The following is a 72,089-nucleotide window of genomic DNA, read 5'->3' as shown; positions in this document are numbered from 1 at the left end:
AGGATGTAAATTGCCAACAGACACTCGGGAGAAGTGTATGGTGTTTCCTGAAACATCTAAAAAACAAAGCAACAGAGCCTAGGGCACTTCCACTTATGGTCCTATAGCTTAGGGAAATTAAAATCAAAAAGACACAGCCACCCCAAAGTTTGGGACGCCTCTGTTTACAAGAACCTCGTTTACCGTACAAGTTCAGTATCACAGAAAGTGAAAAATGGATAAAGAACTTGTGGTACTTATGTACAATGCAGTATCACTCAGCAATGAAATCTATGTCATCAGGCCCGTAGCAGCATAATGAGTGAATTCAGGTACGATGATTCTAACTGAAATAAGTCACACAGAAAAAGAAACATCATAAGATATCAGTAATACACGGAAAGAAAACTTGGCTACACAGGACCTGAATTACAGAACAGAACAGGGTCTCAAATTTAGAAAACCAACTTATGCTTGCTTAAGGGGAAAGGTGAGTTGGGGTGCTGCATTAAACCAGAGATTGAAATGAGCACAGATAAAGATCCTTAAGCCAAATATGGAATAGACAAGAGCTACTCCTTGCTCAACGATATGGCCTCAACACCCCATATTAAACGCCTAACAATGTACCTGACTAGTAAGTATCTTAAAACCTATGGATTGCTATGTCTCCAAAAGAGAATCAAGCGTGTGTACAGGGGCATAAACGCAGCAGTGATAGGATTGGAGAGGTTCGGTGCGCAAATGAAGACCCTTTGAAGTCATATTGCATGGTACCCATTACACGGGTCTCAACTCTCCAGGTTTAAGTTATTCTTCCTTCAGCTAAAACACGCATGTGGAACCCAGAGTATGATCAACCGTGTGAACGGGAGACGTGTTCAAGTATGTCTCAGTTTTCCTCCCCTGGTACTCGGGTGCAACATTCCAGACGCTTTACTAACACTCTCCCGACTTGGAGAGTCAGCGCCTTTAACCTCCTGTTTGGCCCAGTTTGCAATTTCTGCGGAAGATGAACAGGAATAGCGAGAACCAATGAGAGACTAGCTGGAGGTGTCTGGACGGGCAAATTTAACTCTCATTTCCCACCAGGAAGAGGAATTAACCAAAGGCTCAGCGTGCCGTGCCGGAACCAGATTAGGGCCTGAAGCCATGCTGCGGTGTTACGGCCAGGTCACAAGAATGCGAGTTGAAGAAAGGAGCTCAGGGGCACTGTAATTCACAAACCTGCAGAGTTATAAATGACAGCTATCGTCCAAAAATATACTGAAGTAAGGCTGCCAAGAGGACTTGAAAGAGGGGCAGAATTGCAGGAAACCGATTTCAGGAGGTAGACTGGAATTGCATTGAAAGCATAGGAAAAGAGGCAGAACGTCCACAATGATGCACTTGGCCAAAAAGGGCGTATGCGTTTTTTCCTGAATATATTCAGGAAAAAACGCATACGCCCTTTTTGGCCAACCAAGCAAGCTTGCAAAGGAAATCTGCACTACAATGAAGTCTCACTTCCCCCCGGTCAAAAGGGCCATCTGAAAAAAGTGTAAAATCCAGAAAGGCAGGACAGGCCATGGAGAACTAGGAGCCTTGTTATGCTGATGGGCGGGATGTATATTGCCAACAGAAAATTGGGAGAAGTGTATGGTGTTTCCTGAAACATCTAAAAAACAAAGCAACAGAGCCTAGGGCACTTCCACTTATGGTCCTATAGCTTAGGGAAATTAAAATCAAAAAGACACAGCCACCCCAAAGTTTGGGACGCCTCTGTTTACAAGAACCTCGTTTACCGTACAAGTTCAGTATCACAGAAAGTGAAAAATGGATAAAGAACTTGTGGTACTTATGTACAATGCAGTATCACTCAGCAATGAAATCTATGTCATCAGGCCCGTAGCAGCATAATGAGTGGATTCAGGTACGATGATTCTAACTGAAATAAGTCACACAGAAAAAGAAACATCATAAGATATCAGTAATACACAGAATGTAAACTTGGCTACACAGGAACTGAATTCCAAAACAGAAGAGGGTCTCAAATTTAGAAAACCAACTTATGCTTGCTTAAGGGGAAAGGTGAGTTGGGGTGTTGCATAAAACCAGAGATTGAAATGAGCACAGATAAAGTTCCTTAAGCCAAATATGGAATAGACAAGAGCTACTCCTTGCTCAACGAAATGGACTCAACACCCCATATTAAACGCCTAAGAATGTACCTGACTAGTAAGTATCTTAAAACCTATGGATTGCTATGTCTCCAAAAGAGAATCAAGCGTGTGTACAGGGGCATAAACGCAGCAGTGATAGGATTGGAGAGGTTCGGTGAGCAAATGAAGACCCTTTGAAGTCATATTGCATGATACCCATTCCACGGGTCTCAACTCTCCAGGTTTAAGGTATTCTTCCTTCAGCTAAAACATGCATGTGGAACCCAGAGTATGATCAACCGTGTGAACGGGAGATGTGTTCAAATATGTCTCAGTTTTCCTCCCCTGGTACTCGGGTGCAACATTCCAGACGCTTTACTAACACTCTCCCCACTTGGAGAGTCAGAGCCTTTAACCTCCTGTTTGGCCCAGTTTGCAATTTCTGCGGAAGATGAACAGGAATAGGGAGAAACAATGAGAGACTAGCTGGAGGTGTCTGGACGGGCAAATTTAACTCTCATTTCCCACCAGGAAGAGGAAATAACCAAAGGCTCAGCGTGCCGTGCCGGAACCAGATTAGGGCCTGAAGCCATCCTGCGGTGTTGCGGCCAGCTCACAAGAAAGCGAGTTGAAGAAAGGAGCTCAGGGGCACTGTAATTCACAAACCTGCAGAGTTATAAATGACAGCTATCGTCCAAAAATATACTGAAGTAAGGCTGCCAAGAGGACTTGAAAGCGGGGCAGAATTGCAGGAAACCGATTTCAGGAGATAAACTGGAATTGCATTGAAAGCATAGGAAAAGAGGCAGAACGTCCACAATGATGCACTTGGCCAAAAAGGGCGTATGCGTTTTTTCCTGAATATATTCAGGAAAAAATGCATACGCCCTTTTTGGCCAACCAAGCAAGCTTGCAAAGGAAATCTGCACTACAATGAAGTCTCACTTCCCCCCGGTCAAAAGGGCCATCTGAAAAAAGTGTAAAATCCAGAAAGGCAGGACAGGCCATGGAGAACTGGGAGCCTTGTTATGCTGATGGGCGGGATGTAAATTGCCAACAGACACTCAGGAGAAGTGTATGGTGTTTCCTGAAACATCTAAGAAACAAAGCAACAGAGCCTAGGGCACTTCCACTTATGGTCCTATAGCTTAGGGAAATTAAAATAAAAAAGACACAGCCACCCCAAAGTTTGGGACGCCTCTGTTTACAAGAACCTCCTTTACCGTACAAGTTCAGTATCACAGAAAGTGAAAAATGGATAAAGAACTTGTGGTACTTATGTACAATGCAGTATCACTCAGCAATGAAATCTATGTCATCAGGCCCGTAGCAGCATAATGAGTGGATTCAGGTACGATGATTCTAACTGAAATAAGTCACACAGAAAAAGAAACATCATAAGATATCACTAATACACGGAATGTAAACTTGGCTACACAGGAACTGAATTCCAAAACAGAACAGGGTCTCAAATTTAGAAAACCAACTTATGCTTGCTTAAGGGGAAAGGTGAGTTGGGGTGCTGCATAAAACCAGAGATTGAAATGAGCACAGATAAAGTTCCTTAAGCCAAATATGGAATAGAAAAGAGCTACTCCTTGCTCAACGAAATGGACTCAACACCCCATATTAAACGCCTAAGAATGTACCTGACTAGTAAGTATCTTAAAACCTATGGATTGCTATGTCTCCAAAAGAGAATCAAGCGTGTGTACAGGGGCATAAACGCAGCAGTGATAGGATTGGAGCGGTTCGGTGAGCAAATGAAGACCCTTTGAAGTCATATTGCATGGTACCCATTCCACGGGTCTCAACTCTCCAGGTTTAAGGTATTCTTCCTTCAGCAAAAACATGCATGTGGAACCCAGAGTATGATCAACCGTGTGAACGGGAGACGTGTTCAAATATGTCTCAGTTTTAATCCCCTGGTACTCGGGTGCAACATTCCAGACGCTTTAATAACACTCTCCCCACTTGGAGAGTCAGCGCCTTTAACCTCCTGTTTGGCCCAGTTTGCAATTTCTGCGGAAGATGAACAGGAATAGCGAGAACCAATGATAGACTAGCTGGAGGTGTCTGGACGGGCAAATTTAACTCTCATTTCCCACCAGGAAGAGGAAATAACCAAAGGCTCAGCGTGCCGTGCCGGAACCAGATTAGGGCCTGAAGCCATGCTGTGGTGTTGCGGCCAGGTCACAAGAATGCGAGTTGAAGAAAGGAGCTCAGGGGCACTGTAATTCACAAACCTGCAGAGTTATAAATGACAGCTATCGTCCAAAAATATACTGAAGTAAGGCTGCCAAGAGGACTTGAAAGCGGGGCAGAATTGCAGGAAACCGATTTCAGGAGGTAGACTGGAATTGCATTGAAAGCATAGGAAAAGAGGCAGAACGTCCACAATGATGCACTTGGCCAAAAAGTGCGTATGCATTTTTTCCTGAATATATTCAGGAAAAAACGCATACGCCCTTTTTGGCCAACCAAGCAAGCTTGCAAAGGAAATCTGCACTACAATGAAGTCTCACTTCCCCCCGGTCAAAAGGGCCATCTGAAAAAAGTGTAAAATCCAGAAAGGCAGGACAGGCCATGGAGAACTGGGAGCCTTGTTATGCTGATGGGCGGGATGTAAATTGCCAACAGACACTCTGGAGATGTGTATGGTGTTTCCTGAAACATCTAAAAAACAAAGCAACAGAGCCTAGGGCACTTCCACTTATGGTCCTATAGCTTACGGAAATTAAAAACAAAAAGACACAGCCACCCCAAAGTTTGGGACGCCTCTGTTTACAAGAACCTCGTTTACCGTACAAGTCCAGTATCACAGAAAGTGAAAAATGGATAAAGAACTTGTGGTACTTACGTACAATGCAGTATCACTCAGCAATGAAATCTATGTCATCAGGCTGGTAGCAGCATAATGAGTGGATTCAGGTACGATGATTCTAACTGAAATAAGTCACACAGAAAAAGAAACATCATAAGATATCACTAATACACGGAATGTAAACTTGGCTACACAGGAACTGAATTGCAAAACAGAACAGGGTCTCAAATTTAGAAAACCAACTTATGCATGCTTAAGGGGAAAGGTGAGTTGGGGTGCTGCATAAAACCAGAGATTGAAATGAGCACAGATAAAGTTCCTTAAGCCAAATATGGAATAGACAAGAGCTACTCCTTGCTCAACGAAATGGACTCAACACCCCATATTAAACGCCTAAGAATGTACCTGACTAGTAAGTATCTTAAAACCTATGGATTGCTATGTCTCTGAAAGAGAATCAAGCATGTGCACAGGGGCATAAACGCAGCAGTGATAGGATTGGAGAGGTTCGGTGAGCAAATGAAGACCCTTTGAAGTCATATTGCATGGTACCCATTCCACGGGTTTCAACTCTCCAGGTTTAAGGTATTCTTCCTTCAGCTAAAACATGCATGTGGAACCTAGAGTATGATCAACCGTGTGATCGGGAGACATGTTCAAATATGTCTCAGTTTTCGTACGCTGATACTCGGGTGCAACATTCCAGACGCTTTACTAACACTCTCCCGACTCGGAGAGTCAGTCCCTTTAACCTCCTGTTTGGCCCAGTTTGCAATTTCTGCGGAAGATGAACAGGAATAGCGAGAACCAATGAGAGACTAGCTGGAGGTGTCTGGACGGGAAAATTTAACTCTCATTTCCCACCAGGAAGAGGAATTAACCAAAGGCTCAGCGTGCCGTGCCGGAACGAGATTAGGGCCGGAAGCCATCCTGCGGTGTTGCGGCCAGGTCACAAGAAAGCGAGTTGAAGAAAGGAGCTCAGGGGCACTGTAATTCACAAACCTGCAGAGTTATAAATGACAGCTATCGTCCAAAAATATACTGAAGTAAGGCTGCCAAGAGGACTTGAAAGAGGGGCAGAATTGCAGGAAACCGATTTCAGGAGGTAGACTGGAATTGCATTGAAAGCATAGGAAAAGAGGCAGAACGTCCACAATGATGCACTTGGCCAAAAAGGGCGTATGCGTTTTTTCCTTAATATATTCAGGAAAAAACGCATACGCACTTTTTGGCCAACCAAGCAAGCTTGCAAAGGAAATCTGCACTACAATGAAGTCTCACTTCCCCCCGGTCAAAAGGGCCATCTGAAAAAAGTGTAAAATCCAGAAAGGCAGGACAGGCCATGGAGAACTGGGAGCCTTGTTATGCTGATGGGCGGGATGTAAATTGCCAACAGACACTCGGGAGAAGTGTATGGTGTTTCCTGAAACATCTAAAAAACAAAGCAACAGAGCCTAGGGCACTTCCACTTATGGTCCTATAGCTTACGGAAATTAAAATCAAAAAGACACAGCCACCCCAAAGTTTGGGACGCCTCTGTTTACAAGAACCTCCTTTACCGTACAAGTTCAACATCACAGAAAGTGAAAAATGGATAAAGAACTTGTGGTACTTACGTACAATGCAGTATCACTCAGCAATGAAATCTATGTCATCAGGCTCGTAGCAGCATAATGAGTGGATTCAGGTACGATGATTCTAACTGAAATAAGTCACACAGAAAAAGAAACATCATAAGATATCAGTAATACACGGAATGGAAACTTGGCTACACAGGAACTGAATTCCAAAACAGAACAGGGTCTCAAATTTAGAAAACCAACTTATACTTGCTTAAGGGGAAAGGTGAGTTGGGGTGCTGCATAAAACCAGAGATTGAAATGAGCACAGATAAAGTTCCTTAAGCCAAATATGGAATAGACAAGAGCTACTCCTTGCTCAACGAAATGGACTCAACACCCCATATTAAACGCCTAAGAATGTACCTGACTAGTAAGTATCTTAAAACCTATGGATTGCTATGTCTCTGAAAGAGAATCAAGCATGTGTACAGGGGCATAAACGCAGCAGTGATAGGATTGGAGAGGTTCGGTGAGCAAATGAAGACCCTTTGAAGTCATATTGCATGGTACCCATTCCACGGGTTTCAACTCTCCAGGTTTAAGGTATTCTTCCTTCAGCTAAAACATGCATGTGGAACCTAGAGTATGATCAACCGTGTGATCGGGAGACATGTTCAAATATGTCTCAGTTTTCGTACGCTGATACTCGGGAGCAACATTCCAGACGCTTTACTAACACTCTCCCGACTCGGAGAGTCAGTCCCTTTAACCTCCTGTTTGGCCCAGTTTGCAATTTCTGCGGAAGATGAACAGGAATAGCGAGAACCAATGAGAGACTAGCTGGAGGTGTCTGGACGGGAAAATTTAACTCTCATTTCCCACCAGGAAGAGGAATTAACCAAAGGCTCAGCGTGCCGTGCCGGAACGAGATTAGGGCCGGAAGCCATCCTGCGGTGTTGCGGCCAGGTCACAAGAAAGCGAGTTGAAGAAAGGAGCTCAGGGGCACTGTAATTCACAAACCTGCAGAGTTATAAATGACAGCTATCGTCCAAAAATATACTGAAGTAAGGCTGCCAAGAGGACTTGAAAGAGGGGCAGAATTGCAGGAAACCGATTTCAGGAGGTAGACTGGAATTGCATTGAAAGCATAGGAAAAGAGGCAGAACGTCCACAATGATGCACTTGGCCAAAAAGGGCGTATGCGTTTTTTCCTTAATATATTCAGGAAAAAACGCATACGCACTTTTTGGCCAACCAAGCAAGCTTGCAAAGGAAATCTGCACTACAATGAAGTCTCACTTCCCCCCGGTCAAAAGGGCCATCTGAAAAAAGTGTAAAATCCAGAAAGGCAGGACAGGCCATGGAGAACTGGGAGCCTTGTTATGCTGATGGGCGGGATGTAAATTGCCAACAGACACTCGGGAGAAGTGTATGGTGTTTCCTGAAACATCTAAAAAACAAAGCAACAGAGCCTAGGGCACTTCCACTTATGGTCCTATAGCTTACGGAAATTAAAATCAAAAAGACACAGCCACCCCAAAGTTTGGGACGCCTCTGTTTACAAGAACCTCCTTTACCGTACAAGTTCAACATCACAGAAAGTGAAAAATGGATAAAGAACTTGTGGTACTTACGTACAATGCAGTATCACTCAGCAATGAAATCTATGTCATCAGGCTCGTAGCAGCATAATGAGTGGATTCAGGTACGATGATTCTAACTGAAATAAGTCACACAGAAAAAGAAACATCATAAGATATCAGTAATACACGGAATGGAAACTTGGCTACACAGGAACTGAATTCCAAAACAGAACAGGGTCTCAAATTTAGAAAACCAACTTATGCTTGCTTAAGGGGAAAGGTGAGTTGGGGTGCTGCATAAAACCAGAGATTGAAATGAGCACAGATAAAGTTCCTTAAGCCAAATATGGAATAGACAAGAGCTACTCCTTGCTCAACGAAATGGACTCAACACCCCATATTAAACGCCTAAGAATGTACCTGACTAGTAAGTATCTTAAAACCTATGGATTGCTATGTCTCTGAAAGAGAATCAAGCATGTGTACAGGGGCATAAACGCAGCAGTGATAGGATTGGAGAGGTTCGGTGAGCAAATGAAGACCCTTTGAAGTCATATTGCATGGTACCCATTCCACGGGTTTCAACTCTCCAGGTTTAAGGTATTCTTCCTTCAGCTAAAACATGCATGTGGAACCTAGAGTATGATCAACCGTGTGATCGGGAGACATGTTCAAATATGTCTCAGTTTTCGTACGCTGATACTCGGGTGCAACATTCCAGACGCTTTACTAACACTCTCCCGACTTGGAGAGTCAGTCCCTTTAACCTCCTGTTTGGCCCAGTTTGCAATTTCTGCGGAAGATGAACAGGAATAGCGAGAACCAATGAGAGACTAGCTGGAGGTGTCTGGACGGGAAAATTTAACTCTCATTTCCCACCAGGAAGAGGAATTAAGCAAAGGCTCAGCGTGCCTTGCCGGAACGAGATTAGGGCCGGAAGCCATCCTGCGGTGTTGCGGCCAGGTCACAAGAAAGCGAGTTGAAGAAAGGAGCTCAGGGGCACTGTAATTCACAAACCTGCAGAGTTATAAATGACAGCTATCGTCCAAAAATATACTGAAGTAAGGCTGCCAAGAGGACTTGAAAGAGGGGCAGAATTGCAGGAAACCGATTTCAGGAGGTAGACTGGAATTGCATTGAAAGCATAGGAAAAGAGGTAGAACGTCCACAATGATGCACTTGGCCAAAAAGGGCGTATGCGTTTTTTCCTGAATATATTCAGGAAAAAACGCATACGCCCTTTTTGGCCAACCAAGCAAGCTTGCAAAGGAAATCTGCACTACAATGAAGTCTCACTTCCCCCCGGTCAAAAGGGTCATCTGAAAAAAGTGTAAAATCCAGAAAGGCAGGACAGGCCATGGAGAACTGGGAGCCTTGTTATGCTGATGGGCGGGATGTAAATTGCCAACAGACACTCGGGAGAAGTGTATGGTGTTTCCTGAAACATCTAAAAAACAAAGCAACAGAGCCTAGGGCACTTCCACTTATGGTCCTATAGCTTACGGAAATTAAAATCAAAAAGACACAGCCACCCCAAAGTTTGGGACGCCTCTGTTTACAAGAACCTCCTTTACCGTACAAGTTCAACATCACAGAAAGTGAAAAATGGATAAAGAACTTGTGGTACTTACGTACAATGCAGTATCACTCAGCAATGAAATCTATGTCATCAGGCTCGTAGCAGCATAATGAGTGGATTCAGGTACGATGATTCTAACTGAAATAAGTCACACAGAAAAAGAAACATCATAAGATATCAGTAATACACGGAATGGAAACTTGGCTACACAGGAACTGAATTCCAAAACAGAACAGGGTCTCAAATTTAGAAAACCAACTTATGCTTGCTTAAGGGGAAAGGTGAGTTGGGGTGCTGCATAAAACCAGAGATTGAAATGAGCACAGATAAAGTTCCTTAAGCCAAATATGGAATAGACAAGAGCTACTCCTTTATCAAAGAAATGGACTCAACACCCCATATTAAACGCCTAAGAATGTACCTGACTAGTAAGTATCTCAAAACCTATGGATTGCTATGTCTCTGAAAGAGAATCAAGCATGTGTACAGGGGCATAAACGCAGCAGTGATAGGATTGGAGAGGTTCGGTGAGCAAATGAAGACCCTTTGAAGTCATATTGCATGGTACCCATTCCACGGGTTTCAACTACCCAGGTTTAAGGTATTCTTCCTTCAGCTAAAACATGCATGTGGAACCTAGAGTATGATCAACCGTGTGATCGGGAGACGTGTTCAAATATGTCTCAGTTTTCGTACCCTGGTACTCGGGTGCAACATTCCAGACGCTTTACTAACACTCTCCCGACTTGGAGAGTCAGTCCCTTTAACCTCCTGTTTGGCCCAGTTTGCAATTTCTGCGGAAGATGAACAGGAATAGAGAGAACCAATGAGAGACTAGCTGGAGGTGTCTGGACGGGCAAATTTAACTCTCATTTCCCACCAGGAAGAGGAATTAACCAAAGGCTCAGCGTGCCGTGCCGGAACGAGATTAGGGCCGGAAGCCATCCTGCGGTGTTGCGGCCAGGTCACAAGAAAGCGAGTTGAAGAAAGGAGCTCAGGGGCACTGTAATTCACAAACCTGCAGAGTTATAAATGACAGCTATCGTCCAAAAATATACTGAAGTAAGGCTGCCAAGAGGACTTGAAAGAGGGGCAGAATTGCAGGAAACCGATTTCAGGAGGTAGACTGGAATTGCATTGAAAGCATAGGAAAAGAGGCAGAACGTCCACAATGATGCACTTGGCCAAAAAGGGCGTATGCGTTTTTTCCTTAATATATTCAGGAAAAAACGCATACGCACTTTTTGGCCAACCAAGCAAGCTTGCAAAGGAAATCTGCACTACAATGAAGTCTCACTTCCCCCCGGTCAAAAGGGCCATCTGAAAAAAGTGTAAAATCCAGAAAGGCAGGACAGGCCATGGAGAACTGGGAGCCTTGTTATGCTGATGGGCGGGATGTAAATTGCCAACAGACACTCGGGAGAAGTGTATGGTGTTTCCTGAAACATCTAAAAAACAAAGCAACAGAGCCTAGGGCACTTCCACTTATGGTCCTATAGCTTACGGAAATTAAAATCAAAAAGACACAGCCACCCCAAAGTTTGGGACGCCTCTGTTTACAAGAACCTCCTTTACCGTACAAGTTCAACATCACAGAAAGTGAAAAATGGATAAAGAACTTGTGGTACTTACGTACAATGCAGTATCACTCAGCAATGAAATCTATGTCATCAGGCTCGTAGCAGCATAATGAGTGGATTCAGGTACGATGATTCTAACTGAAATAAGTCACACAGAAAAAGAAACATCATAAGATATCAGTAATACACGGAATGGAAACTTGGCTACACAGGAACTGAATTCCAAAACAGAACAGGGTCTCAAATTTAGAAAACCAACTTATACTTGCTTAAGGGGAAAGGTGAGTTGGGGTGCTGCATAAAACCAGAGATTGAAATGAGCACAGATAAAGTTCCTTAAGCCAAATATGGAATAGACAAGAGCTACTCCTTGCTCAACGAAATGGACTCAACACCCCATATTAAACGCCTAAGAATGTACCTGACTAGTAAGTATCTTAAAACCTATGGATTGCTATGTCTCTGAAAGAGAATCAAGCATGTGTACAGGGGCATAAACGCAGCAGTGATAGGATTGGAGAGGTTCGGTGAGCAAATGAAGACCCTTTGAAGTCATATTGCATGGTACCCATTCCACGGGTTTCAACTCTCCAGGTTTAAGGTATTCTTCCTTCAGCTAAAACATGCATGTGGAACCTAGAGTATGATCAACCGTGTGATCGGGAGACATGTTCAAATATGTCTCAGTTTTCGTACGCTGATACTCGGGAGCAACATTCCAGACGCTTTACTAACACTCTCCCGACTCGGAGAGTCAGTCCCTTTAACCTCCTGTTTGGCCCAGTTTGCAATTTCTGCGGAAGATGAACAGGAATAGCGAGAACCAATGAGAGACTAGCTGGAGGTGTCTGGACGGGAAAATTTAACTCTCATTTCCCACCAGGAAGAGGAATTAACCAAAGGCTCAGCGTGCCGTGCCGGAACGAGATTAGGGCCGGAAGCCATCCTGCGGTGTTGCGGCCAGGTCACAAGAAAGCGAGTTGAAGAAAGGAGCTCAGGGGCACTGTAATTCACAAACCTGCAGAGTTATAAATGACAGCTATCGTCCAAAAATATACTGAAGTAAGGCTGCCAAGAGGACTTGAAAGAGGGGCAGAATTGCAGGAAACCGATTTCAGGAGGTAGACTGGAATTGCATTGAAAGCATAGGAAAAGAGGCAGAACGTCCACAATGATGCACTTGGCCAAAAAGGGCGTATGCGTTTTTTCCTTAATATATTCAGGAAAAAACGCATACGCACTTTTTGGCCAACCAAGCAAGCTTGCAAAGGAAATCTGCACTACAATGAAGTCTCACTTCCCCCCGGTCAAAAGGGCCATCTGAAAAAAGTGTAAAATCCAGAAAGGCAGGACAGGCCATGGAGAACTGGGAGCCTTGTTATGCTGATGGGCGGGATGTAAATTGCCAACAGACACTCGGGAGAAGTGTATGGTGTTTCCTGAAACATCTAAAAAACAAAGCAACAGAGCCTAGGGCACTTCCACTTATGGTCCTATAGCTTACGGAAATTAAAATCAAAAAGACACAGCCACCCCAAAGTTTGGGACGCCTCTGTTTACAAGAACCTCCTTTACCGTACAAGTTCAACATCACAGAAAGTGAAAAATGGATAAAGAACTTGTGGTACTTACGTACAATGCAGTATCACTCAGCAATGAAATCTATGTCATCAGGCTCGTAGCAGCATAATGAGTGGATTCAGGTACGATGATTCTAACTGAAATAAGTCACACAGAAAAAGAAACATCATAAGATATCAGTAATACACGGAATGGAAACTTGGCTACACAGGAACTGAATTCCAAAACAGAACAGGGTCTCAAATTTAGAAAACCAACTTATGCTTGCTTAAGGGGAAAGGTGAGTTGGGGTGCTGCATAAAACCAGAGATTGAAATGAGCACAGATAAAGTTCCTTAAGCCAAATATGGAATAGACAAGAGCTACTCCTTGCTCAACGAAATGGACTCAACACCCCATATTAAACGCCTAAGAATGTACCTGACTAGTAAGTATCTTAAAACCTATGGATTGCTATGTCTCTGAAAGAGAATCAAGCATGTGTACAGGGGCATAAACGCAGCAGTGATAGGATTGGAGAGGTTCGGTGAGCAAATGAAGACCCTTTGAAGTCATATTGCATGGTACCCATTCCACGGGTTTCAACTCTCCAGGTTTAAGGTATTCTTCCTTCAGCTAAAACATGCATGTGGAACCTAGAGTATGATCAACCGTGTGATCGGGAGACATGTTCAAATATGTCTCAGTTTTCGTACGCTGATACTCGGGTGCAACATTCCAGACGCTTTACTAACACTCTCCCGACTTGGAGAGTCAGTCCCTTTAACCTCCTGTTTGGCCCAGTTTGCAATTTCTGCGGAAGATGAACAGGAATAGCGAGAACCAATGAGAGACTAGCTGGAGGTGTCTGGACGGGAAAATTTAACTCTCATTTCCCACCAGGAAGAGGAATTAAGCAAAGGCTCAGCGTGCCTTGCCGGAACGAGATTAGGGCCGGAAGCCATCCTGCGGTGTTGCGGCCAGGTCACAAGAAAGCGAGTTGAAGAAAGGAGCTCAGGGGCACTGTAATTCACAAACCTGCAGAGTTATAAATGACAGCTATCGTCCAAAAATATACTGAAGTAAGGCTGCCAAGAGGACTTGAAAGAGGGGCAGAATTGCAGGAAACCGATTTCAGGAGGTAGACTGGAATTGCATTGAAAGCATAGGAAAAGAGGTAGAACGTCCACAATGATGCACTTGGCCAAAAAGGGCGTATGCGTTTTTTCCTGAATATATTCAGGAAAAAACGCATACGCCCTTTTTGGCCAACCAAGCAAGCTTGCAAAGGAAATCTGCACTACAATGAAGTCTCACTTCCCCCCGGTCAAAAGGGTCATCTGAAAAAAGTGTAAAATCCAGAAAGGCAGGACAGGCCATGGAGAACTGGGAGCCTTGTTATGCTGATGGGCGGGATGTAAATTGCCAACAGACACTCGGGAGAAGTGTATGGTGTTTCCTGAAACATCTAAAAAACAAAGCAACAGAGCCTAGGGCACTTCCACTTATGGTCCTATAGCTTACGGAAATTAAAATCAAAAAGACACAGCCACCCCAAAGTTTGGGACGCCTCTGTTTACAAGAACCTCCTTTACCGTACAAGTTCAACATCACAGAAAGTGAAAAATGGATAAAGAACTTGTGGTACTTACGTACAATGCAGTATCACTCAGCAATGAAATCTATGTCATCAGGCTCGTAGCAGCATAATGAGTGGATTCAGGTACGATGATTCTAACTGAAATAAGTCACACAGAAAAAGAAACATCATAAGATATCAGTAATACACGGAATGGAAACTTGGCTACACAGGAACTGAATTCCAAAACAGAACAGGGTCTCAAATTTAGAAAACCAACTTATGCTTGCTTAAGGGGAAAGGTGAGTTGGGGTGCTGCATAAAACCAGAGATTGAAATGAGCACAGATAAAGTTCCTTAAGCCAAATATGGAATAGACAAGAGCTACTCCTTTATCAAAGAAATGGACTCAACACCCCATATTAAACGCCTAAGAATGTACCTGACTAGTAAGTATCTCAAAACCTATGGATTGCTATGTCTCTGAAAGAGAATCAAGCATGTGTACAGGGGCATAAACGCAGCAGTGATAGGATTGGAGAGGTTCGGTGAGCAAATGAAGACCCTTTGAAGTCATATTGCATGGTACCCATTCCACGGGTTTCAACTACCCAGGTTTAAGGTATTCTTCCTTCAGCTAAAACATGCATGTGGAACCTAGAGTATGATCAACCGTGTGATCGGGAGACGTGTTCAAATATGTCTCAGTTTTCGTACCCTGGTACTCGGGTGCAACATTCCAGACGCTTTACTAACACTCTCCCGACTTGGAGAGTCAGTCCCTTTAACCTCCTGTTTGGCCCAGTTTGCAATTTCTGCGGAAGATGAACAGGAATAGAGAGAACCAATGAGAGACTAGCTGGAGGTGTCTGGACGGGCAAATTTAACTCTCATTTCCCACCAGGAAGAGGAATTAACCAAAGGCTCAGCGTGCCGTGCCGGAACGAGATTAGGGCCTGAAGCCATCCTGCGGTGTTGCGGCCAGCTCACAAGAAAGCGAGTTGAAGAAAGGAGCTCAGGGGCACTGTAATTCACAAACCTGCAGAGTTATAAATGACAGCTATCGTCCAAAAATATACTGAAGTAAGGCTGCCAAGAGGACTTGAAAGCGGGGCAGAATTGCAGGAAACCGATTTCAGGAGGTAGACTGGAATTGCATTGAAAGCATAGGAAAAGAGGCAGAACGTCCACAATGATGCACTTGGCCAAAAAGGGCGTATGCGTTTTTTCCTGAATATATTCAGGAAAAAACGCATACGCCCTTTTTGGCCAACCAAGCAAGCTTGCAAAGGAAATCTGCACTACAATGAAGTCTCACTTCCCCCCGGTCAAAAGGGCCATCTGAAAAAAGTGTAAAATCCAGAAAGGCAGGACAGGCCATGGAGAACTGGGAGCCTTGTTATGCTGATGGGCGGGATGTAAATTGCCAACAGACACTCGGGAGAAGTGTATGGTGTTTCCTGAAACATCTAAGAAACAAAGCAACAGAGCCTAGGGCACTTCCACTTATGGTCCTATAGCTTACGGAAATTAAAAACAAAAAGACACAGCCACCCCAAAGTTTGGGACGCCTCTGTTTACAAGAACCTCGTTTACCGTACAAGTCCAGTATCACAGAAAGTGAAAAATGGATAAAGAACTTGTGGTACTTACGTACAATGCAGTATCACTCAGCAATGAAATCTATGTCATCAGGCTGGTAGCAGCATAATGAGTGGATTCAGGTACGATGATTCTAACTGAAATAAGTCACACAGAAAAAGAAACATCATAAGATATCACTAATACACGGAATGTAAACTTGGCTACACAGGAACTGAATTGCAAAACAAAACAGGGTCTCAAATTTAGAAAACCAACTTATGCTTGCTTAAGGGGAAAGGTGAGTTGGGGTGCTGCATAAAACCAGAGATTGAAATGAGCACAGATAAAGTTCCTTAAGCCAAATATGGAATAGACAAGAGCTACTCCTTGCTCAATGAAATGGACTCAACACCCCATATTAAACGCCTAAGAATGTACCTGACTAGTAAGTATCTTAAAACCTATGGATTGCTATGTCTCTGAAAGAGAATCAAGCATGTGTACAGGGGCATAAACGCAGCAGTGATAGGATTGGAGAGGTTCGGTGAGCAAATGAAGACCCTTTGAAGTCATATTGCATGGTACCCATTCCACGGGTTTCAACTCTCCAGGTTTAAGGTATTCTTCCTGCAGCTAAAACATGCATGTGGAACCTAGAGTATGATCAACCGTGTGATCGGGAGACATGTTCAAATATGTCTCAGTTTTCGTACGCTGATACTCGGGTGCAACATTCCAGACGCTTTACTAACACTCTCCCGACTTGGAGAGTCAGTCCCTTTAACCTCCTGTTTGGCCCAGTTTGCAATTTCTGCGGAAGATGAACAGGAATAGCGAGAACCAATGAGAGACTAGCTGGAGGTGTCTGGACGGGAAAATTTAACTCTCATTTCCCACCAGGAAGAGGAATTAACCAAAGGCTCAGCGTGCCGTGCCGGAACGAGATTAGGGCCGGAAGCCATCCTGCGGTGTTGCGGCCAGGTCACAAGAAAGCGAGTTGAAGAAAGGAGCTCAGGGGCACTGTAATTCACAAACCTGCAGAGTTATAAATGACAGCTATCGTCCAAAAATATACTGAAGTAAGGCTGCCAAGAGGACTTGAAAGAGGGGCAGAATTGCAGGAAACCGATTTCAGGAGGTAGACTGGAATTGCATTGAAAGCATAGGAAAAGAGGCAGAACGTCCACAATGATGCACTTGGCCAAAAAGGGCGTATGCGTTTTTTCCTGAATATATTCAGGAAAAAACGCATACGCACTTTTTGGCCAACCAAGCAAGCTTGCAAAGGAAATCTGCACTACAATGAAGTCTCACTTCCCCCCGGTCAAAAGGGCCATCTGAAAAAAGTGTAAAATCCAGAAAGGCAGGACAGGCCATGGAGAACTGGGAGCCTTGTTATGCTGATGGGCGGGATGTAAATTGCCAACAGACACTCGGGAGAAGTGTATGGTGTTTCCTGAAACATCTAAAAAACAAAGCAACAGAGCCTAGGGCACTTCCACTTATGGTCCTATAGCTTAGGGAAATTAAAATCAAAAAGACACAGCCACCCCAAAGTTTGGGACGCCTCTGTTTACAAGAACCTCGTTTACAGTACAAGTTCAACATCGCAGAAAGTGAAAAATGGATAAAGAACTTGTGGTATTTACTTACAAAGCCATATCACTCAGCAATGAAATCTATGTCATCAGGCCCTTAGCAGCATAATGAGTGGATTCAGGTATGATGATTCTAACTGAAATAAGTCACACAGAAAAAGAAACATCATAAGATATCAGTAATACACGGAATGTAAACTTGGCTACACAGGAACTGAATTCCAAAACAGAACAGGGTCTCAAATTTAGAAAACCAACTTATGCTTGCTTAAGGGGAAAGGTGAGTTGGGGTGCTGCATAAAACCAGAGATTGAAATGAGCACAGATAAAGTTCCTTAAGCCAAATATGGAATAGACAAGAGCTACTCCTTTATCAACGAAATGGACTCAACACCCCATATTAAACGCCTAAGAATGTACCTGACTAGTAAGTATCTCAAAACCTATGGATTGCTATGTCTCTGAAAGAGAATCAAGCATGTGTACAGGGGCATAAACGCAGCAGTGATAGGATTGGAGAGGTTCGGTGAGCAAATGAAGACCCTTTGAAGTCATATTGCATGGTACCCATTCCACGGGTTTCAACTACCCAGGTTTAAGGTATTCTTCCTTCAGCTAAAACATGCATGTGGAACCTAGAGTATGATCAACCGTGTGATCGGGAGACGTGTTCAAATATGTCTCAGTTTTCGTACCCTGGTACTCGGGTGCAACATTCCAGACGCTTTACTAACACTCTCCCGACTTGGAGAGTCAGTCCCTTTAACCTCCTGTTTGGCCCAGTTTGCAATTTCTGCGGAAGATGAACAGGAATAGAGAGAACCAATGAGAGACTAGCTGGAGGTGTCTGGACGGGCAAATTTAACTCTCATTTCCCACCAGGAAGAGGAATTAACCAAAGGCTCAGCGTGCCGTGCCGGAACGAGATTAGGGCCTGAAGCCATCCTGCGGTGTTGCGGCCAGCTCACAAGAAAGCGAGTTGAAGAAAGGAGCTCAGGGGCACTGTAATTCACAAACCTGCAGAGTTATAAATGACAGCTATCGTCCAAAAATATACTGAAGTAAGGCTGCCAAGAGGACTTGAAAGCGGGGCAGAATTGCAGGAAACCGATTTCAGGAGGTAGACTGGAATTGCATTGAAAGCATAGGAAAAGAGGCAGAACGTCCACAATGATGCACTTGGCCAAAAAGGGCGTATGCGTTTTTTCCTGAATATATTCAGGAAAAAACGCATACGCCCTTTTTGGCCAACCAAGCAAGCTTGCAAAGGAAATCTGCACTACAATGAAGTCTCACTTCCCCCCGGTCAAAAGGGCCATCTGAAAAAAGTGTAAAATCCAGAAAGGCAGGACAGGCCATGGAGAACTGGGAGCCTTGTTATGCTGATGGGCGGGATGTAAATTGCCAACAGACACTCAGGAGAAGTGTATGGTGTTTCCTGAAACATCTAAGAAACAAAGCAACAGAGCCTAGGGCACTTCCACTTATGGTCCTATAGCTTAGGGAAATTAAAATAAAAAAGACACAGCCACCCCAAAGTTTGGGACGCCTCTGTTTACAAGAACCTCGTTTACCGTACAAGTTCAGTATCACAGAAAGTGAAAAATGGATAAAGAACTTGTGGTACTTATGTACAATGCAGTATCACTCAGCAATGAAATCTATGTCATCAGGCCCGTAGCAGCATAATGAGTGGATTCAGGTACGATGATTCTAACTGAAATAAGTCACACAGAAAAAGAAACATCATAAGATATCACTAATACACGGAATGTAAACTTGGCTACACAGGAACTGAATTCCAAAACAGAACAGGGTCTCAAATTTAGAAAACCAACTTATGCTTGCTTAAGGGGAAAGGTGAGTTGGGGTGCTGCATAAAACCAGAGATTGAAATGAGCACAGATAAAGTTCCTTAAGCCAAATATGGAATAGAAAAGAGCTACTCCTTGCTCAACGAAATGGACTCAACACCCCATATTAAACGCCTAAGAATGTACCTGACTAGTAAGTATCTTAAAACCTATGGATTGCTATGTCTCCAAAAGAGAATCAAGCGTGTGTACAGGGGCATAAACGCAGCAGTGATAGGATTGGAGCGGTTCGGTGAGCAAATGAAGACCCTTTGAAGTCATATTGCATGGTACCCATTCCACGGGTCTCAACTCTCCAGGTTTAAGGTATTCTTCCTTCAGCTAAAACATGCATGTGGAACCCAGAGTATGATCAACCGTGTGAACGGGAGACGTGTTCAAATATGTCTCAGTTTTAATCCCCTGGTACTCGGGTGCAACATTCCAGACGCTTTAATAACACTCTCCCCACTTGGAGAGTCAGCGCCCTTAACCTCCTGTTTGGCCCAGTTTGCAATTTCTGCGGAAGATGAACAGGAATAGCGAGAACCAATGATAGACTAGCTGGAGGTGTCTGGACGGGCAAATTTAACTCTTATTTCCCACCAGGAAGAGGAAATAACCAAAGGCTCAGCGTGCCGTGCCGGAACCAGATTAGGGCCTGAAGCCATGCTGTGGTGTTGCGGCCAGGTCACAAGAATGCGAGTTGAAGAAAGGAGCTCAGGGGCACTGTAATTCACAAACCTGCAGAGTTATAAATGACAGCTATCGTCCAAAAATATACTGAAGTAAGGCTGCCAAGAGGACTTGAAAGCGGGGCAGAATTGCAGGAAACCGATTTCAGGAGGTAGACTGGAATTGCATTGAAAGCATAGGAAAAGAGGCAGAACGTCCACAATGATGCACTTGGCCAAAAAGTGCGTATGCGTTTTTTCCTGAATATATTCAGGAAAAAACGCATACGCCCTTTTTGGCCAACCAAGCAAGCTTGCAAAGGAAATCTGCACTACAATGAAGTCTCACTTCCCCCCGGTCAAAAGGGCCATCTGAAAAAAGTGTAAAATCCAGAAAGGCAGGACAGGCCATGGAGAACTGGGAGCCTTGTTATGCTGATGGGCGGGATGTAAATTGCCAACAGACACTCGGGAGATGTGTATGGTGTTTCCTGAAACATCTAAAAAACAAAGCAACAGAGCCTAGGGCACTTCCACTTATGGTCCTATAGCTTACGGAAATTAAAATCAAAAAGACACAGCCACCCCAAAGTTTGGGACGCCTCTGTTTACAAGAACCTCGTTTACCGTACATGTTCAATATCACAGAAAGTGAAAAATGGATAAAGAACTTGTGGTACTTACGTACAATGCAGTATCACTCAGCAATGAAATCTATGTCATCAGGCTCGTAGCAGCATAATGAGTGGATTCAGGTACGATGATTCTAACTGAAATAAGTCACACAGAAAAAGAAACATCATAAGATATCACTAATACACGGAATGTAAACTTGGCTACACAGGAACTGAATTGCAAAACAAAACAGGGTCTCAAATTTAGAAAACCAACTTATGCTTGCTTAAGGGGAAAGGTGAGTTGGGGTGCTGCATAAAACCAGAGATTGAAATGAGCACAGATAAAGTTCCTTAAGCCAAATATGGAATAGACAAGAGCTACTCCTTGCTCAACGAAATGGACTCAACAACCCATATTAAACGCCTAAGAATGTACCTGACTAGTAAGTATCTTAAAACCTATGGATTGCTATGTCTCCGAAAGAGAATCAAGCATGTGTACAGGGGCATAAACGCAGCAGTGATAGGATTGGAGAGGTTCGGTGAGCAAATGAAGACCCTTTGAAGTCATATTGCATGGTACCCATTCCACGGGTTTCAACTCTCCAGGTTTAAGGTATCCTTCCTTCAGCTAAAACATGCATGTGGAACCTAGAGTATGATCAACCGTGTGATCGGGAGACGTGTTCAAATATGTCTCAGTTTTCGTACGCTGGTACTCGGGTGCAACATTCCAGACGCTTTACTAACACTCTCCCGACTTGGAGAGTCAGTCCCTTTAACCTCCTGTTTGGCCCAGTTTGCAATTTCTGCGGAAGATGAACAGGAATAGCGAGAACCAATGAGAGACTAGCTGGAGGTGTCTGGACGGGAAAATTTAACTCTCATTTCCCACCAGGAAGAGGAATTAACCAAAGGCTCAGCGTGCCGTGCCGCAACAAGATTAGGGCCGGAAGCCATCCTGCGGTGTTGCGGCCAGGTCACAAGAAAGCGAGTTGAAGAAAGGAGCTCAGGGGCACTGTAATTCACAAACCTGCAGAGTTATAAATGACAGCTATCGTCCAAAAATATACTGAAGTAAGGCTGCCAAGAGGACTTGAAAGCGGGGCAGAATTGCAGGAAACCGATTTCAGGAGGTAGACTGGAATTGCATTGAAAGCATAGGAAAAGAGGCAGAACGTCCACAATGATGCACTTGGCCAAAAAGGGCGTATGCGTTTTTTCCTGAATATATTCAGGGAAAAACGCATACGCACTTTTTGGCCAACCAAGCAAGCTTGCAAAGGAAATCTGCACTACAATGAAGTCTCACTTCCCCCCGGTCAAAAGGGCCATCTGAAAAAAGTGTAAAATCCAGAAAGGCAGGACAGGCCATGGAGAACTGGGAGCCTTGTTATGCTGATGGGCGGGATGTAAATTGCCAACAGACACTCGGGAGAAGTGTATGGTGTTTCCTGAAACATCTAAAAAACAAAGCAACAGAGCCTAGGGCACTTCCACTTATGGTCCTATAGCTTAGGGAAATTAAAATCAAAAAGACACAGCCACCCCAAAGTTTGGGACGCCTCTGTTTACAAGAACCTCATTTACAGTACAAGTTCAACATCGCAGAAAGTGAAAAATGGATAAAGAAGTTGTGGTATTTACTTACAAAGCAATATCACTCAGCAATGAAATCTATGTCATCAGGCCCTTAGCAGCATAATGAGTGGATTCAGGTATGATGATTCTAACTGAAATAAGTCACACAGAAAAAGAAACATCATAAGATATCAGTAATACACGGAATGTAAACTTGGCTACACAGGAACTGAATTCCAAAACAGAACAGGGTCTCAAATTTAGAAAACCAACTTATGCTTGCTTAAGGGGAAAGGTGAGTTGGGGTGCTGCATAAAACCAGAGATTGAAATGAGCACAGATAAAGTTCCTTAAGCCAAATATGGAATAGACAAGAGCTACTCCTTGCTCAACGAAATGGACTCAACACCGCATATTAAACGCCTAAGAATGTACCTGACTAGTAAGTATCTTAAAACCTAGGGATTGCTATGTCTCCAAAAGAGAATCAAGCATGTGTACAGGGGCATAAACGCAGCAGTGATAGGATTGGAGAGGTTCGGTGAGCAAATGAAGACCCTTTGAATTCATATTGCATGGTACCCATTACATGGGTCTCAACTCTCCAGGTTTAAGGTATTCATCCTTCAGCTAAAACATGCATGTGGAACCCAGAGTATGATCAACCGTGTGAACGGGAGACGTGTTCAAATATGTCTCAGTTTTCCTCCCCTGGTACTCGGGTGCAACATTCCAGACGCTTTACTAACACTCTCCCCACTTGGAGAGTCAGCGCCTTTAACCTCCTGTTTGGCCCAGTTTGCAATTTCTGCGGAAGATAAACAGGAATAGGGAGAACCAATCAGAGACTAGCTGGAGGTGTCTGGACGGGCAAATTTAACTCTCATTTCCCACCAGGAAGAGGAAATAACCAAAGGCTCAGCGTGCCGTGCCGGAACCAGATTAGGGCCTGAAGCTATCCTGCGGTGTTGCGGCCAGCTCAAAAGAAAGCGAGTTGAAGAAAGGAGCTCAGGGGCACTGTAATTCACAAATCTGCAGAGTTATAAATGACAGCTATCGTCCAAAAATATACTGAAGTAAGGCTGCCAAGAGGACTTGAAAGCGGGGCAGAATTGCAGGAAACCGAGTTCAGGAGGTAGACTGGAATTGCATTGAAAGCATAGGAAAAGAGGCAGAACGTCCACAATGATGCACTTGGCCAAAAAGGGCGTATGCATTTTTTCCTGAATATATTCAGGAAAAAACGCATACACCCTTTTTGGCCAACCAAGCAAACTTGCAAAGGAAATCTGCACTACAATGAAGTCTCACTTCCTCCCGGTCAAAAGGGCCATCTGATAAAAGTGTAAAATCCAGAAAGGCAGGACAGGCCATGGAGAACTGGGAGCCTTGTTATTTTGATGGGCGGGATGTAAATTGCCAACAGACACTCGGGAGAAGTGTATGGTGTTTCCTGAAACATCTAAAAAACAAAGCAACAGAGCCTAGGGCACTTCCACTTATGGTCCTATAGCTTAGGGAAATCAAAATCAAAAAGACACAGCCACCCCAAAGTTTGGGATGGCTCTGTTTACAAGAACATCGTTTACAGTACAAGTTCAACATCGCAGAAAGTGAAAAATGGATAAAGAAGTTGTGGTATTTACTTACAAAGCAATATCACTCAGCAATGAAATCTATGTCATCAGGCCCTTAGCAGCACAATGAGTGGATTCAGGTATGATGATTCTAACTGAAATAAGTCACACAGAAAAAGAAACATCATAAGATATCAGTAATACACGGAATGTAAACTTGGCTACACAGGAACTGAATTACAGAACAGAACAGGGTCTCAAATTTAGAAAACCAACTTATGCTTGCTTAAGGGGAAAGGTGAGTTGGGGTGCTGCATAAAACCAGAGATTGAAATGAGCACAGATAAAGTTCCTTAAGCCAAATATGGAATAGACAAGAGCTACTCCTTGCTCAACGAAATGGACTCAACACCGCATATTAAACGCCTAAGAATGTACCTGACTAGTAAGTATCTTAAAACCTATGGATTGCTATGTCTCCAAAAGAGAATCAAGCGTGTGTACAGGGGCATAAACGCAGCAGTGATAGGATTGGAGAGGTTCGGTGAGCAAATGAAGACCCTTTGAAGTCATATTGCATGGTACCCATTCCACGGGTTTCAACTACCCAGGTTTAAGGTATTCTTCCTTCAGCTAAAACATGCATGTGGAACCCAGAGTATGATCAACCATGTGAACGGGAGACGTGTTCAAATATGTCTCAGTTTTCCTCCCCTGGTACTCGGGTGCAACATTCCAGACGCTTTACTAACACTCTCCCCACTTGGAGAGTCAGCGCCTTTAACCTCCTGTTTGGCCCAGTTTGCAATTTCTGCGGAAGATGAACAGGAATAGGGAGAACCAATGAGAGACTAGCTGGAGGTGTCTAGACAGGCAAATTTAACTCTCATTTCCCACCAGGAAGAAGAAATAACCAAAGGCTCACTGTGCCGAGCCGGAACCAGATTAGGGCCTGAAGCCATCCTGCGGTGTTGCGGCCAGCTCAAAAGAAAGCGAGTTGAAGAAAGGAGCTCAGGGGCACTGTAATTCACAAACCTGCAGAGTTATAAATGACAGTTATCGTCCAAAAATATACTGAAGTAAGGCTGCCAAGAGGACTTGAAAGCGGGGCAGAATTGCAGGAAACCGATTTCAGGAGGTAGACTGGAATTGCATTGAAAGCATAGGAAAAGAGGCAGAACGTCCACAATGATGCACTTGGCCAAAAAGGGCGTATGCATTTTTTCCTGAATATATTCAGGAAAAAACGCATACGCCCTTTTTGGCCAACCAAGCAAGCTTGCAAAGGAAATCTGCACTACAATGAAGTCTCACTTCCCCCCGGTCAAAAGGGCCATCTGAAAAAAGTGTAAAATCCAGAAAGGCAGGACTGGCCATGGAGAACTGGGAGGCTTGTTATGCTGACGGGCGGGATGTAAATTGCCAACAGACACTCAGGAGAAGTGTATGGTGTTTCCTGAAACATCTAAAAAACAAAGCAACAGAGCCTAGGGCACTTCCACTTATGGTCCTATAGCTTAGGGAAATTAAAATCAAAAAGACACAGCCACCCCCAAGTTTGGAATGGCTCTGTTTACAAGAACCTCATTTACAGTACAAGTTCAACATCGCAGAAAGTGAAAAATGGATAAAGAAGTTGTGGTATTTACTTACAAAGCAATATCACTCAGCAATGAAATCTATGTCATCAGGCCCTTAGCAGCACAATGAGTGGATTCAGGTATGATGATTCTAACGGAAATAAGTCACACAGAAAAAGAAACATCATAAGATATCACTAATACACGGAATGTAAACTTGGCTACACAGGAACTGAATTACAGAACAGAACAGGGTCTCAAATTTAGAAAACCAACTTATGCTTGCTTAAGGGTAAAGGTGAGTTGGGGTGCTGCATAAAACCAGAGATTGAAATGAGCACAGATAAAGTTCCTTAAGCCAAATATGGAATAGACAAGAGCTACTCCTTGCTCAATGAAATGGACTCAACACCCCATATTAAACGCCTAAGAATGTACCTGACTAGTAAGTATCTTAAAACCTATGGATTGCTATGTCTCCGAAAGAGAATCAAGCATGTGTACAGGGGCATAAACGCAGCAGTGATAGGATTGGAGAGGTTCGGTGAGCTAATGAAGACCCTTTGAAGTCATATTGCATGGTACCCATTCCACGGGTTTCAACTACCCAGGTTTAAGGTATTCTTCCTGCAGCTAAAACATGCATGTGGAACCTAGAGTATGATCAACCATGTGATCGGGAGACGTGTTCAAATATGTCTCAGTTTTCGTACCCTGGTACTCGGGTGCAACATTCCAGACGCTTTACTAACACTCTCCCGACTTGGAGAGTCAGTCCCTTTAACCTCCTGTTTGGCCCAGTTTGCAATTTCTGCGGAAGATGAACAGGAATAGCGAGAACCAATGAGAGACTAGCTGGAGGTGTCTGGACGGGCAAATTTAACTCTCATTTCCCACCAGGAAGAGGAATTAACCAAAGGCTCAGCGTGCCGTGCCGGAACCAGATTAGGGCCTGAAGCCATCCTGCGGTGCTGTGGCCAGATCACAAGAAAGCGAGTTGAAGAAAGGAGCTCAGGGGCACTGTAATTCACAAACCTGCAGAGTTATAAATGACAGCTATCGTCCAAAAATATACCGAAGTAAGGCTGCCAAGAGGACTTGAAAACGGGGCAGAATTGCAGGAAACCCATTTCAGGAGGTAGACTGGAATTGCGATGAAAGAATAGGAAAAGAGGCAGAACGTCCTCAATGATGCACTTGGCCAAAAAGGGCGTATGCGTTTTTTCCTGAATATATTCAGGAAAAAACGCATACGCACTTTTTGGTCAACCAAGCAAACTTGCAAAGGAAATCTGCACTACAATGAAGTCTCACTTCCCCCCGGTCAAAAGGGCCATCTGAAAAAAGTGTAAAATCCAGAAAGGCAGGACAGGCCATGGAGAACTGGGAGCCTTGTTATGCTGATGGGCGGGATGTAAATTGCCAACAGACACTCGGGAGAAGTGTATGGTGTTTCCTGAAACATCTAAAAAACAAAGCAACAGAGCCTAGGGCACTTCCACTTATGGTCCTATAGCTTAGGGAAATTAAAATCAAAAAGACACAGCCACCCCAAAGTTTGGGACGCCTCTGTTTACAAGAACCTCGTTTACCGTACAAGTTCAGTATCACAGAAAGTGAAAAATGGATAAAGAACTTGTGGTACTTACGTACAATGCAGTATCACTCAGCAATGAAATCTATGTCATCAGGCCCATAGCAGCATAATGAGTGGATTCAGGTACGATGATTCTAACTGAAATAAGTCACACAGAAAAAGAAACATCATAAGATATCAGTAATACACGGAATGTAAACTTGGCTACACAGGAACTGAATTACAGAACAGAACAGGGTCTCAAATTTAGAAAACCAACTTATGCTTGTTTAAGGGGAAAGGTGATTTGGGGTGCTGCATGAATCCAGAGATTGAAATGAGCACAGATAAAGTTCCTTAAGCCAAATATGGAATAGACAAGAGCTACTCCTTGCTCAACGAAATGGACTCAACACCCCATATTAAACGCCTAAGAATGTACCTGACTAGTAAGTATCTTAAAACCTATGGATTGCTATGTCTCCGAAAGAGAATCAAGCATGTGTACAGGGGCATAAACGCAGCAGTGATAGGATTGGAGAGGTTCGGTGAGCAAATGAAGACCCTTTGAAGTCATATTGCATGGTACCCATTCCACGGGTTTCAACTACCCAGGTTTAAGGTATTCTTCCTTCAGCTAAAACATGCATGTGGAACCTAGAGTATGATCAACCATGTGATCGGGAGACGTGTTCAAATATGTCTCAGTTTTCGTACCCTGGTACTCGGGTGCAACATTCCAGACGCTTTACTAACACCCTCCCGACTTGGAGAGTCAGTCCCTTTAACCTCCTGTTTGGCCCAGTTTGCAATTTCTGCGGAAGATGAACAGGAATAGCGAGAACCAATGAGAGACTAGCTGGATGTGTCTGGACGGGCAAATTTAACTCTCATTTCCCACCAGGAAGAGGAATTAACCAAAGGCTCAGCGTGCCGTGCCGGAACCAGATTAGGGCCTGAAGCCATCCTGCTGTGTTGCGGCCAGCTCAAAAGAAAGCGAGTTGAAGAAAGGAGCTCAGGGGCACTGTAATTCACAAACCTGCAGAGTTATAAATGACAGCTATCGTCCAAAAATATACTGAAGTAAGGCTGCCAAGAGGACTTGAAAGCGGGGCAGAATTGCAGGAAACCGATTTCAGGAGGTAGACTGGAATTGCATTGAAAGCATAGGAAAAGAGGCAGAACGTCCACAATGATGCACTTGGCCAAAAAGGGCGTATGCGTTTTTTCCTGAATATATTCAGGAAAAAACGCATACGCCCTTTTTGGCCAACCAAGCAAGCTTGCAAAGGAAATCTGCACTACAATGAAGTCTCACTTCCCCCTGGTCAAAAGGGCCATCTGAAAAAAGTGTAAAATCCAGAAAGGCAGGACAGGCCATGGAGAACTGGGAGCCTTGTTATGCTGATGGGCGGGATGTAAATTGCCAACAGACACTTGGGAGAAGTGTATGGTGTTTCCTGAAACATCTAAAAAACAAAGCAACAGAGCCTAGGGCACTTCCACTTATGGTCCTATAGCTTAGGGAAATTAAAATCAAAAAGACACAGCCACCCCAAAGTTTGGGACGCCTCTGTTTACAAGAACCTCGTTTACCGTACAAGTTCAACATCGCAGAAAGTGAAAAATGGATAAAGAAGTTGTGGTATTTACTTACAAAGCAATATCACTCAGCAATGAAATCTATGTCATCAGGCCCTTAGCAGCACAATGAGTGGATTCAGGTATGATGATTCTAACTGAAATAAGTCACACAGAAAAAGAAACATCATAAGATATCAGTAATACACGGAATGTAAACTTGGCTACACAGGAACTGAATTACAGAACAGAACAGGGTCTCAAATTTAGAAAACCAACTTATGCTTGCTTAAGGGGAAAGGTGAGTTGGGGTGCTGCATAAAACCAGAGATTGAAATGAGCACAGATAAAGTTCCTTAAGCCAAATATGGAATAGACAAGAGCTACTCCTTGCTCAACGAAATGGACTCAACACCGCATATTAAATGCCTAAGAATGTACCTGACTAGTAAGTATCTTAAAACCTATGGATTGCTATGTCTCCGAAAGAGAATCAAGCATGTGTACAGGGGCATAAACGCAGCAGTGATAGGATTGGAGAGGTTCGGTGAGCAAATGAAGACCCTTTGAAGTCATATTGCATGGTACCCATTCCACGGGTTTCAACTACCCAGGTTTAAGGTATTCTTCCTTCAGCTAAAACATGCATGTGGAACCTAGAGTATGATCAACCATGTGATCGGGAGACGTGTTCAAATATGTCTCAGTTTTCGTACCCTGGTACTCGGGTGCAACATTCCAGACTCTTTACTAACACCCTCCCGACTTGGAGAGTCAGTCCCTTTAACCTCCTGTTTGGCCCAGTTTGCAATTTCTGCGGAAGATGAACAGGAATAGCGAGAACCAATGAGAGACTAGCTGGAGGTGTCTGGACGGGCAAATTTAACTCTCATTTCCCACCAGGAAGAGGAATTAACCAAAGGCTCAGCGTGCCGTGCCAGAACCAGATTAGGGCCTGAAGCCATCCTGCGGTGTTGCGGCCAGCTCAAAAGAAAGCGAGTTGAAGAAAGGAGCTCAGGGGCACTGTAATTCACAAACCTGCAGAGTTATAAATGACAGCTATCGTCCAAAAATATACTGAAGTAAGGCTGCCAAGAGGACTTGAAAGCGGGGCAGAATTGCAGGAAACCGATTTCAGGAGGCAGACTGGAATTGCATTGAAAGCATAGGAAAAGAGGCAGAACGTCCACAATGATGCACTTGGCCAAAAAGGGCGTATGCGTTTTTTCCTGAATATATTCAGGAAAAAACGCATACGCCCTTTTTGGCCAACCAAGCAAGCTTGCAAAGGAAATCTGCACTACAATGAAGTCTCACTTCCCCCCGGTCAAAAGGGCCATCTGAAAAAAGTGTAAAATCCAGAAAGGCAGGACAGGCCATGGAGAACTGGGAGCCTTGTTATGCTGATGGGCGGGATGTAAATTGCCAACAGACACTCGGGAGAAGTGTATGGTGTTTCCTGAAACATCTAAAAAACAAAGCAACAGAGCCTAGGGCACTTCCACTTATGGTCCTATAGCTTAGGGAAATTAAAATCAAAAAGACACAGCCACCCCAAAGTTTGGGACGCCTCTGTTTACAAGAACCTCGTTTACCGTACAAGTTCAACATCGCAGAAAGTGAAAAATGGATAAAGAAGTTGTGGTATTTACTTACAAAGCAATATCACTCAGCAATGAAATCTATGTCATCAGGCCCTTAGCAGCACAATGAGTGGATTCAGGTATGATGATTCTAACTGAAATAAGTCACACAGAAAAAGAAACATCATAAGATATCAGTAATACACGGAATGTAAACTTGGCTACACAGGAACTGAATTACAGAACAGAACAGGGTCTCAAATTTAGAAAACCAACTTATGCTTGCTTAAGGGGAAAGGTGATTTGGGGTGCTGCATGAATCCAGAGATTGAAATGAGCACAGATAAAGTTCCTTAAGCCAAATATGGAATAGACAAGAGCTACTCCTTGCTCAACGAAATGGACTCAACACCCCATATTAAACGCCTAAGAATGTACCTGACTAGTAAGTATCTTAAAACCTATGGATTGCTATGTCTCCGAAAGAGAATCAAGCATGTGTACAGGGGCATAAACGCAGCAGTGATAGGATTGGAGAGGTTCGGTGAGCAAATGAAGACCCTTTGAAGTCATATTGCATGGTACCCATTCCACGGGTTTCAACTACCCAGGTTTAAGGTATTCTTCCTTCAGCTAAAACATGCATGTGGAACCTAGAGTATGATCAACCGTGTGATCGGGAGACGTGTTCAAATATGTCTCAGTTTTCGTACCCTGGTACTCGGGTGCAACATTCCAGACGCTTTACTAACACTCTCCCGACTTGGAGAGTCAGTCCCTTTAACCTCCTGTTTGGCCCAGTTTGCAATTTCTGCGGAAGATGAACAGGAATAGCGAGAACCAATGAGAGACTAGCTGGAGGTGTCTGGACGGGCAAATTTAACTCTCATTTCCCACCAGGAAGAGGAATTAACCAAAGGCTCAGCGTGCCGTGCCGGAACCAGATTAGGGCCTGAAGCCATCCTGCGGTGTTGCGGCCAGCTCACAAGAAAGCGAGTTGAAGAAAGGAGCTCAGGGGCACTGTAATGCACAAACCTGCAGAGTTATAAATGACAGCTATCGTCCAAAAATATACTGAAGTAAGGCTGCCAAGAGGACTTGAAAGCGGGGCAGAATTGCAGGAAACCGATTTCAGGAGGTAGACTGGAATTGCATTGAAAGCATAGGAAAAGAGGCAGAACGTCCACAATGATGCACTTGGCCAAAAAGGGCGTATGCGTTTTTTCCTGAATATATTCAGGAAAAAACACATACACACTTTTTGGCCAACCAAGCAAGCTTGCAAAGGAAATCTGCACTACAATGAAGTCTCACTTCCCCCCGGTCAAAAGGGCCATCTGAAAAAAGTGTAAAATCCAGAAAGGCAGGACAGGCCATGGAGAACTGGGAGCCTTGTTATGCTGATGGGCGGGATGTAAATTGCCAACAGACACTCGGGAGAAGTGTATGGTGTTTCCTGAAACATCTAAAAAACAAAGCAACAGAGCCTAGGGCACTTCCACTTATGGTCCTATAGCTTAGGGAAATTAAAATCAAAAAGACACAGCCACCCCAAAGTTTGGGACGCCTCTGTTTACAAGAACCTCGTTTACAGTACAAGTTCAACATCGCAGAATGTGAAAAATGGAAAAAGAACTTGTGGTACTTACGTACAATGCAGTATCACTCAGCAATGAAATCTATGTCATCAGGCCCGTAGCAGCATAATGAGTGGATTCAGGTACAATGATTCTAACGGAAATAAGTCACACAGAAAAAGAAACATCATAAGATATCAGTAATACACGGAATGTAAACTTGGCTACACAGGAACTGAATTCCAAAACAGAACAGGGTCTCAAATTTAGAAAACCAACTTATGCTTGCTTAAGGGGAAAGGTGAGTTGGGGTGCTGCATAAAACCAGAGATTGAAATGAGCACAGATAAAGTTCCTTAAGCCAAATATGGAATAGACAAGAGCTACTCCTTGCTCAACGAAATGGACTCAACACCCCATATTAAACGCCTAAGAATGTACCTGACTAGTAAGTATCTTAAAACCTATGGATTGCTATGTCTCCAAAAGAGAATCAAGCATGTGTACAGGGGCATAAACGCAGCAGTGATAGGATTGGAGAGGTTCGGTGAGCAAATGAAGATCCTTTGAAGTCATATTGCTTGGTACCCATTCCACGGGTCTCAACTCTCCAGGTTTAAGGTATTCTTCCTTCAGCTAAAACATGCATGTGGAACCCAGAGTATGATCAACCGTGTGAACGGGAGACGTGTTCAAATATGTCTCAGTTTTCCTCCCCTGGTACTCGGGTGCAACATTCCAGACGCTTTACTAACACTCTCCCCACTTGGAGAGTCAGCGCCTTTAACCTCCTGTTTGGCCCAGTTTGCAATTTCTGCGGAAGATGAACAGGAATAGGGAGAACCAATGAGAGACTAGCTGGAGGTGTCTGGACGGGCAAATTTAACTCTCATTTCCCACCAGGAAGAGGAATTAACCAAAGGCTCAGCGTGCCGTGCCGGAACCAGATTAGGGCCTGAAGCCATCCTGCGGTGTTGCGGCCAGCTCAAAAGAAAGCGAGTTGAAGAAAGGAGCTCAGGGGCACTGTAATTCACAAACCTGCAGAGTTATAAATGACAGCTATCGTCAAAAGAAATATACTGAAGTAAGGATGCCAAGAGGACTTGAAAGCGGGGCAGAATTGCAGGAAACTGATTTCAGGAGGTAGACTGGAATTGCATTGAAAGCATAGGAAAAGAGGCAGAACGTCCACAATGATGCACTTGGCCAAAAAGGGCGTATGCGTTTTTTCCTGAATATATTCAGGAAAAAACGCATACGCCCTTTTTGGCCAACCAAGCAAGCTTGCAAAGGAAATCTGCACTACAATGAAGTCTCACTTCCCCCCGGTCAAAAGGGCCATCTGAAAAAAGTGTAAAATCCAGAGAGGCAGGACAGGCCATGGAGAACTGGGAGCCTTGTTATGCTGATGGGCGGGATGTAAATTGCCAACAGACACTCGGGAGAAGTGTATGGTGTTTCCTGAAACATCTAAAAAACAAAGCAACAGAGCCTAGGGCACTTCCACTTATGGTCCTATAGCTTAGGGAAATTAAAATCAAAAAGACACAGCCACCCCAAAGTTTGGGACGCCTCTGTTTACAAGAACCTCGTTTACCGTACAAGTTCAGTATCAGAGAAAGTGAAAAATGGATAAAGAACTTGTGGTACTTATGTACAATGCAGTATCACTCAGCAATGAAATCTATGTCATCAGGCCCGTAGCAGCATAATGAGTGGATTCAGGTACGATGATTCTAACTGAAATAAGTCACACAGAAAAAGAAACATCATAAGATATCAGTAATACACAGAATGTAAACTTGGCTACACAGGAAATGAATTCCAAAACAGAAGAGGGTCTCAAATTTAGAAAACCAACTTATGCTTGCTTAAGGGGAAAGGTGAGTTGGGGTGCTGCATAAAACCAGAGATTGAAATGAGCACAGATAAAGTTCCTTAAGCCAAATATGGAATAGAAAAGAGCTACTCCTTGCTCAACGAAATGGACTCAACACCCCATATTAAACGCCTAAGAATGTACCTGACTAGTAAGTATCTTAAAACCTATGGATTGCTATGTCTCCAAAAGAGAATCAAGCGTGTGTACAGGGGCATAAACGCAGCAGTGATAGGATTGGAGAGGTTCGGTGAGCAAATGAAGACCCTTTGAAGTCATATTGCATGGTACCCATTCCACGGGTCTCAACTCTCAAGGTTTAAGGTATTCTTCCTTCAGCAAAAACATGCATGTGGAACCCAGAGTATGATCAACCGTGTGAACGGGAGACGTGTTCAAATATGTCTCAGTTTTCCTCCCGTGGTACTCGGGTGCAACATTCCAGGCGCTTTACTAACACTCTCCCCACTTGGAGAGTCAGCGCCTTTAACCTCCTGTTTGGCCCAGTTTGCAATTTCTGCGGAAGATGAACAGGAATAGGGAGAACCAATGAGAGACTAGCTGGATGTGTCTGGACGGGCAAATTTAACTCTCATTTCCCACCAGGAAGACGAAATAACCAAAGGCTCAGCGTGCCGTGCCGGAACCAGATTAGGGCCTGAAGCCATCCTGCGGTGTTGCGGCCAGCTCACAAGAAAGCGAGTTGAAGAAAGGAGCTCAGGGGCACTGTAATTCACAAACCTGCAGAGTTATAAATGACAGCTATCGTCCAAAAATATACTGAAGTAAGGCTGCCAAGAGGACTTGAAAGCGGGGCAGAATTGCAGGAAACTGATTTCAGGAGGTAGAGTGGAATTGCATTGAAAGCATAGGAAAAGAGGCAGAACGTCCACAATGATGCACTTGGCCAAAAAGGGCGTATGCGTTTTTTCCTGAATATATTCAGGAAAAAACGCATACGCCCTTTTTGGCCAACCAAGCAAGCTTGCAAAGGAAATCTGCACTACAATGAAGTCTCACTTCCCCCCGGTCAAAAGGGCCATCTGAAAAAAGTGTAAAATCCAGAAAGGCAGGACAGGCCATGGAGAACTGGGAGCCTTGTTATGCTGATGGGCGGGATGTAAATTGCCAACAGACACTCGGGAGAACTGTATGGTGTTTCCTGAAACATCTAAAAAACAAAGCAACAGAGCCTAGGGCACTTCCACTTATGGTCCTATAGCTTAGGGAAATTAAAATCAAAAAGACACAGCCACCCCAAAGTTTGGGACGCCTCTGTTTACAAGAACCTCGTTTACAGTACAAGTTCCACATCGCAGAAAGTGAAAAATGGATAAAGAAGTTGTGGTATTTACTTACAAAGCAATATCACTCAGCAATGAAATCTATGTCATCAGGCCCTTAGCAGCACAATGAGTGGATTCAGGTATGATGATTCTAACTGAAATAAGTCACACAGAAAAAGAAACATCATAAGATATCAGTAATACACGGAATGTAAACTTGGCTACACAGGAACTGAATTACAGAACAGAACAGGGTCTCAAATTTAGAAAACCAACTTATGCTTGCTTAAGGGGAAAGGTGAGTTGGGGTGCTGCATAAAACCAGAGATTGAAATGAGCACAGATAAAGTTCCTTAAGCCAAATATGGAATAGACAAGAGCTACTCCTTGCTCAACGAAATGGACTCAACACCCCATATTAAACGCCTAAGAATGTACCTGACTAGTAAGTATCTTAAAACCTATGGATTGCTATGTCTCCGAAAGAGAATCAAGCGTGTGTACAGGGGCATAAACGCAGCAGTGATAGGATTGGAGAGGTTCGGTGAGCAAATGAAGACCCTTTGAAGTCATATTGCATGGTATCCATTCCACGGGTCTCAACTCTCCAGGTTTAAGGTATTCTTCCTTCAGCTAAAACATGCATGTGGAACCCAGAGTATGATCAACCGTGTGAACGTGAGACGTGTTCAAATATGTCTCAGTTTTCCTCCCCTGGTACTCGGGTGCAACATTCCAGACGCTTTACTAACACTCTCCCCACTTGGAGAGTCAGCGCCTTTAACCTCCTGTTTGGCCCAGTTTGCAATTTCTGCGGAAGATGAACAGGAATAGGGAGAACCAATGAGAGACTAGCTGGAGGTGTCTGGACGGGCAAATTTAACTCTCATTTCCCACCAGGAAGAGGAAATAACCAAAGGCTCAGCGTGCCGTGCCGGAATCAGATTAGGGCCTGAAGCCATCCTGCGGTGTTGCGGCCAGCTCACAAGAAAGCGAGTTGAAGAAAGGAGCTCAGGGGCACTGTAATTCACAAACCTGCAGAGTTATAAATGACAGCTATCGTCCAAAAATATACTGAAGTAAGGCTGCCAAGAGGACTTGAAAGCGGGGCAGAATTGCAGGAAACTGATTTCAGGAGGTAGAGTGGAATTGCATTGAAAGCATAGGAAAAGAGGCAGAACGTCCACAATGATGCACTTGGCCAAAAAGGGCGTATGCGTTTTTTCCTGAATATATTCAGGAAAAAACGCATACGCCCTTTTTGGCCAACCAAGCAAGCTTGCAAAGGAAATCTGCACTACAATGAAGTCTCACTTCCCCCTGGTCAAAAGGGCCATCTGAAAAAAGTGTAAAATCCAGAAAGGCAGGACAGGCCATGGAGAACTGGGAGCCTTGTTATGCTGATGGGCGGGATATAAATTGCCAACAGACACTCGGGACAAGTGTATGGTGTTTCCTGAAACATCTAAAAAACAAAGCAACAGAGCCTAGGGCACTTCCACTTATGGTCCTATAGCTTAGGGAAATTAAAATCAAGAAGACACAGCCACCCCAAAATTTGGAACGGCTCTGTTTACAAGAACCTCGTTTACAGTACAAGTTCCACATTGCAGAAAGTGAAAAATGGATAAAGAAGTTGTGGTATTTACTTACAAAGCAATATCACTCAGCAATGAAATCTATGTCATCAGGCCCTTAGCAGCACAATGAGTGGATTCAGGTATGATGATTCTAACTGAAATAAGTCACACAGAAAAAGAAACATCATAAGATATCAGTAATACACGGAATGTAAACTTGGCTACACAGGAACTGAATTACAGAACAGAACAGGGTCTCAAATTTAGAAAACCAACTTATGCTTGTTTAAGGGGAAAGGTGAGTTGGGGTGCTGCATGAATCCAGAGATTGAAATGAGCACAGATAAAGTTCCTTAAGCCAAATATGGAATAGACAAGAGCTACTCCTTGCTCAACGAAATGGACTCAACACCCCATATTAAACGCCTAAGAATGTACCTGACTAGTAAGTATCTTAAAACCTATGGATTGCTATGTCTCCGAAAGAGAATCAAGCATGTGTACAAGGGCATAAAGGCAGCAGTGATAGGATTGGAGAGGTTCGGTGAGCAAATGAAGACCCTTTGAAGTCATATTGCATGGTACCCATTCCACGGGTTTCAACTACCCAGGTTTAAGGTATTCTTCCTTCAGCTAAAACATGCATGTGGAACCGAGAGTATGATCAACCGTGTGATCGGGAGACGTGTTCAAATATGTCTCAGTTTTCGTACCCTGGTACTCGGGTGCAACATTCCAGACGCTTTACTAACACTCTCCCGACTTGGAGAGTCAGTGCCTTTAACCTCCTGTTTGGCCCAGTTTGCAATTTCTGCGGAAGATGAACAGGAATAGCGAGAACCAATGAGAGACTAGCTGGAGGTGTCTGGACGGGCAAATTTAACTCTCATTTCCCACCAGGAAGACGAAATAACCAAAGGCTCAGCGTGCCGTGCCGGAACCAGATTAGGGCCTGAAGCCATCCTGCGGTGTTGCGGCCAGCTCACAAGAAAGCGAGTTGAAGAAAGGAGCTCAGGGGCACTGTAATGCACAAACCTGCAGAGTTATAAATGACAGCTATCGTCCAAAAATATACTGAAGTAAGGCTGCCAAGAGGACTTGAAAGCGGGGCAGAATTGCAGGAAACCGATTTCAGGAGGTAGAGTGGAATTGCATTGAAAGCATAGGAAAAGAGGCAGAACGTCCACAATGATGCACTTGGCCATAAAGGGCGTTTGCGTTTTTTCCTGAATATATTCAGGAAAAAACGCATACGCACTTTTTGGCCAACCAAGCAAGCTTGCAAAGGAAATCTGCACTACAATGAAGTCTCACTTCCCCCCGGTCAAAAGGGCCATCTGAAAAAAGTGTAAAATCCAGAAAGGCAGGACAGGCCATGGAGAACTGGGAGCCTTGTTATGCTGATGGGCGGGATGTAAATTGCCAACAGACACTCGGGAGAACTGTATGGTGTTTCCTGAAACATCTAAAAAACAAAGCAACAGAGCCTAGGGCACTTCCACTTATGGTCCTATAGCTTAGGGAAATTAAAATCAAAAAGACACAGCCACCCCAAAATTTGGAACGGCTCTGTTTACAAGAACCTCGTTTACAGTACAAGTTCCACATTGCAGAAAGTGAAAAATGGATAAAGAAGTTGTGGTATTTACTTACAAAGCAATATCACTCAGCAATGAAATCTATGTCATCAGGCCCTTAGCAGCACAATGAGTGGATTCAGGTATGATGATTCTAACTGAAATAAGTCACACAGAAAAAGAAACATCATAAGATATCAGTAATACACGGAATGTAAACTTGGCTACACAGGAACTGAATTACAGAACAGAACAGGGTCTCAAATTTAGAAAACCAACTTATGCTTGCTTAAGGGGAAAGGTGATTTGGGGTGCTGCATGAATCCAGAGATTGAAATGAGCACAGATAAAGTTCCTTAAGCCAAATATGGAATAGACAAGAGCTACTCGTTGCTCAACGAAATGGACTCAACACCCCATATTAAACGCCTAAGAATGTACCTGACTAGTAAGTATCTTAAAACCTATGGATTGCTATGTCTCCGAAAGAGAATCAAGCGTGTGTACAGGGGCATAAACGCAGCAGTGATAGGATTGGAGAGGTTCGGTGAGCAAATGAAGACCCTTTGAAGTCATATTGCATGGTACCCATTCCACGGGTTTCAACTACCCAGGTTTAAGGTATTCTTCCTTCAGCTAAAACATGCATGTGGAACCTAGAGTATGATCAACCGTGTGATCGGGAGACGTGTTCAAATATGTCTCAGTTTTCGTACCCTGGTACTCGGGTGCAACATTCCAGACGCTTTACTAACACTCTCCCTACTTGGAGAGTCAGTCCCTTTAACCTCCTGTTTGGCCCAGTTTGCAATTTCTGCGGAAGATGAACAGGAATAGCGGGAACCAATGAGAGACTAGCTGGAGGTGTCTGGACGGGCAAATTTAACTCTCATTTCCCACCAGGAAGAGGAATTAACCAAAGGCTCAGCGTGCCGTGCCGGAACCAGATTAGGGCCTGAAGCCATCCTGCGGTGTTGCGGCCAGCTCACAAGAAAGCGAGTTGAAGAAATGAGCTCAGGGGCACTGTAATGCACAAACCTGCAGAGTTATAAATGACAGCTATTGTCCAAAAATATACTGAAGTAAGGCTGCCAAGAGGACTTGAAAGCGGGGCAGAATTGCAGGAAACCGATTTCAGGAGGTAGAGTGGAATTGCATTGAAAGCATAGGAAAAGAGGCAGAACGTCCACAATGATGCACTTGGCCAAAAAGGGCGTATGCGTTTTTTCCTGAATATATTCAGGAAAAAACGCATACACCCTTTTTGGCCAACCAAGCAAGCTTGCAAAGGAAATCTGCACTACAATGAAGTCTCACTTCCCCCTGGTAAAAAGGGCCATCTGAAAAAAGTGTAAAATCCAGAAAGGCAGGACAGGCCATGGAGAACTGGGAGCCTTGTTATGCTGATGGGCGGGATGTAAATTGCCAACAGACACTCGGGAGAAGTGTATGGTGTTTCCTGAAACATCTAAAAAACAAAGCAACAGAGCCTAGGGCACTTCCACTTATGGTCCTATAGCTTAGGGAAATTAAAATCAAAAAGACACAGCCACCCCAAAGTTTGGGACGCCTCTGTTTACAAGAACCTCGTTTACAGTACAAGTTCAACATCGCAGAATGTGAAAAATGGAAAAAGAACTTGTGGTACTTACGTACAATGCAGTATCACTCAGCAATGAAATCTATGTCATCAGGCCCGTAGCAGCATAATGAGTGGATTCAGGTACAATGATTCTAACGGAAATAAGTCACACAGAAAAAGAAACATCATAAGATATCAGTAATACACGGAATGTAAACTTGGCTACACAGGAACTGAATTCCAAAACAGAAGAGGGTCTCAAATTTAGAAAACCAACTTATGCTTGCTTAAGGGGAAAGGTGAGTTGGGGTGCTGCATAAAACCAGAGATTGAAATGAGCACAGATAAAGTTCCTTAAGCCAAATATGGAATAGAAAAGAGCTACTCCTTGCTCAACGAAATGGACTCAACACCGCATATTAAACGCCTAAGAATGTACCTGACTAGTAAGTATCTTAAAACCTATGGATTGCTATGTCTCCAAAAGAGAATCAAGCGTGTGTACAGGGGCATAAACGCAGCAGTGATAGGATTGGAGAGGTTCGGTGAGCAAATGAAGACCCTTTGAAGTCATATTGCATGGTACCCATTCCACGGGTCTCAACTCTCCAGGTTTAAGGTATTCTTCCTTCAGCAAAAACATGCATGTGGAACCCAGAGTATGATCAACCGTGTGAACGGGAGACGTGTTCAAATATGTCTCAGTTTTCCTCCCCTGGTACTCGGGTGCAACATTCCAGGCGCTTTACTAACACTCTCTCCACTTGGAGAGTCAGCGCCTTTAACCTCCTGTTTGGCCCAGTTTGCAATTTCTGCGGAAGATGAACAGGAATAGGGAGAACCAATGAGAGACTAGCTGGATGTGTCTGGACGGGCAAATTTAACTCTCATTTCCCACCAGGAAGAGGAAATAACCAAAGGCTCAGCGTGCCGTGCCGGAACCAGATTAGGGCCTGAAGCCATCCTGCGGTGTTGCGGCCAGCTCACAAGAAAGCGAGTTGAAGAAAGGAGCTCAGGGGCACTGTAATTCACAAACCTGCAGAGTTATAAATGACAGCTATCGTCCAAAAATATACTGAAGTAAGGCTGCCAAGAGGACTTGAAAGCGGGGCAGAATTGCAGGAAACCGATTTCAGGAGGTAGACTGGAATTGCATTGAAAGCATAGGAAAAGAGGCAGAACGTCCACAATGATGCACTTGGCCAAAAAGGGCGTATGCGTTTTTTCCTGAATATATTCAGGAAAAAACGCATACGCCCTTTTTGGCCAACCAAGCAAGCTTGCAAAGGAAATCTGCACTACAATGAAGTCTCACTTCCCCCTGGTCAAAAGGGCCATCTGAAAAAAGTGTAAAATCCAGAAAGGCAGGACAGGCCATGGAGAACTGGGAGCCTTGTTATGCTGCTGGGCGGGATATAACTTGCCAACAGACACTCGGGACAAGTGTATGGTGTTTCCTGAAACATCTAAAAAACAAAGCAACAGAGCCTAGGGCACTTCCACTTATGGTCCTATAGCTTAGGGAAATTAAAATCAAAAAGACACAGCCACCCCAAAGTTTGGGACGCCTCTGTTTACAAGAACCTCGTTTACAGTACAAGTTCCACATTGCAGAAAGTGAAAAATGGATAAAGAAGTTGTGGTATTTACTTACAAAGAAATATCACTCAACAATGAAATCTATGTCATCAGGCCCTTAGCAGCACAATGAGTGGATTCAGGTATGATGATTCTAACTGAAATAAGTCACACAGAAAAAGAAACATCATAAGATATCAGTAATACACGGAATGTAAACTTGGCTACACAGGAACTGAATTACAGAACAGAACAGGGTCTCAAATTTAGAAAACCAACTTATGCTTGCTTAAGGGGAAAGGTGATTTGGGGTGCTGCATGAATCCAGAGATTGAAATGAGCACAGATAAAGTTCCTTAAGCCAAATATGGAATAGACAAGAGCTACTCCTTGCTCAACGAAATGGACTCAACACCCCATATTAAACGCCTAAGAATGTACCTGACTAGTAAGTATCTTAAAACCTATGGATTGCTATGTCTCCGAAAGAGAATCAAGCATGTGTACAGGGGCATAAACGCAGCAGTGATAGGATTGGAGAGGTTCGGTGAGCAAATGAAGACCCTTTGAAGTCATATTGCATGGTACCCATTCCACGGGTTTCAACTACCCAGGTTTAAGGTATTCTTCCTTCAGCTAAAACATGCATGTGGAACCTAGAGTATGATCAACCGTGTGATCAGGAGACGTGTTCAAATATGTCTCAGTTTTCGTACCCTGGTACTCGGGTGCAACATTCCAGACGCTTTACTAACACTCTCCCGACTTGGAGAGTCAGTCCCTTTAACCTCCTGTTTGGCCCAGTTTGCAATTTCTGCGGAAGATGAACAGGAATAGCGAGAACAAATGAGAGACTAGCTGGAGGTGTCTGGACGGGCAAATTTAACTCTCATTTCCCACCAGGAAGAGGAATTAACCAAAGGCTCAGCGTGCCGTGCCGGAACCAGATTAGGGCCTGAAGCCATCCTGCGGTGTTGCGGCCAGCTCACAAGAAAGCGAGTTGAAGAAAGAAGCTCAGGGGCACTGTAATGCACAAACCTGCAGAGTTATAAATGACAGCTATCGTCCAAAAATATACTGAAGTAAGGCTGCCAAGAGGACTTGAAAGCGGGGCAGAATTGCAGGAAACCGATTTCAGGAGGTAGACTGGAATTGCATTGAAAGCATAGGAAAAGAGGCAGAACGTCCACAATGATGCACTTGGCCAAAAAGTGCGTATGCGTTTTTTCCTGAATATATTCAGGAAAAAACGCATACACACTTTTTGGCCAACCAAGCAAGCTTGCAAAGGAAATCTGCACTACAATGAAGTCTTACTTCCCCCCGGTCAAAAGGGCCATCTGAAAAAAGTGTAAAATCCAGAAAGGCAGGACAGGCCATGGAGAACTGGGAGCCTTGTTATGCTGATGGGCGGGATGTAAATTGCCAACAGACACTCGGGAGAAGTGTATGGTGTTTCCTGAAACATCTAAAAAACAAAGCAACAGAGCCTAGGGCACTTCCACTTATGGTCCTATAGCTTAGGGAAATTAAAATCAAAAAGACACAGCCACCCCAAAGTTTGGGACGCCTCTGTTTACAAGAACCTCGTTTACAGTACAAGTTCAACATCGCAGAATGTGAAAAATGGAAAAAGAACTTGTGGTACTTACGTACAATGCAGTATCACTCAGCAATGAAATCTATGTCATCAGGCCCGTAGCAGCATAATGAGTGGATTCAGGTACAATGATTCTAACGGAAATAAGTCACACAGAAAAAGAAACATCATAAGATATCAGTAATACACGGAATGTAAACTTGGCTACACAGGAACTGAATTCCAAAACAGAACAGGGTCTCAAATTTAGAAAACCAACTTATGCTTGTTTAAGGGGAAAGGTGAGTTGGGGTGCTGCATAAAACCAGAGATTGAAATGAGCACAGATAAAGTTCCTTAAGCCAAATATGGAATAGACAAGAGCTACTCCTTGCTCAACGAAATGGACTCAACACCCCATATTAAACGCCTAAGAATGTACCTGACTAGTAAGTATCTTAAAACCTATGGATTGCTATGTCTCCAAAAGAGAATCAAGCGTGTGTACAGGGGCATAAACGCAGCAGTGATAGGATTGGAGAGGTTCGGTGAGCAAATGAAGACCCTTTGAAGTCATATTGCATGGTACCCATTCCACGGGTCTCAACTCTCCAGGTTTAAGGTATTCTTCCTTCAGCTAAAACATGCATTTGGAACCCAGAGTATGAACAACCGTGTGAACGGGAGAAGTGTTCAAATATGTCTCAGTTTTCCTCCCCTGGTACTCGGGTGCAACATTCCACACGCTTTACTAACACTCTCCCGACTTGGAGAGTCAGTCCCTTTAACCTCCTGTTTGGCCCAGTTTGCAATTTCTGCGGAAGATGAACAGGAATAGGGAGAACCAATGAGAGACTAGCTGGAGGTGTCTGGACGGGCAAATTTAACTCTCATTTCCACCAGGAAGAGGAAATAACCAAAGGCTCAGCGTGCCGTGCCGGAACCAGATTAGGGCCTGAAGCCATCCTGCGGTGTTGCGGCCAGCTCACAAGAAAGCGAGTTGAAGAAAGGAGCTCAGGGGCACTGTAATTCACAAACCTGCAGAGTTATAAATGACAGCTATCGTCCAAAAATATACTGAAGTAAGGCTGCCAAGAGGACTTGAAAGTGGGGCAGAATTGCAGGAAACCGATTTCAGGAGGTAGACTGGAATTGCATTGAAAGCATAGGAAAAGAGGCAGAACGTCCACAATGAGGCACTTGGCCAAAAAGGGCGTATGCGTTTTTTCCTGAATATATTCAGGAAAAAACGCATACGCCCTTTTTGGCCAACCAAGCAAACTTGCAAAGGAAATCTGCACTACAATGAAGTCTCACTTCCCCATGGTCAAAAGGACCATCTGAAAAAAGTGTAAAATCCAGAAAGGCAGGACAGGCCATGGAGAACTGGGAGCCTTGTTATGCTGATGGGTGGGATGTAAATTGCCAACAGACACTCGGGAGAAGTGTATGTTGTTTCCTGAAACATCGAAAAAACAAAGCAACAGAGCCTAGGGCACTTCCACTTATGGTCCTATAGCTTAGGGAAATTAAAATCAAAAAGACACAGCCACCCCAAAGTTTGGGACGCCTCTGTTTACAAGAACCTCGTTTACCGTACAAGTTCAGTATCAAAGAAAGTGAAAAATGGATAAAGAACTTGTGGTACTTATGTAAAATGCAGTATCACTCAGCAATGAAATCTATGTCATCAGGCCCGTAGCCGCATAATGACTGGATTCAGGTACGATGATTCTAACTGAAATAATTCACACAGAAAAAGAAACATCATAAGATATCAGTAATACACGGAATGTAAACTTGGCTACACAGGAACTGAATTCCAAAACAGAAGAGGGTCTCAAATTTAGAAAACCAACTTATGCTTGCTTAAGGGGAAAGGTGAGTTGGGGTGCTGCATAAAACCAGAGATTGAAATGAGCACAGATAAAGTTCCTTAAGCCAAATATGGAATAGACAAGAGCTACTCGTTGCTCAACGAAATGGACTCAACACCCCATATTAAACGCCTAAGAATGTACCTGACTAGTAAGTATCTTAAAACCTATGGATTGCTATGTCTCCAAAAGAGAATCAAGCATGTGTACAGGGGCATAAACGCAGCAGTGATAGGATTGGAGAGGTTCGGTGAGCAAATGAAGATCCTTTGAAGTCATATTGCTTGGTACCCATTCCACGGGTCTCAACTCTCCAGGTTTAAGGTATTCTTCCTTCAGCTAAAACATGCATGTGGAACCTAGAGTATGATCAACCGTGTGAACGGGAGACGTGTTCAAATATGTCTCAGTTTTCCTCCCCTGGTACTCGGGTGCAACATTCCAGACGCTTTACTAACACTCTCCCCACTTGGAGAGTCAGCGCCTTTAACCTCCTGTTTGGCCCAGTTTGCAATTTCTGTGCAAGATGAACAGGAATAGGGAGAACCAATGAGAGACTAGCTGGAGGTGTCTGGACGGGCAAATTTAACTCTCATTTCCCACCAGGAAGAGGAAATAACCAAGGGCTCAGCGAGCCATGCCGGAACCAGATTAGGGCCTGAAGCCATCCTGCGGTGTTGCGGCCAGCTCACAAGAAAGCGAGTTGAAGAAAGGAGCTCAGGGGCACTGTAATTCACAAACCTGCAGAGTTATAAATGACAGCTATCGTCAAAAGAAATGTACTGAAGTAAGGCTGCCAAGAGGACTTGAAAGCGGGGCAGAATTGCAGGAAACCGATTTCAGGAGGTAGACTGGAATTGCATTGAAAGCATAGGAAAAGAGGCAGAACGTCCACAATGATGCACTTGGCCAAAAAGGGCGTATGCGTTTTTTCCTGAATATATTCAGGAAAAAACGCATACGCCCTTTTTGGCCAACCAAGCAAGCTTGCAAAGGAAATCTGCACTACAATGAAGTCTCACTTCCCCCCGGTCAAAAGGGCCATCTGAAAAAAGTGTAAAATCCAGAAAGGCAGGACAGGCCATGGAGAACTGGGAGCCTTGTTATGCTGATGGGTGGGATGTAAATTGCCAACAGACACTCGGGAGAAGTGTATGTTGTTTCCTGAAACATCTAAAATACAAAGCAACAGAGCCTAGGGCACTTCCACTTATGGTCCTATAGCTTAGGGAAATTAAAATCAAAAAGAAACAGCCACCCCAAAGTATGGAATGGCTCTGTTTACAACAACCTAGTTTACAGTACAAGTTCAACATCGCAGAAAGGGAAAAATGGATAAAGAAGTTGTGGTATTTACTTACAAAGCAATATCACTCAGCAATGAAATCTATGTCATCAGGCCCTTAGCAGCACAATGAGTGGATACAGGTATGATGATTCTAACTGAAATAAGTCACACAGAAAAAGAAACATCATAAGATATCAGTAATACACGGAATGTAAACTTGGCTACACAGGAACTGAATTACAGAACAGAACAGGGTATCAAATTTAGAAAACCAACTTATGCTTGCTTAAGGGGAAAGGTGAGTTGGGGTGCTGCATAAAACCAGAGATTGAAATGAGCACAGATAAAGTTCCTTAAGCCAAATATGGAATAGACAAGAGCTACTCCTTGCTCAACGAAATGGACTCAACACCGCATATTAAACGCCTAAGAATGTACCTGACTAGTAAGTATCTTAAAACCTATGGATTGCTATGTCTCCGAAAGAGAATCAAGCATGTGTACAGGGGCATAAACGCAGCAGTGATAGGATTGGAGAGGTTCGGTGAGCAAATGAAGACCCTTTGAAGTCATATTGCATGGTACCCATTCCATGGGTCTCAACTCTCCAGGTTTAAGGTATTCTTCCTTCAGCTAAAACATGCATGTGGAACCAAGAGTATGATCAACCGTGTGAACGGGAGACGTGTTCAAATATGTCTCAGTTTTCCTCCCCTGGTACTCGGGTGCAACATTCCAGACGCTTTACTAACACTCTCCCCACTTGGAGAGTCAGCGCCTTTAACCTCCTGTTTGGCCCAGTTTGCAATTTCTGCGGAAGATGAACAGGAATAGGGAGAACCAATGAGAGACTAGCTGGAGGTGTCTGGACGGGCAAATTTAACTCTCATTTCCCACCAGGAAGAGGAAATAACCAAAGGCTCAGCGTGCCGTGCCGGAATCAGATTAGGGCCTGAAGCCATCCTGCGATGTTGCGGCCAGCTCACAAGAAAGCGAGTTGAAGAAAGGAGCTCAGGGGCACTGTAATTCACAAACCTGCAGAGTTATAAATGACAGCTATCGTCCAAAAATATACTGAAGTAAGGCTGCCAAGAGGACTTGAAAGCGGGGCAGAATTGCAGGAAACCGATTTCAGGAGGTAGACTGGAATTGCATTGAAAGCATAGGAAAAGAGGCAGAACGTCCACAATGATGCACTTGGCCAAAAAGGGCGTATGCGTTTTTTCCTGAATATATTCAGGAAAAAACGCATACGCCCTTTTTGGCCAACAAAGCAAGCTTGCAAAGGAAATCTGCACTACAATGAAGTCTCACTTCCCCCTGGTCAAAAGGGCCATCTGAAAAAAGTGTAAAATCCAGAAAGGCAGGACAGGCCATGGAGAACTGGGAGCGTTGTTATGCTGATGGGCGGGATGTAAATTGCCAACAGACACTCGGGAGAAGTGTATGGTGTTTCCTGAAACATCAAAAAACAAAGCAACAGAGCCTAGGGCACTTCCACTTATGGTCCTATAGCTTAGGGAAATTAAAATCAAAAAGACACAGCCACCCCAAAGTTTGGGACGCCTCTGTTTACAAGAACCTCGTTTACCATACAAGTTCAGTATCACAGAAAGTGAAAAATGGATAAAGAACTTGTGGTACTTATGTACAATGCAGTATCACTCAGCAATGAAATCTATGTCATCAGGCCCGTAGCAGCATAATGAGTGGATTCAGGTACAATGATTCTAACGGAAATAAGTCACACAGAAAAAGAAACATCATAAGATATCAGTAATACACGGAATGTAAACTTGGCTACACAGGAACTGAATTCCAAAACAGAACAGGGTCTCAAATTTAGAAAACCAACTTATGCTTGCTTAAGGGGAAAGGTGAGTTGGGGTGCTGCATGAATCCAGAGATTGAAATGAGCACAGATAAAGTTCCTTAAGCCAAATATGGAATAGACAAGAGCTACTCCTTGCTCAACGAAATGGACTCAACACCCCATATTAAACGCCTAAGAATGTACCTGACTAGTAAGTATCTTAAAACCTATGGATTGCTATGTCTCCAAAAGAGAATCAAGCGTGTGTACAGGGGCATAAACGCAGCAGTGATAGGATTGGAGCGGTTCGCTGAGCAAATAAAGACCCTTTGAAGTCATATTGCATGGTACCCATTCCACGGGTCTCAACTCTCCAGGTTTAAGGTATTCTTCCTTCAGCAAAAACATGCATGTGGAACCCAGAGTATGATCAACCGTGTGAACGGGAGACGTGTTCAAATATGTCTCAGTTTTCCTCCCCTGGTACTCGGGTGCAACATTCCAGACGCTTTACTAACACTCTCCCCACTTGGAGAGTCAGCGCCTTTAACCTCCTGTTTGTCCCAGTTTGCAATTTCTGCGCAAGATGAACAGGAATAGCGAGAACCAATGAGAGACTAGCTGGAGGTGTCTGGACGGGCAAATTTAACTCTCATTTCCCACCAGGAAGAGGAAATAACCAAAGGCTCAGCGTGCCGTGCCGGAACCAGATTAGGGCCTGAAGCCATCCTGCGGTGTTGCGGCCAGCTCACAAGAAAGCGAGTTGAAGAAAGGAGCTCAGGGGCACTGTAATTCACAAACCTGCAGAGTTATAAATGACAGCTATCGTCCAAAAATATACTGAAGTAAGGCTGCCAAGAGGACTTGAAAGCGGGGCAGAATTGCAGGAAACCGATTTCAGGAGGTAGACTGGAATTGCATTGAAAGCATAGAAAAAGAGGCAGAACGTCCACAATGATGCACTTGGCCAAAAAGGGCGTATGCGTTTTTTCCTGAATATATTCAGGAAAAAACGCATACGCCCTTTTTGGCCAACCAAGCAAGCTTGCAAAGGAAATCTGCACTACAATGAAGTCTCACTTCCCCCCGGTCAAAAGGGCCATCTGAAAAAAGTGTAAAATCCAGAAAGGCAGGACAGGCCATGGAGAACTGGGAGCCTTGTTATGCTGATGGGCGGGATGTAAATTGCCAACAGACACTCGGGAGAAGTGTATGGTGTTTCCTGAAACATCTAAAAATCAAAGCAACAGAGCCTAGGGCACTTCCACTTATGGTCCTATAGCTTAGGGAAATTAAAATCAAAAAGACACAGCCACCCCAAAGTTTGGTACGCCTTTGTTTACAAGAACCTCGTTTACAGTACAAGTTCAGTATCACAGAAAGTGAAAAATGGATAAAGAACATGTGGTACTTACGTACAATGCAGTATCACTCAGCAATGAAATCTATGTCATCAGGCCCATAGCAGCATAATGAGTGGATTCAGGTACGATGATTCTAAATGAAATAAGTCACACAGAAAAAGAAACATCATAAGATATCAGTAATACACAGAATGTAAACTTGGCTACACAGGAAATGAATTCCAAAACAGAAGAGGGTCTCAAATTTAGAAAACCAACTTATGCTTGCTTAAGGGGAAAGGTGAGTTGGGGTGCTGCATAAAACCAGAGATTGAAATGAGCACAGATAAAGTTCCTTAAGCCAAATATGGAATAGACAAGAGCTACTCCTTGCTCAACGAAATGGACTCAACACCGCATATTAAACACCTAAGAATGTACCTGACTAGTAAGTATCTTAAAACCTATGGATTGCTATGTCTCCAAAAGAGAATCAAGCATGTGTACAGGGGCATAAACGCAGCAGTGATAGGATTGGAGAGGTTCGGTGAGCAAATGAAGACCCTTTGGAGTCATATTGCATGGTTCCCATTACACGGGTCTCAACTACCCAGGTTTAAGGTATTCTTCCTTCAGCTAAAACATGCATGTGGAACCCAGAGTATGATCAACCATGTGAACGGGAGACGTGTTCAAATATGTCTCAGTTTTCCTCCCCTGGTACTCGGGTGCAACATTCCAGACGCTTTACTAACACTCTCCCCACTTGGAGAGTCAGCGCCTTTAACCTCCTGTTTGGCCCAGTTTGCAATTTCTGCGGAAGATGAACAGGAATAGGGAGAACCAATGAGAGACTAGCTGGAGGTGTCTGGACGGGCAAATTTAACTCTCATTTCCCACCAGGAAGAGGAAATAACCAAAGGCTCAGCGTGCCGTGCCGGAACCAGATTAGGGCCTGAAGCCATCCTGCGGTGTTGCGGCCAGCTCACAAGAAAGCGAGTTGAAGAAAGGAGCTCAGGGGCACTGTAATTCACAAACCTGCAGAGTTATAAATGACAGCTATCGTCCAAAAATATACTGAAGTAAGGCTGCCAAGAGGACTTGAAAGCGGGGCAGAATTGCAGGAAACCGATTTCAGGAGGTAGACTAAAATTGCATTGAAAGCATAGGAAAAGAGGCAGAACGTCCACAATGATGCACTTGGCCAAAAAGGGCGTATGCGTTTTTTCCTGAATATATTCAGGAAAAAACGCATACGCCCTTTTTGGCCAACCAAGCAAGCTTGCAAAGGAAATCTGCACTACAATGAAGTCTCACTTCCCCTCAGTCAAAAGGGCCATCTGAAAAAAGTGTAAAATCCAGAAAGGCAGGACAGGCCATGGAGAACTGGGAGCCTTGTTATGCTGATGGGCGGGATGTAAATTGCCAACAGACACTCGGGAGAAGTGTATGGTGTTTCCTGAAACATCTAAAAAACAAAGCAACAGAGCCTAGGGCACTTCCACTTATGGTCCTATAGCTTAGGGAAATTAAAATCAAAAAGACACAGCCACCCCAAAGTTTGGGACGCCTCTGTTTACAAGAACCTCGTTTACCGTACAAGTTCAGTATCACAGAAAGTGAAAAATGGATAAAGAACTTGTGGTACTTATGTACAATGCAGTATCACTCAGCAATGAAATCTATGTCATCAGGCCCGTAGCAGCATAATGAGTGAATTCAGGTACGATGATTCTAACTGAAATAAGTCACACAGAAAAAGAAACATCATAAGATATCAGTAATACACGGAAAGAAAACTTGGCTACACAGGACCTGAATTACAGAACAGAACAGGGTCTCAAATTTAGAAAACCAACTTATGCTTGCTTAAGGGGAAAGGTGAGTTGGGGTGCTGCATTAAACCAGAGATTGAAATGAGCACAGATAAAGATCCTTAAGCCAAATATGGAATAGACAAGAGCTACTCCTTGCTCAACGATATGGCCTCAACACCCCATATTAAACGCCTAACAATGTACCTGACTAGTAAGTATCTTAAAACCTATGGATTGCTATGTCTCCAAAAGAGAATCAAGCGTGTGTACAGGGGCATAAACGCAGCAGTGATAGGATTGGAGAGGTTCGGTGCGCAAATGAAGACCCTTTGAAGTCATATTGCATGGTACCCATTACACGGGTCTCAACTCTCCAGGTTTAAGTTATTCTTCCTTCAGCTAAAACACGCATGTGGAACCCAGAGTATGATCAACCGTGTGAACGGGAGACGTGTTCAAGTATGTCTCAGTTTTCCTCCCCTGGTACTCGGGTGCAACATTCCAGACGCTTTACTAACACTCTCCCGACTTGGAGAGTCAGCGCCTTTAACCTCCTGTTTGGCCCAGTTTGCAATTTCTGCGGAAGATGAACAGGAATAGCGAGAACCAATGAGAGACTAGCTGGAGGTGTATGGACGGGCAAATTTAACTCTCATTTCCCACCAGGAAGAGGAATTAACCAAAGGCTCAGCGTGCCGTGCCGGAACCAGATTAGGGCCTAAAGCCATGCTGCGGTGTTACGGCCAGGTCACAAGAATGCGAGTTGAAGAAAGGAGCTCAGGGGCACTGTAATTCACAAACCTGCAGAGTTATAAATGACAGCTATCGTCCAAAAATATACTGAAGTAAGGCTGCCAAGAGGACTTGAAAGAGGGGCAGAATTGCAGGAAACCGATTTCAGGAGGTAGACTGGAATTGCATTGAAAGCATAGGAAAAGAGGCAGAACGTCCACAATGATGCACTTGGCCAAAAAGGGCGTATGCGTTTTTTCCTGAATATATTCAGGAAAAAACGCATACGCCCTTTTTGGCCAACCAAGCAAGCTTGCAAAGGAAATCTGCACTACAATGAAGTCTCACTTCCCCCCGGTCAAAAGGGCCATCTGAAAAAAGTGTAAAATCCAGAAAGGCAGGACAGGCCATGGAGAACTAGGAGCCTTGTTATGCTGATGGGCGGGATGTATATTGCCAACAGAAAATTGGGAGAAGTGTATGGTGTTTCCTGAAACATCTAAAAAACAAAGCAACAGAGCCTAGGGCACTTCCACTTATGGTCCTATAGCTTAGGGAAATTAAAATCAAAAAGACACAGCCACCCCAAAGTTTGGGACGCCTCTGTTTACAAGAACCTCGTTTACCGTACAAGTTCAGTATCACAGAAAGTGAAAAATGGATAAAGAACTTGTGGTACTTATGTACAATGCGGTATCACTCAGCAATGAAATCTATGTCATCAGGCCCGTAGCAGCATAATGAGTGGATTCAGGTACGATGATTCTAACTGAAATAAGTCACACAGAAAAAGAAACATCATAAGATATCAGTAATACACAGAATGTAAACTTGGCTACACAGGAACTGAATTCCAAAACAGAAGAGGGTCTCAAATTTAGAAAACCAACTTATGCTTGCTTAAGGGGAAAGGTGAGTTGGGGTGTTGCATAAAACCAGAGATTGAAATGAGCACAGATAAAGTTCCTTAAGCCAAATATGGAATAGACAAGAGCTACTCCTTGCTCAACGAAATGGACTCAACACCCCATATTAAACGCCTAAGAATGTACCTGACTAGTAAGTATCTTAAAACCTATGGATTGCTATGTCTCCAAAAGAGAATCAAGCGTGTGTACAGGGGCATAAACGCAGCAGTGATAGGATTGGAGAGGTTCGGTGAGCAAATGAAGACCCTTTGAAGTAATATTGCATGATACCCATTCCACGGGTCTCAACTCTCCAGGTTTAAGGTATTCTTCCTTCAGCTAAAACATGCATGTGGAACCCAGAGTATGATCAACCGTGTGAACGGGAGATGTGTTCAAATATGTCTCAGTTTTCCTCCCCTGGTACTCGGGTGCAACATTCCAGACGCTTTACTAACACTCTCCCCACTTGGAGAGTCAGAGCCTTTAACCTCCTGTTTGGCCCAGTTTGCAATTTCTGCGGAAGATGAACAGGAATAGGGAGAAACAATGAGAGACTAGCTGGAGGTGTCTGGACGGGCAAATTTAACTCTCATTTCCAACCAGGAAGAGGAAATAACCAAAGGCTCAGCGTGCCGTGCCGGAACCAGATTAGGGCCTGAAGCCATCCTGCGGTGTTGCGGCCAGCTCACAAGAAAGCGAGTTGAAGAAAGGAGCTCAGGGGCACTGTAATTCACAAACCTGCAGAGTTATAAATGACAGCTATCGTCCAAAAATATACTGAAGTAAGGCTGCCAAGAGGACTTGAAAGCGGGGCAGAATTGCAGGAAACCGATTTCAGGAGATAAACTGGAATTGCATTGAAAGCATAGGAAAAGAGGCAGAACGTCCACAATGATGCACTTGGCCAAAAAGGGCGTATGCGTTTTTTCCTGAATATATTCAGGAAAAAATGCATACGCCCTTTTTGGCCAACCAAGCAAGCTTGCAAAGGAAATCTGCACTACAATGAAGTCTCACTTCCCCCCCGGTCAAAAGGGCCATCTGAAAAAAGTGTAAAATCCAGAAAGGCAGGACAGGCCATGGAGAACTGGGAGCCTTGTTATGCTGATGGGCGGGATGTAAATTGCCAACAGACACTCAGGAGAAGTGTATGGTGTTTCCTGAAACATCTAAGAAACAAAGCAACAGAGCCTAGGGCACTTCCACTTATGGTCCTATAGCTTAGGGAAATTAAAATAAAAAAGACACAGCCACCCCAAAGTTTGGGATGCCTCTGTTTACAAGAACCTCCTTTACCGTACAAGTTCAGTATCACAGAAAGTGAAAAATGGATAAAGAACTTGTGGTACTTATGTACAATGCAGTATCACTCAGCAATGAAATCTATGTCATCAGGCCCGTAGCAGCATAATGAGTGGATTCAGGTACGATGATTCTAACTGAAATAAGTCACACAGAAAAAGAAACATCATAAGATATCACTAATACACGGAATGTAAACTTGGCTACACAGGAACTGAATTCCAAAACAGAACAGGGTCTCAAATTTAGAAAACCAACTTATGCTTGCTTAAGGGGAAAGGTGAGTTGGGGTGCTGCATAAAACCAGAGATTGAAATGAGCACAGATAAAGTTCCTTAAGCCAAATATGGAATAGAAAAGAGCTACTCCTTGCTCAACGAAATGGACTCAACACCCCATATTAAACGCCTAAGAATGTACCTGACTAGTAAGTATCTTAAAACCTATGGATTGCTATGTCTCCAAAAGAGAATCAAGCGTGTGTACAGGGGCATAAACGCAGCAGTGATAGGATTGGAGCGGTTCGGTGAGCAAATGAAGACCCTTTGAAGTCATATTGCATGGTACCCATTCCACGGGTCTCAACTCTCCAGGTTTAAGGTATTCTTCCTTCAGCAAAAACATGCATGTGGAACCCAGAGTATGATCAACCGTGTGAACGGGAGACGTGTTCAAATATGTCTCAGTTTTAATCCCCTGGTACTCGGGTGCAACATTCCAGACGCTTTAATAACACTCTCCCCACTTGGAGAGTCAGCGCCTTTAACCTCCTGTTTGGCCCAGTTTGCAATTTCTGCGGAAGATGAACAGGAATAGCGAGAACCAATGAGAGACTAGCTGGAGGTGTCTGGACGGGCAAATTTAACTCTTATTTCCCACCAGGAAGAGGAAATAACCAAAGGCTCAGCGTGCCGTGCCGGAACCAGATTAGGGCCTGAAGCCATGCTGTGGTATTGCGGCCAGGTCACAAGAATGCGAGTTGAAGAAAGGAGCTCAGGGGCACTGTAATTCACAAACCTGCAGAGTTATAAATGACAGCTATCGTCCAAAAATATACTGAAGTAAGGCTGCCAAGAGGACTTGAAAGCGGGGCAGAATTGCAGGAAACCGATTTCAGGAGGTAGACTGGAATTGCATTGAAAGCATAGGAAAAGAGGCAGAACGTCCACAATGATGCACTTGGCCAAAAAGTGCGTATGCGTTTTTTCCTGAATATATTCAGGAAAAAATGCATACGCCCTTTTTGGCCAACCAAGCAAGCTTGCAAAGGAAATCTGCACTACAATGAAGTCTCACTTCCCCCCGGTCAAAAGGGCCATCTGAAAAAAGTGTAAAATCCAGAAAGGCAGGACAGGCCATGGAGAACTGGGAGCCTTGTTATGCTGATGGGCGGGATGTAAATTGCCAACAGACACTCTGGAGATGTGTATGGTGTTTCCTGAAACATCTAAAAAACAAAGCAACAGAGCCTAGGGCACTTCCACTTATGGTCCTATAGCTTACGGAAATTAAAAACAAAAAGACACAGCCACCCCAAAGTTTGGGACGCCTCTGTTTACAAGAACCTCGTTTACCGTACAAGTCCAGTATCACAGAAAGTGAAAAATGGATAAAGAACTTGTGGTACTTACGTACAATGCAGTATCACTCAGCAATGAAATCTATGTCATCAGGCTGGTAGCAGCATAATGAGTGGATTCAGGTACGATGATTCTAACTGAAATAATTCACACAGAAAAAGAAACATCATAAGATATCACTAATACACGGAATGTAAACTTGGCTACACAGGAACTGAATTGCAAAACAAAACAGGGTCTCAAATTTAGAAAACCAACTTATGCTTGCTTAAGGGGAAAGGTGAGTTGGGGTGCTGCATAAAACCAGAGATTGAAATGAGCACAGATAAAGTTCCTTAAGCCAAATATGGAATAGACAAGAGCTACTCCTTGCTCAACGAAATGGACTCAACACCCCATATTAAACGCCTAAGAATGTACCTGACTAGTAAGTATCTTAAAACCTATGGATTGCTATGTCTCTGAAAGAGAATCAAGCATGTGTACAGGGGCATAAACGCAGCAGTGATAGGATTGGAGAGGTTCGGTGAGCAAATGAAGACCCTTTGAAGTCATATTGCATGGTACCCATTCCACGGGTTTCAACTCTCCAGGTTTAAGGTATTCTTCCTTCAGCTAAAACATGCATGTGGAACCTAGAGTATGATCAACCGTGTGATCGGGAGACATGTTCAAATATGTCTCAGTTTTCGTACGCTGATACTCGGGTGCAACATTCCAGACGCTTTACTAACACTCTCCCGACTTGGAGAGTCAGTCCCTTTAACCTCCTGTTTGGCCCAGTTTGCAATTTCTGCGGAAGATGAACAGGAATAGCGAGAACCAATGAGAGACTAGCTGGAGGTGTCTGGACGGGAAAATTTAACTCTCATTTCCCACCAGGAAGAGGAATTAACCAAAGGCTCAGCGTGCCGTGCCGGAACGAGATTAGGGCCGGAAGCCATCCTGCGGTGTTGCGGCCAGGTCACAAGAAAGCGAGTTGAAGAAAGGAGCTCAGGGGCACTGTAATTCACAAACCTGCAGAGTTATAAATGACAGCTATCGTCCAAAAATATACTGAAGTAAGGCTGCCAAGAGGACTTGAAAGAGGGGCAGAATTGCAGGAAACCGATTTCAGGAGGTAGACTGGAATTGCATTGAAAGCATAGGAAAAGAGGCAGAACGTCCACAATGATGCACTTGGCCAAAAAGGGCGTATGCGTTTTTTCCTGAATATATTCAGGAAAAAACGCATACGCCCTTTTTGGCCAACCAAGCAAGCTTGCAAAGGAAATCTGCACTACAATGAAGTCTCACTTCCCCCCGGTCAAAAGGGCCATCTGAAAAAAGTGTAAAATCCAGAAAGGCAGGACAGGCCATGGAGAACTGGGAGCCTTGTTATGCTGATGGGCGGGATGTAAATTGCCAACAGACACTCGGGAGAAGTGTATGGTGTTTCCTGAAACATCTAAAAAACAAAGCAACAGAGCCTAGGGCACTTCCACTTATGGTCCTATAGCTTACGGAAATTAAAATCAAAAAGACACAGCCACCCCAAAGTTTGGGACGCCTCTGTTTACAAGAACCTCCTTTACCGTACAAGTTCAACATCACAGAAAGTGAAAAATGGATAAAGAACTTGTGGTACTTACGTACAATGCAGTATCACTCAGCAATGAAATCTATGTCATCAGGCTCGTAGCAGCATAATGAGTGGATTCAGGTACGATGATTCTAACTGAAATAAGTCACACAGAAAAAGAAACATCATAAGATATCAGTAATACACGGAATGGAAACTTGGCTACACAGGAACTGAATTCCAAAACAGAACAGGGTCTCAAATTTAGAAAACCAACTTATGCTTGCTTAAGGGGAAAGGTGAGTTGGGGTGCTGCATAAAACCAGAGATTGAAATGAGCACAGATAAAGTTCCTTAAGCCAAATATGGAATAGACAAGAGCTACTCCTTTATCAAAGAAATGGACTCAACACCCCATATTAAACGCCTAAGAATGTACCTGACTAGTAAGTATCTCAAAACCTATGGATTGCTATGTCTCTGAAAGAGAATCAAGCATGTGTACAGGGGCATAAACGCAGCAGTGATAGGATTGGAGAGGTTCGGTGAGCAAATGAAGACCCTTTGAAGTCATATTGCATGGTACCCATTCCACGGGTTTCAACTACCCAGGTTTAAGGTATTCTTCCTTCAGCTAAAACATGCATGTGGAACCTAGAGTATGATCAACCGTGTGATCGGGAGACGTGTTCAAATATGTCTCAGTTTTCGTACCCTGGTACTCGGGTGCAACATTCCAGACGCTTTACTAACACTCTCCCGACTTGGAGAGTCAGTCCCTTTAACCTCCTGTTTGGCCCAGTTTGCAATTTCTGCGGAAGATGAACAGGAATAGAGAGAACCAATGAGAGACTAGCTGGAGGTGTCTGGACGGGCAAATTTAACTCTCATTTCCCACCAGGAAGAGGAATTAACCAAAGGCTCAGCGTGCCGTGCCGGAACCAGATTAGGGCCTGAAGCCATCCTGCGGTGTTGCGGCCAGCTCACAAGAAAGCGAGTTGAAGAAAGGAGCTCAGGGGCACTGTAATTCACAAACCTGCAGAGTTATAAATGACAGCTATCGTCCAAAAATATACTGAAGTAAGGCTGCCAAGAGGACTTGAAAGCGGGGCAGAATTGCAGGAAACCGATTTCAGGAGGTAGACTGGAATTGCATTGAAAGCATAGGAAAAGAGGCAGAACGTCCACAATGATGCACTTGGCCAAAAAGGGCGTATGCGTTTTTTCCTGAATATATTCAGGAAAAAACGCATACGCCCTTTTTGGCCAACCAAGCAAGCTTGCAAAGGAAATCTGCACTACAATGAAGTCTCACTTCCCCCCGGTCAAAAGGGCCATCTGAAAAAAGTGTAAAATCCAGAAAGGCAGGACAGGCCATGGAGAACTGGGAGCCTTGTTATGCTGATGGGCGGGATGTAAATTGCCAACAGACACTCGGGAGAAGTGTATGGTGTTTCCTGAAACATCTAAAAAACAAAGCAACAGAGCCTAGGGCACTTCCACTTATGGTCCTATAGCTTAGGGAAATTAAAATCAAAAAGACACAGCCACCCCAAAATTTGGGATGCCTCTATTTACAAGAACCTCGTTTACCATAGAAGTTCAGTATCACAGAAAGTGAAAAATGGATAAAGAAGTTGTGGTATTTACTTACAAAGGAATATCACTCAGCAATGAAATCTATGTCATCAGGCCCTTAGCAGCATAATGAGTGGATTCAGGTATGATGATTCTAACTGAAATAAGTCACACAGAAAAAGAAACATCATAAGATATCAGTAATACACGGAATGTAAACTTGGCTACACAGGAACTGAATTACAGAACAGAACAGGGTCTCAAATTTAGAAAACCAACTTATGCTTGCTTAAGGGGAAAGGTGAGTTGGGGTGCTGCATAAAACCAGAGATTGAAATGAGCACAGATAAAGTTCCTTAAGCCAAATATGGAATAGACAAGAGCTACTCCTTGCTCAACGAAATGGACTCAACACCGCATATTAAACGCCTAAGAATGTACCTGACTAGTAAGTATCTTAAAACCTATGGAATGCTATGTCTCCAAAAGAGAATCAAGCATGTGTACAGGGGCATAAACGCAGCAGTGATAGGATTGGAGAGGTTCGGTGAGCAAATGAAGACCCTTTGAAGTCATATTGCATGGTACCCATTCCACGGGTCTCAACTCTCCAGATTTAAGGTATTCTTCCTTCAGCTAAAACATGCATGTGGAACCCAGAGTATGATCAACCGTGTGATCGGGAGACGTGTTCAAATATGTCTCAGTTTTTGTACCCTGGTACTCGGGTGCAACATTCCAGACGCTTTACTAACACTCTCCCGACTTGGAGAGTCAGTCCCTTTAACCTCCTGTTTGGCCCAGTTTGCAATTTCTGCGGAAGATGAACAGGAATAGCGAGAACCAATGAGAGACTAGCTGGAGGTGTCTGGACGGGCAAATTTAACTCTCATTTCCCACCAGGAAGAGGAAATAACCAAAGGCTCAGCGTGCCGTGCCGGAACCAGATTAGGACCTGAAGCCATCCTGCGGTGTTGCGGCCAGCTCAAAAGAAAGCGAGTTGAAGAAAGGAGCTCAGGGGCACTGTAATTCACAAACCTGCAGAGTTATAAATGACAGCTATCGTCCAAAAATATACTGAAGTAAGGCTGCCAAGAGGACTTGAAAGCGGGGCAGAATTGCAGGAAACCGATTTCAGGAGGTAGACTGGAATTGCATTGAAAGCATAGGAAAAGAGGAAGAACGTCCACAATGATGCACTGGGCCATAAAGGGCGTATGCGTTTTTTCCTGAATATATTCAGGAAAAAACGCATACGCCCTTTTTGGCCAACCAAGCAAGCTGGCAAACGAAATCTGCACTACAATGAAGTCTCACTTCCCCCTGGTCAAAAGGACCATCTGAAAAAAGTGTAAAATCCAGAAAGGCAGGACAGGCCATGGAGAACTGGGAGCATTGTTATGCTGATGGGAGGGATGTAAATTGCCAACAGACACTCGGGAGAAGTGTATGGTGTTTCCTGAAACATCTAAAAAACAAAGCAACAGAGCCTAGGGCACTTCCACTTATGGTCCTATAGCTTAGGGAAATTAAAATCAAAAAGACACAGCCACCCCAAAATTTGGGATGCCTCTATTTACAAGAACCTCGTTTACCATACAAGTTCAGTATCACAGAAAGTGAAAAATGGATAAAGAATTTGTGGTACTTATGTACAATGCAGTATCACTCAGCAATGAAATCTATGTCATCAGGCCCATAGCAGCATAATGAGTGGATTCAGGTACGATGATTCTAACTGAAATAAGTCACACAGAAAAAGAAACATCATAAGATATCACTAATACACGGAATGTAAACTTGGCTACACAGGAACTGAATTCCAAAACAGAACAGGGTCTCAAATTAGAAAACCAACTTATGCTTGCATAAGGGGAAAGGTGAGTTGGGGTGCTGCATAAAACCAGAGATTGAAATGAGCACAGATAAAGTTCCTTAAGCCAAATATGGAATAGAAAAGAGTTACTCCTTGCTCAACGAAATGGACTCAACACCCCATATTAAACGCCTAAGAATGTACCTGACTAGTAAGTATCTTAAAACCTATGGATTGCTATGTCTCCAAAAGAGAATCAAGCGTGTGTACAGGGGCATAAACGCAGCAGTGATAGGATTGGAGAGGTTCGGTGAGCAAATGAAGACCCTTTGAAGTCATATTGCATGGTACCCATTCCACGGGTCTCAACTCTCCAGGTTTAAGGTATTCTTCCTTCAGCAAAAACATGCATGTGGAACCCAGAGTATGATCAACCGTGTGAACGGGAGACGTGTTCAAATATGTCTCAGTTTTCCTCCCCTGGTACTCGGGTGCAACATTCCACGCGCTTTACTAACACTCTCCCCACTTGGAGAGTCAGCGCCTTTAACCTCCTGTTTGGCCCAGTTTGCAATTTCTGCGGAAGATGAACAGGAATAGGGAGAACCAATGAGAGACTAGCTGGATGTGTCTGGACGGGCAAATTTAACTCTCATTTCCCACCAGGAAGAGGAAATAACCAAAGGCTCAGCGTGCCGTGCCGGAACCAGATTAGGGCCTGAAGCCATCCTGCGGTGTTGCGGCCAGCTCTCAAGAAAGCGAGTTGAAGAAAGGAGCTCAGGGGCACTGTAATTCACAAACCTGCAGAGTTATAAATGACAGCTATCGTCCAAAAATATACTGAAGTAAGGCTGCCAAGAGGACTTGAAAGCGGGGCAGAATTGCAGGAAACTGATTTCAGGAGGTAGAGTGGAATTGCATTGAAAGCATAGGAAAAGAGGCAGAACGTCCACAATGATGCACTTGGCCAAAAAGGGCGTATGCGTTTTTTCCTGAATATATTCAGGAAAAAACGCATACGCCCTTTTTGGCCAACCAAGCAAGCTTGCAAAGGAAATCTGCACTACAATGAAGTCTCACTTCCCCCTGGTCAAAAGGGCCATCTGAAAAAAGTGTAAAATCCAGAAAGTCAGGACAGGCCATGGAGAACTGGGAGCCTTGTTATGCTGATGGGCGGGATATAAATTGCCAACAGACACTCGGGACAAGTGTATGGTGTTTCCTGAAACATCTAAAAAACAAAGCAACAGAGCCTAGGGCACTTCCACTTATGGTCCTATAGCTTAGGGAAATTAAAATCAAAAAGACACAGCCACCCCAAAATTTGGAACGGCTCTGTTTACAAGAACCTCGTTTACAGTACAAGTTCCACATTGCAGAAAGTGAAAAATGGATAAAGAAGTTGTGGTATTTACTTACAAAGCAATATCACTCAGCAATGAAATCTATGTCATCAGGCCCTTAGCAGCACAATGAGTGGATTCAGGTATGATGATTCTAACTGAAATAAGTCACACAGAAAAAGAAACATCATAAGATATCAGTAATACACGGAATGTAAACTTGGCTACACAGGAACTGAATTACAGAACAGAACAGGGTCTCAAATTTAGAAAACCAACTTATGCTTGTTTAAGGGGAAAGGTGATTTGGGGTGCTGCATGAATCCAGAGATTGAAATGAGCACAGATAAAGTTCCTTATGCCAAATATGGAATAGACAAGAGCTACTCCTTGCTCAACGAAATGGACTCAACACCCCATATTAAACGCCTAAGAATGTACCTGACTAGTAAGTATCTTAAAACCTATGGATTGCTATGTCTCCGAAAGAGAATCAAGCATGTGTACAGGGGCATAAACGCAGCAGTGATAGGATTGGAGAGGTTCGGTGAGCAAATGAAGACCCTTTGAAGTCATATTGCATGGTACCCATTCCACGGGTTTCAACTACCCAGGTTTAAGGTATTCTTCCTTCAGCTAAAACATGCATGTGGAACCTAGAGTATGATCAACCGTGTGATCGGGAGACGTGTTCAAATATGTCTCAGTTTTCGTACCCTGGTACTCGGGTGCAACATTCCAGACGCTTTACTAACACTCTCCCGACTTGGAGAGTCAGTGCCTTTAACCTCCTGTTTGGCCCAGTTTGCAATTTCTGCGGAAGATGTACAGGAATAGCGAGAACCAATGAGAGACTAGCTGGAGGTGTCTGGACGGGCAAATTTAACTCTCATTTCCCACCAGGAAGACGAAATAACCAAAGGCTCAGCGTGCCGTGCCGGAACCAGATTAGGGCCTGAAGCCATCCTGCGGTGTTGCGGCCAGCTCACAAGAAAGCGAGTTGAAGAAAGGAGCTCAGGGGCACTGTAATGCACAAACCTGCAGAGTTATAAATGACAGCTATCGTCCAAAAATATACTGAAGTAAGGCTGCCAAGAGGACTTGAAAGCGGGGCAGAATTGCAGGAAACCGATTTCAGGAGGTAGAGTGGAATTGCATTGAAAGCATAGGAAAAGAGGCAGAACGTCCACAATGATGCACTTGGCCATAAAGGGCGTATGCGTTTTTTCCTGAATATATTCAGGAAAAAACGCATACGCCCTTTTTGGCCAACCAAGCAAGCTTGCAAAGGAAATCTGCACTACAATGAAGTCTCACTTCCCCCCGGTCAAAAGGGCCATCTGAAAAAAGTGTAAAATCCAGAAAGGCAGGACAGGCCATGGAGAACTGGGAGCCTTGTTATGCTGATGGGCGGGATGTAAATTGCCAACAGACACTCGGGAGAACTGTATGGTGTTTCCTGAAACATCTAAAAAACAAAGCAACAGAGCCTAGGGCACTTCCACTTATGGTCCTATAGCTTAGGGAAATTAAAATCAAAAAGACACAGCCACCCCAAAGTTTGGGACGCCTCTGTTTACAAGAACCTCGTTTACAGTACAAGTTCCACATTGCAGAAAGTGAAAAATGGATAAAGAAGTTGTGGTATTTACTTACAAAGCAATATCACTCAGCAATGAAATCTATGTCATCAGGCCCTTAGTAGCACAATGAGTGGATTCAGGTATGATGATTCTAACTGAAATAAGTCACACAGAAAAAGAAACATCATAAGATATCAGTAATACACGGAATGTAAACTTGGCTACACAGGAACTGAATTACAGAACAGAACAGGGTCTCAAATTTAGAAAACCAACTTATGCTTGCTTAAGGGGAAAGGTGAGTTGGGGTGCTGCATAAAACCAGAGATTGAAATGAGCACAGATAAAGTTCCTTAAGCCAAATATGGAATAGAAAAGAGCTACTCCTTGCTCAACGAAATGGACACAACACCCCATATTAAACGCCTAAGAATGTACCTGACTAGTAAGTATCTTAAAACCTATGGATTGCTATGTCTCCAAAAGAGAATCAAGCGTGTGTACAGGGGCATAAACGCAGCAGTGATAGGATTGGAGAGGTTCGGTGAGCAAATGAAGACCCTTTGAAGTCATATTGCATGGTACCCATTCCACGGGTCTCAACTCTCCAGGTTTAAGGTATTCTTCCTTCAGCAAAAACATGCATGTGGAACCCAGAGTATGATCAACCGTGTGAACGGGAGACGTGTTCAAATATGTCTCAGTTTTCCTCCCCTGGTACTCGGGTGCAACATTCCAGGCGCTTTACTAACACTCTCCCCACTTGGAGAGTCAGCGCCTTTAACCTCCTGTTTGGCCCAGTTTGCAATTTCTGCGGAAGATGAACAGGAATAGGGAGAACCAATGAGAGACTAGCTGGATGTGTCTGGACGGGCAAATTTAACTCTCATTTCCCACCAGGAAGAGGAAATAACCAAAGGCTCAGCGTGCCGTGCCGGAACCAGATTAGGGCCTGAAGCCATCCTGCGGTGTTGCGGCCAGCTCACAAGAAAGCGAGTTGAAGAAAGGAGCTCAGGGGCACTGTAATTCACAAACCTGCAGAGTTATAAATGACAGCTATCGTCCAAAAATATACTGAAGTAAGGCTGCCAAGAGGACTTGAAAGCGGGGCAGAATTGCAGGAAACCGATTTCAGGAGGTAGAGTGGAATTGCATTGAAAGCATAGGAAAAGAGGCAGAACGTCCACAATGATGCACTTGGCCAAAAAGGGCGTATGCGTTTTTTCCTGAATATATTCAGGAAAAAACGCATACGCCCTTTTTGGCCAACCAAGCAAGCTTGCAAAGGAAATCTGCACTACAATGAAGTCTCACTTCCCCCCGGTCAAAAGGGCCATCTGAAAAAAGTGTAAAATCCAGAAAGGCAGGACAGGCCATGGAGAACTGGGAGCCTGGTTATGCTGATGGGCGGGATGTAAATTGCCAACAGACACTCGGGAGAAGTGTATGGTGTTTCCTGAAACATCTAAAAAACAAAGCAACAGAGCCTAGGGCACTTCCACTTATGGTCCTATAGCTTAGGGAAATTAAAATCAAAAAGACACAGCCACCCGAAAGTTTGGGACGCCTCTGTTTACAAGAACCTCGTTTACAGTACAAGTTCAACATCGCAGAAAGTGAAAAATGGATAAAGAAGTTGTGGTATTTACTTACAAAGAAATATCACTCAGCAATGAAATCTATGTCATCAGGCCCTTAGCAGCACAATGAGTGGATTCAGGTACAATGATTCTAACGGAAATAAGTCACACAGAAAAAGAAACATCATAAGATATCAGTAATACACGGAATGTAAACTTGGCTACACAGGAACTGAATTCCAAAACAGAACAGGGTCTCAAATTTAGAAAACCAACTTATGCTTGCTTAAGGGGAAAGGTGAGTTGGGGTGCTGCATAAAACCAGAGATTGAAATGAGCACAGATAAAGTTCCTTAAGCCAAATATGGAATAGACAAGAGCTACTCCTTGCTCAACGAAATGGACTCAACACCCCATATTAAACGCCTAAGAATGTACCTGACTAGTAAGTATCTTAAAACCTATGGATTGCTATGTCTCCAAAAGAGAATCAAGCGTGTGTACAGGGGCATAAACGCAGCAGTGATAGGATTGGAGAGGTTCGGTGAGCAAATGAAGACCCTTTGAAGTCATATTGCATGGTACCCATTCCACGGGTCTCAACTCTCCAGGTTTAAGGTATTCTTCCTTCAGCTAAAACATGCATGTGGAACCCAGAGTATGAACAACCGTGTGAACGGGAGAAGTGTTCAAATATGTCTCAGTTTTCCTCCCCTGGTACTCGGGTGCAACATTCCACACGCTTTACTAACACTCTCCCGACTTGGAGAGTCAGTCCCTTTAACCTCATGTTTGGCCCAGTTTGCAATTTCTGCGGAAGATGAACAGGAATAGGGAGAACCAATGAGAGACTAGCTGGAGGTGTCTGGACGGGCAAATTTAACTCTCATTTCCACCAGGAAGAGGAAATAACCAAAGGCTCAGCGTGCCGTGCCGGAACCAGATTAGGGCCTGAAGCCATCCTGCGGTGTTGCGGCCAGCTCACAAGAAAGCGAGTTGAAGAAAGGAGCTCAGGGGCACTGTAATTCACAAACCTGCAGAGTTATAAATGACAGCTATCGTCCAAAAATATACTGAAGTAAGGCTGCCAAGAGGACTTGAAAGTGGGGCAGAATTGCAGGAAACCGATTTCAGGAGGTAGACTGGAATTGCATTGAAAGCATAGGAAAAGAGGCAGAACGTCCACAATGAGGCACTTGGCCAAAAAGGGCGTATGCGTTTTTTCCTGAATATATTCAGGAAAAAACGCATACGCCCTTTTTGGCCAACCAAGCAAACTTGCAAAGGAAATCTGCACTACAATGAAGTCTCACTTCCCCATGGTCAAAAGGACCATCTGAAAAAAGTGTAAAATCCAGAAAGGCAGGACAGGCCATGGAGAACTGGGAGCCTTGTTATGCTGATGGGCGGGATGTAAATTGCCAACAGACACTCGGGAGAAGTGTATGTTGTTTCCTGAAACATCGAAAAAACAAAGCAACAGAGCCTAGGGCACTTCCACTTATGGTCCTATAGCTTAGGGAAATTAAAATCAAAAAGACACAGCCACCCCAAAGTTTGGGACGCCTCTGTTTACAAGAACCTCGTTTACCGTACAAGTTCAGTATCACAGAAAGTGAAAAATGGATAAAGAACTTGTGGTACTTATGTAAAATGCAGTATCACTCAGCAATGAAATCTATGTCATCAGGCCCGTAGCCGCATAATGACTGGATTCAGGTACGATGATTCTAACTGAAATAATTCACACAGAAAAAGAAACATCATAAGATATCAGTAATACACGGAATGTAAACTTGGCTACACAGGAACTGAATTCCAAAACAGAACAGGGTCTCAAATTTAGAAAACCAACTTATGCTTGCTTAAGGGGAAAGGTGAGTTGGGGTGCTGCATAAAACCAGAGATTGAAATGAGCACAGATAAAGTTCCTTAAGCCAAATATGGAATAGACAAGAGCTACTCGTTGCTCAACGAAATGGACTCAACACCCCATATTAAACGCCTAAGAATGTACCTGACTAGTAAGTATCTTAAAACCTATGGATTGCTATGTCTCCAAAAGAGAATCAAGCATGTGTACAGGGGCATAAACGCAGCAGTGATAGGATTGGAGAGGTTCGGTGAGCAAATGAAGATCCTTTGAAGTCATATTGCTTGGTACCCATTCCACGGGTCTCAACTCTCCAGGTTTAAGGTATTCTTCCTTCAGCTAAAACATGCATGTGGAACCCAGAGTATGATCAACCGTGTGAACGGGAGACGTGTTCAAATATGTCTCAGTTTTCCTCCCCTGGTACTCGGGTGCAACATTCCAGACGCTTTACTAACACTCTCCCCACTTGGAGAGTCAGCGCCTTTAACCTCCTGTTTGGCCCAGTTTGCAATTTCTGTGCAAGATGAACAGGAATAGGGAGAACCAATGAGAGACTAGCTGGAGGTGTCTGGACGGGCAAATTTAACTCTCATTTCCCACCAGGAAGAGGAAATAACCAAGGGCTCAGCGAGCCATGCCGGAACCAGATTAGGGCCTGAAGCCATCCTGCGGTGTTGCGGCCAGCTCACAAGAAAGCGAGTTGAAGAAAGGAGCTCAGGGGCACTGTAATTCACAAACCTGCAGAGTTATAAATGACAGCTATCGTCAAAAGAAATGTACTGAAGTAAGGCTGCCAAGAGGACTTGAAAGCGGGGCAGAATTGCAGGAAACCGATTTCAGGAGGTAGACTGGAATTGCATTGAAAGCATAGGAAAAGAGGCAGAACGTCCACAATGATGCACTTGGCCAAAAAGGACGTATGCGTTTTTTCCTGAATATATTCAGGAAAAAACGCATACGCCCTTTTTGGCCAACCAAGCAAGCTTGCAAAGGAAATCTGCACTACAATGAAGTCTCACTTCTCCCCGGTCAAAAGGGCCATCTGAAAAAAGTGTAAAATCCAGAAAGGCAGGACAGGCCATGGAGAACTGGGAGCCTTGTTATGCTGATGGGCGGGATGTAAATTGCCAACAGACACTCGGGAGAAGTGTATGTTGTTTCCTGAAACATCTAAAATACAAAGCAACAGAGCCTAGGGCACTTCCACTTATGGTCCTATAGCTTAGGGAAATTAAAATCAAAAAGAAACAGCCACCCCAAAGTATGGAATGACTCTGTTTACAACAACCTAGTTTACAGTACAAGTTCAACATCGCAGAAAGTGAAAAATGGATAAAGAAGTTGTGGTATTTACTTACAAAGCAATATCACTCAGCAATGAAATCTATGTCATCAGGCCCTTAGCAGCACAATGAGTGGATTCAGGTATGATGATTCTAACTGAAATAAGTCACACAGAAAAAGAAACATCATAAGATATCAGTAATACACGGAATGTAAACTTGGCTACACAGGAACTGAATTACAGAACAGAACAGGGTCTCAAATTTAGAAAACCAACTTATGCTTGCTTAAGGGGAAAGGTGAGTTGGGGTGCTGCATAAAACCAGAGATTGAAATGAGCACAGATAAAGTTCCTTAAGCCAAATATGGAATAGACAAGAGCTACTCCTTGCTCAACGAAATGGACTCAACACCGCATATTAAACGCCTAAGAATGTACCTGACTAGTAAGTATCTTAAAACCTATGGATTGCTATGTCTCCGAAAGAGAATCAAGCATGTGTACAGGGGCATAAACGCAGCAGTGATAGGATTGGAGAGGTTCGGTGAGCAAATGAAGACACTTTGAAGTCATATTGCATGGTACCCATTCCATGGGTCTCAACTCTCCAGGTTTAAGGTATTCTTCCTTCAGCTAAAACATGCATGTGGAACCAAGAGTATGATCAACCATGTGAACGGGAGACGTGTTCAAATATGTCTCAGTTTTCCTCCCCTGGTACTCGGGTGCAACATTCCAGACGCTTTACTAACACTCTCCCCACTTGGAGAGTCAGCGCCTTTAACCTCCTGTTTGGCCCAGTTTGCAATTTCTGCGGAAGATGAACAGGAATAGGGAGAACCAATGAGAGACTAGCTGGAGGTGTCTGGACGGGCAAATTTAACTCTCATTTCCCACCAGGAAGAGGAAATAACCAAAGGCTCAGCGTGCCGTGCCGGAATCAGATTAGGGCCTGAAGCCATCCTGCGGTGTTGCGGCCAGCTCACAAGAAAGCGAGTTGAAGAAAGGAGCTCAGGGGTACTGTAATTCACAAACCTGCAGAGTTATAAATGACAGCTATCGTCCAAAAATATACTGAAGTAAGGCTGCCAAGAGGACTTGAAAGCGGGGCAGAATTGCAGGAAACCGATTTCAGGAGGTAGACTGGAATTGCATTGAAAGCATAGGAAAAGAGGCAGAACGTCCACAATGATGCACTTGGCCAAAAAGGGCGTATGCGTTTTTTCCTGAATATATTCAGGAAAAAACGCATACGCCCTTTTTGGCCAACAAAGCAAGCTTGCAAAGGAAATCTGCACTACAATGAAGTCTCACTTCCCCCTGGTCAAAAGGGCCATCTGAAAAAAGTGTAAAATCCAGAAAGGCAGGACAGGCCATGGAGAACTGGGAGCCTTGTTATGCTGATGGGCGGGATGTAAATTGCCAACAGACACTCGGGAGAAGTGTATGGTGTTTCCTGAAACATCAAAAAACAAAGCAACAGAGCCTAGGGCACTTCCACTTATGGTCCTATAGCTTAGGGAAATTAAAATCAAAAAGACACAGCCACCCCAAAGTTTGGGATGCCTCTGTTTACAAGAACCTCGTTTACCATACAAGTTCAGTATCACAGAAAGTGAAAAATGGATAAAGAACTTGTGGTACTTATGTACAATGCAGTATCACTCAGCAATGAAATCTATGTCATCAGGCCCGTAGCAGCATAATGAGTGGATTCAGGTACGATGATTCTAAATGAAATAAGTCACACAGAAAAAGAAACATCATAAGATATCAGTAATACACGGAATGTAAACTTGGCTACACAGGAACTGAATTCCAAAACAGAACAGGGTCTCAAATTTAGAAAACCAACTTATGCTTGCTTAAGGGGAAAGGTGAGTTGGGGTGCTGCATGAATCCAGAGATTGAAATGAGCACAGATAAAGTTCCTTAAGCCAAATATGGAATAGACAAGAGCTACTCCTTGCTCAACGAAATGGACTCAACACCCCATATTAAACGCCTAAGAATGTACCTGACTAGTAAGTATCTTAAAACCTATGGATTGCTATGTCTCCAAAAGAGAATCAAGCGTGTGTACAGGGGCATAAACGCAGCAGTGATAGGATTGGAGCGGTTCGCTGAGCAAATAAAGACCCTTTGAAGTCATATTGCATGGTACCCATTCCACGGGTCTCAACTCTCCAGGTTTAAGGTATTCTTCCTTCAGCAAAAACATGCATGTGGAACCCAGAGTATGATCAACCGTGTGAACGGGAGACGTGTTCAAATATGTCTCAGTTTTCCTCCCCTGGTACTCGGGTGCAACATTCCAGACGCTTTACTAACACTCTCCCCACTTGGAGAGTCAGCGCCTTTAACCTCCTGTTTGTCCCAGTTTGCAATTTCTGCGCAAGATGAATAGGAATAGCGAGAACCAATGAGAGACTAGCTGGAGGTGTCTGGACGGGCAAATTTAACTCTCATTTCCCACCAGGAAGAGGAAATAACCAAAGGCTCAGCGTGCCGTGCCGGAACCAGATTAGGGCCTGAAGCCATCCTGCGGTGTTGCGGCCAGCTCACAAGAAAGCGAGTTGAAGAAAGGAGCTCAGGGGCACTGTAATTCACAAACCTGCAGAGTTATAAATGACAGCTATCGTCCAAAAATATACTGAAGTAAGGCTGCCAAGAGGACTTGAAAGCGGGGCAGAATTGCAGGAAACCGATTTCAGGAGGTAGACTGGAATTGCATTGAAAGCATAGAAAAAGAGGCAGAACGTCCACAATGATGCACTTGGCCAAAAAGGGCGTATGCGTTTTTTCCTGAATATATTCAGGAAAAAACGCATACGCCCTTTTTGGCCAACCAAGCAAGCTTGCAAAGGAAATCTGCACTACAATGAAGTCTCACTTCCCCCCGGTCAAAAGGGCCATCTGAAAAAAGTGTAAAATCCAGAAAGGCAGGACAGGCCATGGAGAACTGGGAGCCTTGTTATGCTGATGGGCGGGATGTAAATTGCCAACAGACACTCGGGAGAAGTGTATGGTGTTTCCTGAAACATCTAAAAAACAAAGCAACAGAGCCTAGGGCACTTCCACTTATGGTCCTATAGCTTAGGGAAATTAAAATCAAAAAGACACAGCCACCCCAAAGTTTGGTACGCCTTTGTTTACAAGAACCTCGTTTACAGTACAAGTTCAGTATCACAGAAAGTGAAAAATGGATAAAGAACATGTGGTACTTACGTACAATGCAGTATCACTCAGCAATGAAATCTATGTCATCAGGCCCATAGCAGCATAATGAGTGGATTCAGGTACGATGATTCTAAATGAAATAAGTCACACAGAAAAAGAAACATCATAAGATATCAGTAATACACAGAATGTAAACTTGGCTACACAGGAAATGAATTCCAAAACAGAAGAGGGTCTCAAATTTAGAAAACCAACTTATGCTTGCTTAAGGGGAAAGGTGAGTTGGGGTGCTGCATAAAACCAGAGATTGAAATGAGCACAGATAAAGTTCCTTAAGCCAAATATGGAATAGACAAGAGCTACTCCTTGCTCAACGAAATGGACTCAACACCGCATATTAAACACCTAAGAATGTACCTGACTAGTAAGTATCTTAAAACCTATGGATTGCTATGTCTCCAAAAGAGAATCAAGCATGTGTACAGGGGCATAAACGCAGCAGTGATAGGACTGGAGAGGTTCGGTGAGCAAATGAAGACCCTTTGGAGTCATATTGCATGGTTCCCATTACACGGGTCTCAACTACCCAGGTTTAAGGTATTCTTCCTTCAGATAAAACATGCATGTGGAACCCAGAGTATGATCAACCGTGTGAACGGGAGACGTGTTCAAATATGTCTCAGTTTTCCTCCCCTGGTACTCGGGTGCAACATTCCAGACGCTTTACTAACACTCTCCCCACTTGGAGAGTCAGCGCCTTTAACCTCCTGTTTGGCCCAGTTTGCAATTTCTGCG

The sequence above is a fragment of the Pseudorca crassidens genome, chromosome 6 (assembly GCF_039906515.1).
Source record: "Pseudorca crassidens isolate mPseCra1 chromosome 6, mPseCra1.hap1, whole genome shotgun sequence".
NCBI classification, from domain to species: domain Eukaryota; kingdom Metazoa; phylum Chordata; class Mammalia; order Artiodactyla; family Delphinidae; genus Pseudorca; species Pseudorca crassidens.
Note: the sequence above shows the minus strand (reverse complement) of the source record.